The 72,089-nt window shown below is 38.9% G+C and overlaps 1 protein-coding gene across 1 annotated transcript; it reads left to right on the top strand.

The window, feature by feature from the left end:
* The first annotated feature begins 31,577 nt into the window (after positions 1-31,577).
* On the top strand, positions 31,578-33,932 carry LOC147605147 (uncharacterized). Its single transcript, XM_086794292.1, has 3 exons — positions 31,578-32,093; positions 33,289-33,392; positions 33,833-33,932. The coding sequence occupies exons 1-3, from the start codon at positions 31,578-31,580 to the stop codon at positions 33,930-33,932; spliced, it is 720 nt and encodes a 239-aa protein (XP_086650418.1).
* Positions 33,933-72,089: the final 38,157 nt, after the last annotated feature.

Raw genomic sequence — 72,089 nt, forward strand, 5'->3', positions numbered from 1 at the left:
ACTCCACAAAGTTTTGGCAAAGTGAGAAGGACACACTAGTACTACCGCAACAATGTGAACAGGTACTGTACACACATATAAAAATACTCACTTGTAAATATTTGATACCTTCGATGCAAGGAAAATAACATGATTGTATTTGTGTTTGAATTAGGTTGTCTATCAACCAATGGTGGAAAATAATAGATGGTGGCATGTCATACCTATTATGCCACGTTCCAAAGTGCTGTATAGTACATTTACGAATATGGAGCGTATGGAGGATGATCATGGCCATGGAGGTGATGATGACCATGATACGAGAGAGGAGGATGATCATGAGATAGGAGATACAGATATTGAGGCCATTACCCGTGAGGACGAGCCTACCATTGGTGATGCTGATTTCGATGAGCACATAAGTAGCACAAGTAGTAGTGGGTTGAATGTATTTGTAGATCTAAACACTTGTTTGGATTTTGAAGTATATAGTTTGGCAAGGGTTGATCTCATTGAGGATGAGATTAAACCATAGCCCATCATTGATATTGGCAAAACTATTTTACATATTGTCTCATTCTCCTCACCTCACTTAATTTTTGTATATGTGGGTTTGCAAAAAAGCATTGATGTTTTTGTTAAAATTATGTGCTTTGGTAATCATGGGCAATTTTTGGAAAGCAGTGATGTACATTTACTAGCCTACACCAAAATCTCACCTTTTGTATTCTCTGTTTTGCGTTTAAATACGTGTCTAATTCTCAGTGTAGACGCACTAATACGCGTAAATAGACGCGCTGTTAGACGCAGTGTTAGATTCTTAGCGTAGATGTGCTAATAGACACGTCAATACACGCGCAAATACACGCGCTATTAGACGCGCCCGTAATTTCTTTATTCAAGCAACGTCTATAGACGTGCCCGCTATTTTGCACGTCTATCAAGCGCGTCTATAGTTGCTTTGTGTTGTTGTGACACACATATATATATGTATATATACATATATACATACATACATACATATGTATGTGTGTGTGTGTGTGTGTATACACACACACACACACATACATATATATGTATGTATATATATATATATATGTGTATGTGTGTGTGTGTGTGTACATATATATGCATGTGTACATATGTGTGTATGTGTGTTTGTGTATACATATATACATGTATATGTATGTGTGTATATGTATATATATGTATTTGTGTGTGTGTGTGTGTGTGTGTGTGTGTGTGTGTAAATGTATGTATATATACATACACACACACACACATACATACATACATATCTTTTTACATATGCACACACACACACACATATCTAGCCCCTATAAATCTAACCTCGAGTCTCAGGAAGCTTTAGGTCAGGTTCAGGCACCAGGTCACTGGTTTTTTCAACTCTTTATGAGGTCTTATCCTCCTATAAAAGAATTATGAACATGCCTTTAAAAGTGTCTAGGGTGACTAGAGTTGCCTGGATCAATTAATTATGTACTAGACATCACCTATATTGACCCCGTTAAGGATGATTCCTTCTTTTGGAGGAGTCACATGGTTCCACTCATTTGAGTATGTTTTGTTTGAGATAGCTCAAGACTTTAATTCGTGTCCACACTAGCATCTAGCATGCATAGCATTGTTTTTAGGGGTGATTGTTAGTTTTTCCAAAGATACCCAAGTTTCCCAAGATGACACGCTATTGTGGCTAGCATCTTAATAATATTTTCTCGTCAACATTCTCATCCAGTGGAATGTCTAGTCGTACCTTGAGATGTGCTTCAAGAAGAAGTATTAAGTTTGGAGTTTCATGTTCCTTTTCCATTGTGTAAAGTTCATCAATGAAGTGAAGGCCTGGGTGATGAAAGAGCATAGGTGTGGATGTGGGTGTGGGTAATGTGTATGGGCATGGGTGTGGGTGATGTGAAAGGGCATGGGTGTATGTGTGGGTAATGTGAAAGGGCATGGTTTGGGTGATAAAGGGAATGGATGGGTGTGTGTGATGTGAAAGAGAATGGGTATGGGTGATGTGAAGGAATGAGTGATGAAAAGTAGGCCAGGGAATAGTGTGGGTGTGTGAGAGAAGACTCGGGTAGGAGGGGGGTGTGTGTAAGGGTAGGCCCAGGTTGTGTGGGTGTGTGAGGGTAGGGGGTGTGGGTGTGGTTGTGTCCAGGGTAAAAATTAAGGACCATGGCTTGAGTTTTAAGTGTAGATACTAGAGCTATTTTTCATAAATCTTGGATCTATTCTATAGTCCTATGGACTAATCTTTCTAGACTCACACTTTGAAGTGTAGAATATGGGCTAATCTTTTCCTATTCATATTTTGAGGTGTGGAATATGGGCTTGGAACCTTTAATTTTAATTCATGGTCTAGTAGCAGCTTAGTTGTCCCACCAGCCTCTCCATCATAGCTTGCACAAGCCAGGACATGACCTTCTCTTTCAATTCCTTAACCTCATCAATAGATATATTAGAATCTCAGCAAGTCACAAAATCTCGGCATGCCTTATGCCACTGCCTATGCCTCACCCAATCATCCTTCTCTATCTAGATAATATTATCCTCGGTTTCCCCAAATCCATAATCCCATTTGTAGAGTTCTGTAGAAGCTTCCATCACTATATGCATGCTCTTATTTGTCAACCATACCCAACTTATGCTTTCATCACACTTTCTTCTACTCCCCTAATAGTTCTCAAGATATCTCAAAGTCTTCAAAAGGTAGTATGCTTTCATCACACTTTCTTCTACTCCCCTAATAGTTCTCAAGATATCTCAAAGTCTTCAAAAGGTAGTATGCCACCCCCAATGGTTATGTACTTGTAGTCTTATCTCCACCCAATCCTCATCATAGATGCCAATGATATCTTCATGGCACTCCTACGAAAACCAATAGGCTCAACTCAACTTATGCAACTCATGCTCATATAGCTCTCTAATGTGCCTTGCCCATTATTGGTCAATCTTAACCATCACCACAACTCTTTTTAGACCTCTCCAATTAGCATACCCTACCAGTTTTATCACACCATATCCTAGTTGGAAAATCCCCAAAATGCCTTATCTTGAAGGCCATATGTTCATTCAAATGTAGATTTGGTTTTCCCCTATCCTCTCTAGATATCACTCTCTTATGGGTATTCTCACTATCATGGATTCCATCTCCAGTAGTGTTACTACATTAACTTTTATTGGCTACCCTCTACTTTCTGCATATGGGAAATGTACACACTCTAATAGATATCTACATTGCTTCAATTGGTGTTGCCCATCCATTTATCTTAGCCTACCCCCAAGATCACATACATGTGATCTTGGTAATACTCTCCCAGTTTGGTGACCCACATTATCCCCCTTGGAAAGTAGCTCATTCCCACCATCTTCCCTTAAGATTGAAGGTAGCCTCATACTCAGAGAGACATGTGTGATGTAACCTTGCATATAAAATGAAAAACTTTTTTTTCTTACCCTTTCTTGTTTCTAGTTGTATGTGTTGATACTGCTTGCAATCTTATCATTGATAGTAAGGGTATCCATTGTTCGGTTGGCATATTCAATAGTCTAGTTCTCTACTCTATATCCATGTCTTAGTTTTCCCATTATTATGATTTATATCTTTTGGTTCTAGCTATGATCATATAAATCATAATAAAGTCATCCATGTCTTAGATTTCCTATTCAATAGTTAGACTCCTCTCTCTCTCTCTCTCTCTCTCTCTCTCTCTCTCTCTCTCTCTCTCTCTCTCTCTCTCTCTCTAGGCAATAGTAGCTCCACAACAAGTTGCTACAATCTACACATCAAAAGAGAGTAATCACCCTTCTCTAGTGTCCCTTAGGCTCTTTATCCATGGTTTTCTACTTGCAAGGAAAAAGTAAAATGGTGGAATAAATAAGATAGCAATCTCTAATGACAAAAGTAGATGTAACCATTAAAAGTTTCTAGCTAATCAGAAGAAAACCTATCAAAGAAGAAATGCCCAACCTTCTTTTCTTTAGGCTTAGGAGTGCGCTCATCTTTAGGCTTATGGTTTCTCTCCTCAACCTGCAACTGTTCCTAAACCAGACTATTGTGGAAGAAGAAATATGCCCAATAGATGGGATTTGATCCTCGTGATGCAACTTTATCTTTTCTCATCAAGAGTAGTGATGTAATACTGGACCACAAAGATAGACTTTCTTTCAACAAGATGCCACCCCTACTTAATCTTTTTGGTGCAACATAATCTGAGAGGCATAGCTATTGCGATGATACTCTAGGCACCGCAGGCCATTAAAGAGAACCTCTACTATGTGGCACCGCTCATGGGTGACATTGTAGTTCAGGTAGGCAAAGATGCCACATATGGTGAGGGTAGAGAAGAAGAAGAAAGAGGGATTTTTTTGGCGATGGCGATAATGAAAGAACGGCAGCCAAATTCGGGAAGCAAAGACACCACAGGTCATGTGGAGCTTGAAGTGGCTACAAAGAAACCGTAGAACTGGGAATGCATAGCTATAGCATTTTGAAACTCAGTTAGACAAATAGGGAAGTCATAGGAATCGAGATCGAAATTACTGGGCAAAAAGGGAAGGAGTAGGTGAATATCATGCGGAGAATGTGGGATAGCTTAAATGAAAATTTTTGGACTAATTTTTTGTTGTGAAAAAGTATTAAAATATCCCATGTATGTTTAATGATGCCTTAAATTTGCCATTGGGCTAAAATTCGCCCTTAATTTTTACCCTCGTTGTGTCATGCATGAGTGCATGCATGCTTGTGTGTAAATGCAGTGCGAGAGTTTGCATTGGGTTCTCTTTCTAGAGTGGTTTAAAGGGTGATTTTGGTATCAAGGGTTGGGTTTAGGCCAAGAGGATGCCCTTCTGCCACCCCGGGGTGGGTTTGGGCCAAGGTAATGCTGCCCAATTTTGTTTTCTTGTAATTCCCAAGTATAAGGAATAAGTAGATGTGTGATAGGAAATAATTAGTCAAGTCTTTGAATCAAAATGATTTTATATCACTTAGGAGAAAGAAATTCTATCTTTGTTAAATGAATGAAGATAAAGATTATCTTTAAAAATAGGGAATATCCTTACAGAGAGAAACCCCTTACAAAAAAAGGGAAGGGATCATCAATTGGAACTATCTCTTAAAATTTTAAAAAATCAAATAAGAACACTTAAAAACACACTTTCAAGTGTAACATAAAAGGGAATAAGAAGTCAAATTACCCCAAACAAATAGTAAATATATCTGACTTTTTACCTTTAATTAAGAAATTCATTATCCTTAAATATAGACTAGGACTTTGAATAAAGACCTTAAGATAAAAGTTAAAATTTTTGACCCCTCTAATAGAACAAAGGGCTTAATTCTAGCCTCACTAATAAAGGATTAGTAACACCTGATAATATTCTTAGAGGGTAGAAAGTAGATATGACCCTTAGAGACCTCATGGCTTAAGGAAATAATGGATTAAAAATCTGACTATTTGCTCAACAGACTATGAATGTTTGGACCAAGATTATTAGATTTGAAAATGCGTTTAGACATGTAATGGAGGATCAAGACCGTCTCATCATATCTTGTAATGGTTTACCCTGTTTCACGATGCATGCATGATGCATGGTTGCTTAATCATGTTTGATACTTATTTGATATCGTTTGTTGAAATAGAATGGAGCTCGTGAAGGTACCACACAAGTTCACGTGATGCCAAGAAAATGTCACCCGAGTGGTGATTCCTATCATGAATATGGTCTCGTCTAAGACCTTTAACCATCTTGGTAGACTGGGGTGTGCTCCTGACATGCCTGGTGTGAGGAAAGAAGAGGCTTTGGAGTGTACTAAACTAGGCAAGTCTTGGTTGGATGTATGCATCAAGATCATAAGTGTGAACATGACCTGAAGTGTTCATGCCTTGGGAAGAGCATGGCCATCAGAAGTGGCCCTTGCCAATCAAGGATGCAAGACTTATGGGCTCCTCACTAAACAGTAGAATAAGTTGGAGTGCTCAGACTCAGTAGTTCATATCTTCCTATTTCGAGGACCAAATGAAAAGATGCAGGGGGGAAGAGAGCTTGAGCTCTTGCAAGCACACACACACACACACTCACAAATGAAAAGATGCAGGGGGGAAGAGAGCTTGAGCTCTTGCAAGCACACACACACACTCACAAAACCCTAATAGAGAACACACAAGGTGAGAGGCTAAAAATCTTCTTCTTCTTCACTCAACACTCAACACACCATATACAAGAATAAGAGTATACACACTATGAAAGGTACTCAACCAAATACATACACGGGTTCTCTATAGTGTGAACCCGACTAAATGAGCTGGCGCTATAACTATGCCAATCTCTAGAATGGCTGTCACACAGCCTGTCATCCCACTGGCTGCATATCACCCAAGATCTCACCAACCATGCCAGTGGTGTAAGTGTGGGGCCTATTCCCCAGGCGGGTCATCAGTGTCCACTGCCTCACTAGACGAGCTCGATATCTCAACACTCCCCCTCGAGCTCAACTCCATCTCATGTACACCAAGTGAAGCCCTGAATCTGCGGAGCTTCTCTGTACCCAATGCTTTGGTGAAGATGTCAGCTACCTGATCCTATGTGCTGACATAAACAAGGTCAAGGTCTCCTGCCAAGACCTTCTCTCTAACGAAGTGGTAGTGCACCTCTATGTGCTTCGTACGAGCATGAAAGACTGGGTTCCTGGCCAACTGTATACTGCTAATGTTGTCACAGAAAATGACAACTTGTCTATCCACTGATAGACCCAAATCTGCAAGTAGCTTTCTCAACCAAGCTACCTCACATGCTGCCATAGCAGCTCCTCTGTACTCGGCCTCTGTACTGGATAGAGCAACCGTAGGCTGCTTCTTGCTGCTCCAAGTCACAGCAGCACTCCCCAAAGAAAACATGAATCCACTGGTAGATCTTCTATCTGAGATACTACCAGCCCAATCAGCATCTATGTACCCATGTACACGTATCTCTGTCCCAGTCTCATAGAATAGTCCACAATGCAAAGTAGACTTCACATACCTTAGTATACGTCTCACTGCATCCAGATGCGGTTTTCGTGGAACCTGCATAAACTGACTCACCAACCCAACATCATAGCTCAAATCTGGTCTGGTGATCGTCATGTAGATCAAACTTCCTACTATGCGCCTGTACATAGTAGGATCCTCCAAGACCTCTCCTGAATCTGCACTCAACTGCCATTCTGATCCAATGGCACAGAAATAGGCTTACAGCTTGTCATACCATACTTGGACAACATGTCCAAGCCATACTATCTCTGCAGTAATCCAATACCATGTGGTGACCTAATCACCTCAATGCCCAAGAAATATCTGAGCTCCCCCAGATCCTTCATCTCGAACTTCTGTCTAAGCAAGATCTTTACATCAAAGATCTCTGCATCATGGTCCCCCGTAATGATCAAGTCATCTACATAGATGACAACAAGCACAACTCCTCTATCACTATGTCTCACATACAGCGAGAAATCTGCATTGGCTACATGAAAGCCAATAGTGACAAGATATTCAGAGATCTTGTCAGACCATGCTCTTGGTGCTTGCTTTAAGCCATACAAGGCTTTCTTCAACCTGCAAACATGCTCGGGGTGACCCACATCCTCATAACCAGGTGGCTGCAACATATACACCTCTTCTTGCAAATCCCCATGCAAGAATGCATTCTTTACATCCATCTGATGTAAAGACCATTACTTTGACACAGCCACTGCTATCACAACTCTCATCGTTGCCATCTTGGCAACTGGGCTGAAAGTTTCTTCATAATCAATCCCATATGTCTGTGCATATCCTTTGGCTACCAATCTAGCCTTGTACCTATTTATGCTTCCATCACTGTTATGTTTAACTTTGTACACCCACTTGCATCCAATGGCTTTCTTGCCTTCAGGCAATTGCACTAAATCCCAAGTTTCATTTCCATATAGTGCATCCATCTCCTCATCCATAGCTTTCTCCCAACACACATTTCCAACAGCCTCATCAATGCATGTGGGCTCTACAACCTGCACAACCTTTGCCATATATGCATAGTGATGTGCCACATAACCATCATATGTAAATCTCTGCACAGGGTTCTTCACTCTCCTTGATCTTCGCAGCTTTTCATTCATGGCTTCCATAGCCTTCTTTACACCAGGTGTTCTCATAGCTGGGATCCCAAGCTCCTCATCAAGGCTCATATCTGAGCCACTAGACTCTCCATCAACATGAGAATGCCCTGCAGAAATGTCAGGCATACCAAGGGGCTCAACCACTTTCTCTTTTCCTTTACGTGATGTACTAATCACATTTGTAGGACTGGTATTATGACGCAGCCTGCCACTCCATGGTCTATCAATAGACCCACTAGATGAGGACTCTCCTGGTCCACTCAAAGACTGTGACTGCTGACCTGCATTCTGTGCAACCACACTTCCACTCACATCAACCCCAACAGCTTGTTTTTCAGCAGCATACCAGCTGCTCATCTCATCAAAGACAACATCCCTGCTTACCTTCAACTCACGTGTAGCAGGGTTATAATACCTGTATCCCTTTTGCTCAAGGGAGTATCCAATAAACACACATTTTTCAGCTTTTGGATCCAGCTTAGTTCTCAGCTCATCTGGCACATGCACATATGCAATGCATCCAAAGATTTTCAGATGAGACAAATCTGGTTTTCTGCCAGTAAACCTCTCCTCTAGAGTTACATCATGTATGGCTGGAGTTGGAGTCCTATTCATGATGTATACTGTTGTAGAAACAGCCTCAGCCCAATAGTTATGCGGCATATTCTTCTCTTCCATCAATGCTCGCGCAATCTTAGCAATGTGCCTGTTTTTCCACTCAGCAACTCCATTTTGCTGCGGAGTGTATCTGCATGTAAACTGTCTCCGAATACCATTCTTCTTCAAAAATTCAGAGCTCATTGGAGAATTACTCTCCCCCTCCATTTGACCTTAGGCACTTTACATATTTCCCTGTTTGCTTTTCAACCAAAACTCTAAATACCTGTAGCCTCCCATAGATATGGTCTTTGTAGGACCCCATACATCTGAATGCACAATATCTAGTGCATTTCTGCTCACATATCTGTTACGTGGAAACACATGCTTTGTTTGCTTCCCAAATTGGCATGCTTCACATATTTTCTGCATACCTTCCACTTTAAATTTTGGCAGCCCTGTCACAATTCCTTTAGTCTGCATAGACTTCAATCTCTGCACATTCACATGTCCAATCCTTTTATGCCAAATGTCTGTGTCTGCAACAATTCCTGAACCATTTGCAAACATGGCAGCACTCATTTCAGGCATGTCTACATTCAACGTAAACATTCTGTCCACTTTGTTGCCTTTTGCAACCAACCTGCACTTGTCTTTGAAGTCTTCGACATAACAACCATCAGGGTTAAACCGAACCTGCAAACCCTACTCAATCATCTGGCCAACTGAAACCAGATTCTTTGTTATGTTCGGAACGTGAAGTACATCTGCAAGGTACTTCAGTTTGCCATCCTGCATAGACAATCGCACATCTCCAACATGGGCAATTGGATGAGCAGTGTCATCCCCTGTTTCCACAAAACCTGGTCTTTCTGGGTTTTTCATCTCCTTGAACCACTCCCTATGACTCGTCATGTGGTTCGAAGCACCTGAATCCACATACCATACATTATCTTTTTGTGCTGCATCAACATTTTCAGACATGGCATTCACGGCATGCTGCATAACAAACAACCTTTCATTATCCTCATTATTTCTGCTTGAGGATGCATAGTTGTTTTGCTGCACTTTCCCATTTTGCATGTCAGCCTGCTTCTTATAACATTCTGCCTGCACATGTCCAGGCTTACCACAATAATAGCATTCACGTGCATCATTATATTGCCTTTGCCAATTTCCACGGCCTCTTTGACTCCCCCTGCCTCTGAATTTGCCTCTTCCACTTGCGTGTTGTTGTTGTTGTTGATTCTGGGACTGTTGTTGTTGTTGCTGCTGCTGGCCATAATTCTGATTACCTGTTCAACCACCTCCTTGACCGCGTCCACGGCCTCCTCTACCTCGTCCTCTTCCTGAACTCGTGTAGAAGGCCTGTTGCTCTGAACTGTTTTTGCTTTGTGAAGACTGTTGGTCTTCACCCAAGCTCTTCTCTTCGATAATCAGCATAGACACCAAATCTATAAAGTTGGGAATGTTTTCCCGAGTCTGAATGGACGTCTTGAACGCCTTGTATTGTGGCTCGAGACCACGTAGACAGACTTCCACCTTGTCATCATCATCTACTGACACACCAATAGATGCAAGGGATTCCACAATACCCTTTATCTTCAGTGCATAGTCATTCACAGACGCTCTTTTTCTCCACAGTATGTTCATTCTTCAACTGTATCTTGTGTGCCTTAGTATTTGTTTCATAAAGCTTTACCAAGGTGTCCCACGCCTCCTTGGGGGACTTGGCATCCTGAATGTGCCCAATCATGGTGTCCTGTATACTAATGGATAGCCAATACATAACCTTCCTGGCTCCTTGGTTCCAGTCTTTAAACTCTTTCACATCTGCAGCAGTCGGATTTATATCCGGTATCTCCGGTGCCTCTTCATGCTCACCTTCTATGTAGTCCCAATAGCCTTTTCCCATCAGGAAATTTGTCAACCTGAACCTCCAAGCATGGAAGTTATTCTTATCAAGCTTCTCAGCCACAATCTGAGTTATCCCATCATTTGACATCTTGCCAAACACACAATTTTACCAGAAACTGCACTCTAGTTTTTCTGCACAAACTGCTGTATTTTCTGCACAGCGGTACTGTAGTACTCTCAAATGTCACAACCAGTGACTTCAATGTGCATACATACACCCAATGGCAACTGTAGACCTCTTTGCAGCACCCATAGTGTCTGCACAGTCAATCTGTCTTCCTGCAGTTCTTAAAACAGAGTTCTACAGAGAATCGATGACTTACCCGCAGTGCTCAAAATCACCTGCTTTCTGAAAAACGGAGGTCCAGACGTGCCCGAAACGCGTTTTCGGCCCAGAAAATTTTGTCCAATAGAACATAATAGTTGCCCTATAGCTTTACTCCCGCGAAGAAAGCTCCTCAATCAGAGATCGTTGCCGGTGCCTCCCGTAGAGCTCCCGACAAGGGTGTAGTCACCAACACAAATAGGGAAGAGTAGTTGCAGCTCTTACCCTCGTACCGCTTCCTGTGGTTCTCTTGCTTGCAGCTCAGCCCTTAGCACAAACCAGGCTCTGATACCATGAAAAGATGCAGGGGGGAAGAGAGCTTGAGCTCTTGCAAGCACACACACACACTCACAAAACCCTAATAGAGAACACACAAGGTGAGAGGCTAAAAATCTTCTTCTTCTTCACTCAACACTCAACACACCATATACAAGAATAAGAGTACACACACTATGAAAGGTACTCAACCAAATACATACATGGGTTCTCTATAGTGTGAACCCGACTAAATGAGCTGGCGCTATAACTATGCCAGTCTCTAGAATGGCTGTCACATAGCCTGTCATCCCACTGGCCGCATATCACCCAAGATCTCACCAACCATGCCAGTGGTGTAAGTGTGGGGCCTATCCCCCAGGCGGGTCATCAGTGTCCACCGCCTCACTAGACGAGCTCGATATCTCAACACCAAAGACGTAGTGCGAGGAGATATTTTTGAATACATGTGATATTGTTTTATTTTCTAGTTGGATGATATTCCAAAGTTTCAGAATGATCTTCAATTTGTATGTTTTTCAATACTTTTAATGTATAAAGCTTTACGTTCAACGTTAATTTTAAAAGGACTTGTATGTTGTGGAGTGTGTGCATGAACTATTTTTCATTGCTTCAGCTGGGTGTGTGAGTAATGAACTAGGAATATTGATTATGGGTGCATGAGTTCACGTCGGCTCCATAGGACCAATGGGTAGGGTAGTAGGTTGGGCCGCCCAGAGGAATTGATAGGGTATAGGATGTGCTTATGGATCACGTCAAAGTAGAAATGGATACACCACTGTAAGGTGGGTGGTAGGGTGGATCCGAATAAATAGGTGCTTTCCAAACAAAACCAAAATTATGTTTGAAAAAGCTTTTAAAAATGAGAAAAATCAAGAAATTAGACTCTAGGAAATTAGACTCTAGGAAACAATGAAGTCAGTCCAAAGTTGTAGAGGTTGTCTACTTTCATGATTGAGGAGTAAGGCATTGATGTGTGATGTATGCATTATACAAAGCTACCACAATTGTCTCTTACTTGTGAGAATTATGAAGGGACCACACATTTTCTGGTGTAAGATCTTTGTGGGTAGATACGAGGCATAGCTGCCTCACACTAGTCTAGTGTGTATAATGCCCCCAAGGGGACTCTCTACCCAATACATGTGCATGTTATTACCATACTTTGGAAAGACATGTTTTTTTTGTTTATAGGGGGTAGAGATCCTCACATAACTCAAGAGTTATGGGTTCCAAATTGTAAGATTCCTCCTCAGCTTGAATATCAAATAAGCCTCTACTTCAATCCCTTGTAATCATTCTATGATTCTAAATACAAGAAAATATCATTTTTCCTTGTTTTGCCTAGTGAGATAAAAAAATTCTAGAGAGTGATAAATCAAAATTGGGATATTTTTGGATAAATAAATTCTTCAAATATCAAAAAAATGTTTCTTTGAAATAGAAAATCAAAATAGATTTTCCAAGGTGCAATTGGAATTAATTAAAATTGTGTGAGATCCCTGTCCCACCACGCAACGGATTTGTGGTGCTGGCAGCGGAAGTAGCATTTCTTGCGCGGGGCAGAGTCCCACACTCGGGGCCTCGTCCACGAATATCCGGATAAGAGACTAATCCGTCGGTTTTTCCAAAACCGAACCCAGAAAAACTTCCTTTATCCAGAAAGCACAGGCAATTCCACCAGGATAATTTTTTACTTCAATGTAGTCAAGACCATTACTGATCAAACTGATCCGACTGCACCTCTAAAGGTACTCGGTCAGTTCGAGGAAGAAACTTACACTTGGATTATTGGAATCAACGCTTTTTTTCCCATCAAGAGGCACAGCCGTTGATTCCTATCCATAGAACAATTACTATCCGGGATTTACTTCATCTATCGTAATAACAGAATTTGAGTCTCGATTTACAGATCCATCAGTCCAGCCTAACCCCATCCAGCCCCATGGGTTAGCCAACCACCCAACCACTGTAGTGATGCGATCCAATTAGGAATTTGGTTAGGTTTTGTCCCGGGTACCAAGGATACAGTTGAAGAATGAACTTCATACTGTGGAGAAAAAGAGCATGTTTGTGAATGACTATGCGTTGAAGATAAAGGGTATTGTGGAATCCCTTGCATCTATTGGTGTGTCAGTAGATGATGATGATAAGGTGGAGGTCTGTCTACGTGGTCTTGGGCCACAATACAAGGCATTCAAGACGTCTATTCAGACTCGGGAAAACATTCCCAACTTTACAGATTTGGTGTCTATGGTGATTATTGAAGAGAAGAGCTTGGGTGAAGACCAACAGTCTTCACAAAGCAAAAACATTTCAGAGCAACAGGACTTCTACACGAGTTCAGGAAGAGGATGAGGTAGAGGAGGCCGTGGACGCAGTCAAGGAGGTGGCTGAACAGGTAATCAGAATTATGGCCAGCACAGCAGCAGCAACAACAACAGTCCCAGAATCAACAACAACATCAAAAACACGCAGGTGGAAGAGGCAAATTCAGAGGCAGGGGGAGTCAAAGAGGCCGTGGAAATTGGCAAAGGCAATATAATGATGCACGTGAATGCTATTATTATGGTAAGCCTGGACATGTGCAGGCAGAATGTTATAAGAAGCAGGCTGACATGCAAAATGGGAAAGTGCAGCAAAACAACTATGCATCCTCAAGCAGAAATAATGAGGATAATGAAAGGTTGTTTGTTATGCAGCATGTCGTGAATGCCATGTCTGAAAATGTTGATGCAGCACAAAAAGATAATGTATGGTATGTGGATTCAGGTGCTTCGAACCACATGACAAGTCATGGGGAGTGGTTCAAGGAGATGAAAAACCCGGAAAGACCAGGTTTTGTGGAAACAGGGGATGACACTGCTCATCCAATTGCCCATGTTGGAGATGTGCCATTGTCTATGCAGGATGGCAAAGTGAAGTACCTTGCAGATGTACTTCATATACCGAACATAACAAAGAATTTGGTTTCAGTTGGCCAGATGATTGAGCAGGGTTTGCAGGTTCGGTTTAACCCTGATGGTTGTTATGTTGAAGATTTTAAAGACAAGTGCAGGTTGGTTGCAAAAGGCAACAGAGTGGGCAGAATGTTTACATTGAATGTAGACATGCCTGAAATGAGTGCTGCGATATTTGCAAATGGTTCAGGAATTGTTGTAGACACAGACATTTGGCATAAAAGGATTGGACATGTAAATGTGCAGAGATTGAAGTCTATGCAGACAAAAGGAATTGTGACAGGGCTGCCAAAATTTAAAGTGGAAGGTATGCAGAAAATATGTGAAGCATGCCAATTTGGGAAGCAAACAAAGCATGTGTTTCCACGTAATAGATATGTGAGCAGAAATGCACTAGATGTTGTGCATTCAGATGTATGGGGTCCTACGAAGACCATATCTATGGGAGGCTGCAGGTATTATGTGACTTTCATTGATGACCACACAAGGAAAGTGTGGGTATATTTCATGAAGGAGAAGAGTGAGGTGTTCACTCACTTTTAGAATTTCAAAGTTTTGGTTGAAAAGCAAACAGGGAAATATGTAAAGTGCCTAAGGTCAGATGGAGGGGGAGAGTACTTCTCCAATGAGTTCTTTGAATTTTTGAAGAAGAATGGTATTCGAAGACAGTTTACATGCAGATACACTCCACAGCAAAATGGAGTTGCTGAGCGGAAAAACAGGCACATTGCTGAGATTGCACGAGCATTGATGGAAGAGAAGAATATGCCGCATAGCTATTGGGCTGAGGCTGTTTCTACAGCAATATACATCATGAACAGGACTCCAACTGCAGCCATACATGATGTAACTCCAGAGGAGAGGTTTACTGGCAGAAAACCAGATTTGTCTCATCTGAAAGTCTTTGGATGCATTGCATATGTGCATGTGCCAGATGAGCTGAGAACTAAGCTGGATCCAAAAGCTGAAAAATGTGTGTTTATTGGATACTCCCTTGAGCAAAAGGGATACAGGTGTTATAACCCTGCTACACGTGAGTTGAGGGTAAGCAGGGATGTTGTCTTTGATGAGATGAGCAGCTGGTATGCTGCTGAAAAAGAAGCTGTTGGGGCTGATGTGAGTGGAAGTGTGGTTGCAGAGAATGCAGGTCAGCAATCACAGTCTTTGAGTGGACCAGGAGAGTCCTCATCTAGTGGGTCTATTGATAGACCATGGAGTGGCAGGCTGCGTCATAATACCAGTCCTACAAATGTGATTAGTACATCACGTAAAGGAAAAGAGAAAGTGGTTGAGCCCCTTGGTATGCCTGACATTTCTGCAGGGCATTCTCATGTTGATGGAGAGTCTAGTGGCTCAGATATGAGCCTTGATGAGGAGCTTGGGATCCCAGCTATGAGAACACCTGGTGTAAAGAAGGCTATGGAAGCCATGAATGAAAAGCTGCGAAGATCAGGGAGAGTGAAGAACCCTATGCAGAGATTTACATATGATGGTTATGTGGCACATCACTATGCATATATGGCAAAGGTTGTGCAGGTTGTAGAGCCCACATGCATTGATGAGGCTGTTGGAAATGTGTGTTGGGAGAAAGCTATGGATGAGGAGATGGATGCACTATATGGAAATGACACTTGGGATTTAGTGCAATTGCCTGAAGGCAAGAAAGCCATTGGATGCAAGTGGGTGTACAAAGTAAAACATAATAGTGATGGGAGCATAAACAGGTACAAGGCTAGATTGGTAGCCAAAGGATATGCGCAGACATATGGGATTAATTATGAGGAAACTTTCAGCCCAGTTGCCAAGATGGCAACGGTGAGAGTTGTGATAGCAGTGGCTGCGTCAAAGCAATGGTCTTTACATCAGATGGATGTAAAGAATGCATTCTTGCATGGGGATTTGCAAGAAGAGGTGTATATGTTGCAGCCACCTGGTTATGAGGATGTGGGTCACCTCGAGCATGTTTGCAGGTTGAAGAAAGCCTTGTATGGCTTAAAGCAAGCACCAAGAGCATGGTCTGACAAGATTTCTGAATATCTTGTCACTATTGGCTTTCATGTAGCCAATGCAGATTTCTCGCTGTATGTGAGACATGGTGATAGAGGAGTTGTTCTTGTTGTCATCTATGTAGATGACTTGATCATTACGGGGGACCATGATGTAGAGATCTTTGATTTGCTTAGACAGAAGTTCGAGATGAAGGATCTGGGGGAGCTAAGATATTTCTTGGGCATTGAGGTGATTAGGTCACCACATGGTATTGGATTACTGCAGAGACAGTATGGCTTGGACATGTTGTCCAAGTATGGTATGATAGGCTGTAAGCCTATTTCTATGCCATTGGATCAGAATGGCAAGTTGAGTGCAGATTCAGGAGAGATCTTGGAGGATCCTACTATGTATAGGCGCATAGTAGGAAGTTTGATCTACATGATGATCACCAGACCAGATTTGAGCTATGCTGTTGGGTTGGTGAGTCAGTTTATGCAGGTTCCACGGAAACCGCATTTGGATGCAGTGAGACGCATACTGAGGTATGTGAGGTCTACTTTGCATTGTGGACTATTCTATGAGACTGGAACAGAGATATGTGTACATGGGTACACAGATACTGATTGGGCTGGTAGTATCTCAGATAGGAGATCTACTAGTGGATTCATGTTTTCTTTGGGAAGTGCTGCTGTGACTTGGAGCAGCAAGAAGCAGCCTCTATCCAGTATAGAGGCCGAGTACAGAGGAGCTGCTATGGCAGCATGTGAGGTAGCTTGGTTGAGAAAGCTACTTGCAGATTTGGGTCTATCAGTGGATAGACAAGTTGTCATTTTCTGTGACAACATTAGCAGTATACAGTTGGCCAGGAACCCAGTCTTTCATGCTCGTACGAAGCATATAGAGGTCCACTACCATTTCGTCAGAGAGAAGGTCTTGGCAGGAGACCTTGACCTTGTTTATGTCAGCACAGAGGATCAGGTAGCTGACATCTTCACCAAAGCATTGGGTACAGAGAAGCTCCGCAGATTCAGGGCTTCACTTGGTGTACATGAGATGGAGTTGAGCTCGAGGGGGAGTGTTGAGATATCGAGCTCGTCTAGTGAGGCGGTGGCCAGTGATGACCCGCCTGGGGGATAGGCCCCACACTTACACCACTGGCATGGTTGGTGAGATCTTGGGTGATATGCGGCCAGTGGGATGACAGGCTGTGTGACAGCCATTCTAGAGACTGGCATAGTTATAGCGCCAGCTCATTTAGTCGGGTTCACACTATAGAGAACCCGTGTATGTATTTGGTTGAGTACCTTTCATATTGTGTGTACTCTTATTCTTGTATATGGTGTGTTGAGTGTTGAGTGAAGAAGAAGAAGATTTCAGCCTCTCACCTTGTGTGTTCTCTATTAGGGTTTTGTGAGTGTGTGTGTGTGCTTGCAAGAGCTCAAGCTCTCTTCCCCCCTGCATCTTTTCATTCCTTTCCTCCCAAGTCCAGATTTTAGTTGGCTCCTTGTGCTGCAAAGGAAGCCTAAGCTTATGGAAGGACCTAAAGGATTGGATAGATGGAAGATTAAGAGTAGGCATGGAAAAACAACCACTTCAAGACTCCTCAAATAAGTCGGATCATGATAAAACTGCTAAAGAAGAGGCAATTCACCAAGCTTTTTCAAAAGTACCAGTAGTGAATAAGCTAAGACACACTACTTTGAGAGTGATGACATGAATATCATCCTCCCTATAAAATACAAGGACAGCATCCATCCTAGATGGATGGGTTGCATCATCACCAAGCAATGTTAGAAGTGCTAGAAGTAGTGTTAGGAGAAGTGGGGGCAACATTCAATTGATGCTACAAATTAAATATGCAAGGTTGTTGATTGGGTTATAGCAAAACCCATGGGATTTTTGTGCAAAATTTGAGAATCAAAACTTTTGGCCTGAGTTTCTGCCACTGTTTTATGGTGATGAACTTTTCTTAGTAGCCTAATTATTAAACTTTTATGGTGATGAACTTTTCTTAGTAGCCTTATTATTAAAACCCTAAAGATCTCTCTAGCTAATCACTACGTATAAACACACATAATCTAGACATATACTCATCCACCTGACCACCCCCGAGCCAAAAGGTGCACGCATCATAGTAATGAAGAAGCACATACCTATCCTTGGTGTCCCATACCACCAAAAGGTATGTCTTTAATCCAGCAGAGGGAGCTCTAGTATGAAATGGCAAGAGAGTAGATACTATGCTCTACACAAGGAGAATATCCCTTGAGAGTGCCCCATGCTCCTATTATATAGGAGAGATCTCAAGTGACTCTTGACTCTCGATTTCCATTTGTGACCCTTGGTTGCTTGACCCTAACCCCAACCCGGGTTAGGTCTAACCCTTGTCCCAGTAGAGCATGCTCCCATGATCCCATGCTCACATGCCTAGGGTGGGTTATCCTCCTAGTATATGCACATAATATGACATGCACATAACATACTTCCCCTTTCTTAAAACATTGCACTCTTGCAATGAAAAGAAGGAAACCTGCGCTGAACATTCTCAACTGACTCCCACGTTGAATCCTCAATTTTCCTATCTTTCCACTTAATTTTAACCTCAGGGATTGAGCGATTACAAAGTTTCCTTTCCCTGAATTCAAGTACCTTTTCAAGTTCATATGGAACATAGTATCCCAATCCTCAACCTCAACGAGTTCATGGAGTAACTGTGTTATCCTCACCTCCCAGCTTCTCTTTCAGTCCGTTGACATGAAAGACTTGATGAAATCTAACATGTGAAGGTAGTTTTAGATCATACCCAACCATGCCAATCCCACTTATAACTTAGAATGGACCACAATATCTAGGAGATAATTTTAAGCACTTTTCTATTGATAAAGTTTGAGAATATTTAGGAACTTTCAAATAAACCGACGCTCCTAGCTCAAAAGACCGAGGTGAGCGTCCCCTATCAGCATAAAACCATGCTCTATCCTGAGCACTCCTGATAGAATCCTGAGCTGATGGAAATTTTGAGTTATGATATCTGTAACCAATAATTGTTTGTCAATGGATTATTTTATAAGTTAAAGTTTAAAGGGGAGTGTGTGCATATCTGTATTCTAAAGCAAAAGTTAAGAAAAGTATTCAATTATGGGTGGGTGAGTACTTGTCTGGTTCTACCAATTCCAGTGGTTGGACCCATGGGCCGAATGGGGTTAGGCTGGAATCAGTAGAGTTTTAATAATAAAATTGATTAATAAGAATACGCTTAGAACTCGAGTAGTTAAATAAAAGCCTAAAGACTTCTCTAATGAATAGATCAACAGCTGTGCCTGATTCAATTAGGAAAAAAACGTTGATCCCTTCAAGTTAAGTCTGTAATAGTTTCCCTTCTATCTGATTTAATCAGATGAAGGTTAGTTCACATCTACATCCATACATCCATTTCCACATCCACATTCATACATCCACATCCATACTTATCACATACATATACATCTTTTCTTTCCCATACATCCTTCACATACATACATCTACATCCATTCTTTCACATACATACATCTCCATCCATTCTTCATTCTTTTTCATCTATCTGATTCATTTCACATCCTCATATCTATTTATAGAATACAAGAGAATTCTTATTTTTGATATAAGATTTCTTTACGCATCTATTTATGCATAAATTCCATTTTAAGGGGAATAACACTTTCGAAATAAAAATCAATCTTTTATGCATCTTCCTATGCATAAATTCATTTTAAATGAGAATGGCACTTTTGAATTAAAATTCAATCTTTTATGCATCTTCATGCATAAAATCAAAATTGATGAAAATAACTCTTTTGAACTAAAAATAGATTTCTTTATGCATCTTTCTATGCGCATAAAATCAAAATTGATGAGAATAACACTTTTGGGTTAAAATAAATTCTTTATATATCTTTCCATGCATAAATCCAATTTAGTAGGAATTACACTTTTAGAATAAAAGAATTTCTCTTATGCATCTAATTTATGCATAAAATCATTTATGATGAAAATCACACTTTTAATATAAAAAATATCTTTTATGCATATGTTTATGCATACAAATCATTTATGATGAAAATCACTCTTTTAATATAAAAGAATTTCTTTTATGCATCTACTTTATGCATAAAATCATTTATGATGAAAATCACACTTTTAATATAAAAAAATATCTTTTATGCATACAAATCATTTAAGATGAAAATCACTCTTTTAATATAAAAGAATTTCTTGTATGCATCTAGTTTTGCATAAAATCATTTATGATGAAAATCACACTTTTTAACATAAAAAAGATATCTTTTATGCATATGTTTATGCATACAAATCATTTATGATGAAAATCACTCTTTTAATATAAAAGAATTTCTTTTATGCATCTAATTTATGCATAAAATCATTTATGATGAAAATCATAATTTTAATATAAAAAAAATCTTCTATGCATATGTTTATGCATACAAATCATTTATGATGAAAATCACTCTTTTAATATAAAAGAATTTCTTTTATGCATCTAATTTATGTATAAAATTATTTATGATGAAAATAACACTTTTTAATATAAAAAATATCTTTTATGCATATGTTTATGCATACAAAGCATTTAAGATGAAAATCACTCTTTTAATATAAAAGAATTTATTTTATGCATCTAATTTATGCATAAAATCATTTATGATGAAAATCACACTTTTTAATATAAAAAAATATCTTTTATGCATATGTTTATGCATACAAATCATTTATGATGAAAATCACTCTTTTAATATAAAGGAGTTTCTTTTATGCATCTAATTTATGCATAAAATCATTTATGATGAAAATCACACTTTTAATATAAAAAAATATCTTTTATGCATATGTTTATGCATACAAATCATTTATGATGAAAATCACTCTTTTAATATAAAAGAATTTCTTTTATGCATCTAATTTATGCATAAAATCATTTATGATAAAAATCACACTTTTTAATATAAAAAAATATCTTTTATGCATACAAATTATTTATGATGAAAATCACTCTTTTAATATAAAAGAATTTCTTTTATGCATCTAATTTATGCATAAAATCATTTATGATGAAAATCACTCTTTTGAAATAAAAATAAAATTCTTTATGCATCTTTCTATGCATAAAATAAAAATTGATGAAAATAGCACTTTTTGGATTAATTTAAATTCTTTATGCATCTATCCATGCATAAATCCAATTTAGTAGGAATTACACTTTTAGAATAAAAAAGTTAAACTTATTTTTACCCAATTTTTGAAAATTTCGCCATAACCTCCTTTGTATGGCTGCCCATTTTGTAATTTTTAACTTTCTAAAATCAACTAGAATTTCACCAAGAGTATTTAATTCATTCTAATGTAAGCAATTTCTACTTATTTAAGAGAAACATTATGAAAAACTTGATTTTATCCATTAATCATTCATCTAAGATAAAGAATGGTTGAATTTACTAAAGAAGAGAGGGGAATGCCTTTTTTCAATGAGGCATAACATCATTTTCATTTTAGAGAAGACAAAATCATAAAAACCATTAAAATTAAGCATAAATGGGAATTTATGTATTTCCTTACTACCATTCATCAATTAACTTCAATAGCATTAAAAAGCCATTTCAATTAAGCTTCTCAAGCTTGAGAGGGGTTGAGAAGAGAGAAACATTGAGAATTTATGGAAAAAGATCAAAATTCACACTTTACCTTACAAATTGCTTGATTCTTTGATCACGGTAGAGGCCCCCAACCAATCAATTGGTTTGGTGTGTTGATGGAGCCACCAATGGAGATTGAAGAAGGAGGGAAGCTCCAATTTCTTCAATTTGGAGAGAATTTTAGAGAATAGTAAAAATTATCATTATTTCAGCATAATTTTGGCATAGTATAATTCTCCTATTTTTTTACAAAGGACTCAGGTTCTATTTATAGGAGAGGGAGGCTCTAACCAAGACCAAGTGATTTCTAGAATTTTTCAGATTCAGTTTGCTTGAATTTGGACTAGATTTGGACCTAGTTTGATTTCTTTTTTATTCGGTTTTGATTCGATTTGATCCAAGAGAGAGGAGAGATAAAAATATCACATTATTTTTGAGTTTAAAACTCATTCAAGCATGTGAAGTAGGCGCCTCCTTGAAGGGACTCCCCTTCCTTACACATGTGTCAAAATGGAATCATTATACCCAAATTCGGTTTTGATTCGATTTGATCCAAGAGAGAGGAGAGATAAAAATATCACATTATTTTTGAGTTTAAAACTCATTCAAGCATGTGAAGTAGGCGCCTCCTTGAAGGGACTCCCCTTCCTTACACATGTGTCAAAATGGAATCATTATACCCAAAATATCTCATTTTTTTTAGTAATACTTATAGTTTTTTACTAATAACCCTTGTACATAGTCAACTTTAGTAATACTTATAGTTTTTTACTAATAACCCTTGTACATAGTCAACTCTTCATCTTATGTGAGCATTTACTCATTTTTGGGTATTTTCTTTTACAAATTGGATTTATCTCCTCCCCACACATGGATTGATCTTACTGGCCCATAGGAACCTTAATTTAAAATTTTAAAAAAATTCTTGACCCTCAGGATAAGGCCTCTTGAACAGATTATACTTGATTTCTAATGCACCTTCTGAAAATCTTTTTGAACTTCTGTTTTGGGGGAGCTTATTTTAATAAGAAGAGATATTTTTCCATCCAAAAATATTTAAAAACTGAGTTACCACTCTCTAGAAGATTTTCTCTCTCTAGGCCAAAACTGGTAGAAACAAGATCTTTTATATTTCTGAAGAGGGATTTGACTATAGGGGAAGATACTGGACATCCTGAGAGGCTAGGGAGGAATCTTACATTCTTCCCCACTTAAAAAACCCGAGATGTCCTCATCTCGCAGGTGGAGTATGATCTCTTTCATCTTCTTCTTCTTCTTCTTCAATCACTTCTAGCATTACTGCCTTGGCAGTGGACGGCCGATTTGGGAACAACTCTCTTTGACTTCCCTTATTCTGAGGTGGAGGTCTTGCATTACTTTGGATTGAAACTGCAGGTTGGATAGAGGGTCTACTCTGGGATTTCCTTGATTTTGGCAGATAGAACCCTGATTACTCTAGACGAAAGGGGCGGGAGTCTGGAATCTTGATCCCTGATTTTCTTGCCCTGAAAACCTCGATCCAAAAGGAGTTGGGAAATCCATACTGTGATGTCCAAATCCTTGACAGTTATAGCATTTCACTCTCTTGTTCAAGGGTGGAACTTCTGAAGTTGAAATCCAGGGGATTGAGTTTCGAAAAAAAGACATTTCTTCCATTTTGGAACTTCCCATATCCTAGGTTTGACCCTGATATCTCTTAGGCGGAGGAAGATTGGAATCATCTTCTGGGAATAAAAACCTTTTGAAAGGTGATGGTGCTAGCTTTGGCGGGACTTTGAAATCAAAGGCTTTGGCGAAATCCTTTGCCATCCGAGCTGCTTCGGCCATGGAAATAGGTTTGGCATTCTTGACTAAAGTATCCAATGGCTCGTTCATTCCCCGAATGAACCTGGCCATCAGTTGCTCTTCATCCAATTGAGGGGAATATTTAAGGAGAAGTGCAAAAGCCTGATGGTACTCTTCAATTGTCTGGCTTTCCTGCTTTAGTTCCAAGAACTCATTCATCTTAGTTTCAAGAAAGTCTAGGAGACAAAACGTCTTTCTGAGGTAAGCCTTGAGATCGGTCCAGGTTTGGGTATTTCGGTCGAGACGGTTTGTCTTGCAGTGGTTTCTCCATGCCACTCTAGCTGTCTCCACTATCTTCAACCTTGGAAGAGCCATTTTGCTCTTCTCATTGTACCCAGTGACATCGAAGTATTCTTCCATTGATTCGATCCACTTCTCCACAGCCTCGCCTAAGTTTTCCCCTTCACCCTTGAAAGGTCCAGGCTGCTGCGAACTATGAAGAGTTTTACGAACATCCAGGTCAAGCTCTTCTTCATTGAGTTGGGGGTTAACATTTCTACCACGACGACCTCGGTCCATGTTCCTATCAATACAAAAATTCTTGTTAAGTCTCTTTATTTATGATTCAATCCGAATTTTGATTCAACTGATTCCGGGGTTCTCTAAATAGGTCGGCTCCCCACAGAATCATGGGATAAAGATACTCATATAGAACGCATTATCAATTGACAATTCATTCAGAATATCTCATTCATATCTTTAACACAATAATGGTCCATCAGACTGAATTTTTCTATCTGAACAATCCTCCATGGGGATTTCAATTTTTTAGATTTTTAATTTATCAACCCTTAACTTGATCCACTGATCAAAAGTTACCAGTAGTAATCTACCAGCACAATCCACTAATCTCATAGTAGTGATTTGCTGAAGTTATTAACGTCATTCTAGTTATGAACATCATCACAGGAACATGTCCCAATCGTCCTCATTGAGTTTTTGCTTAGCTTATTATATTTGAACCAAATTTCAAGGATTATCATTTTTCAATCAGAATCCAAAACAACTCATCAGTTCTCAACCAAAATTGAAAATCATATCAACCACATTCGAATTCATCATATGGATAGCATTAATGCTTATAATTTCAAGTCTTAGATTTACTCGTATATACTGCCAGAGTAAAGAGCTACAGTTATACCCTCGGTATAAACGGGTAGTCATGGTTCTTGGAACTATAAGGTAAATACCATCATGTCTAGGCCTCAAGCGAGTCAGGGATTTCATATAATTGCAGTACTTCCATTTGAAGGCCCAATTACTAATTTACGAATTTCAGTTTGAATATCAAATTGTATGAATTTTATCACACAATTACAACCTTTTTGTGCTTCTTGATAAATATTTGGCATATTTGGCTTCTCGGTTGATCCTCATTAGCTAATTGGCTCTGATACCAACTGTAAGATCCCCCGTCCCCACCGCGCAATGGATTCTGGGTGCTAGCAGCGGAAGTAGCACATCTTGCGCGGGGCAGGGTTCTACACTCGAGGCCTCGCCCACGGATATCCGGATAGGTGACTAATTCCTCGGTTCTTCCAAAACCGAACTTAGAAAAACTTCCCTTGCCTGGAAAGCACAGGTGATTCCTCCAGGATAAAATTTTACTCTAACGTAGTCAGGGTCATTATTGACCAAACTGATCCAACAGAACCTAAAGTCACTTGGTCAGATCAAGGAAGAAACTTGCACTTGGATCATAGAGATCAACGCTTTTTTTCCCATCGAGAGGCACAACCACCATTGATTCCTTTTTCCATAGAACAATTACTTTCCGGGATTTACTTCATCTAGCGTACTACAATAGAAACTGAGTCTCATTTTACGGATCCATCAGTCCAGCCTAACCCCATCCAGTCCCATGGGTTAGCCAACCGCCCAACCACTGTAATGATGGGATCCAATTAGGAATTTGGTTAGGTTTTGTCTCGGGTACCTGGGAAAAGAGTTCCCAGGCCCCCTAGCCGGAAGTTCATGCAAACATAAAACTAGTCACACCACTTACACACCCAATATGAAATTACCTTTTTCTCAGCATCAGTTATCTTTTAAAACAATCCTTTAATGAAACCATTGTATCACTGATCACAATCCTCCAAAATATTTGGTTGAGTCTTAATTTCCAATCATTCCTTCACCGGACTATCTATGGCATCATTGGCAACCAGAACGCTCACCACCTGTTCACTCAGGGGCCTTTTCGATAGTTCCTAGCTCATAGTACCCGGTAAATATTCCCTTATAAAAATCAAAATGGAATCCTCGTTGAAGATCAGCAAGATCAACCACCAACAGATCCATATAAGAGAGCTATGGACTCATCAGTTGAGGACCAGCAAGGTCAATCAACCAGATCCATACTCGGTTTCAGAAAACAACTCTTACTCCTTGTTCCAATATCTTCCACGACGCACGTGTGGGTATCTTTGGCGACCCAGAGCCCGAGCACCGTATGGTCAGCACCCCCTAGGATCCTTCGCAGGTCACCTAGCACTTCACTCATAGGCCGCTTCCTTGGTCCCTCATCCACCGTACCGGAAGCTCACCATTTAAATCGAACCGAGGCTGGTCAAGACCTCGGCCGACCTTGCTACGCGAGACATCCTCCATTGACTCTTCGTCTCAGCAGTTGCAACTTTATCAGTTAGGTCTCCACGACCTTAATCACACAAGACGATCAAAATGCTTCCCCAGCATTCTTGACATAAAACAGTCATTTACAAACAACTTACAAATACAGTTTCTATAATGAACTCTCATCTTTCCACATTATCCCTCATCAATCCACATTACTTATTCCACATTCCATTCATATGTGTACTCATTCTTATCCAATCACATCATTTTCCATCTCGTCACATCAGATTCATTCACATCACATATCATTTATTTACATCCCAATTTACATGCCATCACATCTCATCCATCAACATCACATCATTTCACATACACATTCGCATTCATTATTCCACATACACATCTACATTCGTACTTCCACATCCATACATACATCCACTTCCACATCCATACATCCACTTCCACATCCGCATTCATACATACATATCCATATTCACATCCATACATCCACTTCCACATGCATACATCCACATCCACATCCACATCCACATCCATACATCCATTTCCACATCCACATTCATACATCCACATCCACATCTACATCCACATTCATACATCCACATTCACATTCACACATCCACATCCACATCCACATCCACATTCATACATCCACATCCACATCTACATTCATACATCCGCACATCCACATTTACATTCATACATCCACATCTACATTCATACATCCACACTTCCATTTCCACATCCACACATCCACATTCACATTCATACATCCACATCCACATTCACATTCATACATGCATTTCCACATCCGCATTCATACATCCACATCCACATCTACATCCACATTCATACATCCACATCCATACATTCACATTCACATCTACATCCATACATCTATTTTCACATCCACATCCACATCCACATCCATACATCCATTTCCACATCCGCATTCATAGATCCACATCCACATCCATACATCCACATCCACATCCACACATCCACATCCATACATCCACATTCACATCTACATCCATACATCCATTTCCACATCCACATTCATACATCCACATCCATACTTATCACATACATATACATCTTTCCTTTCGCATACATCCTTCACATACATACATCTACATTGATTCTTTCACATACATACATCTACATTGATTCTTTCACATACATCTACATTGATTCTTTCACATACATACATCTTTATCCATTCTTCGTTCTTTTTCATCTATCTGATTCATTTCACATCCTCATATCTATTTATAGAATACAAGAGAATTCTTATTTTTGATATAAGATTTCTTTGCGCATCTATTTATGCATAAATTTCATTTTAAGGGGAATAACACTTTCGAAATAAAAATCAATCTTTTATGTATCTTCCTATGCATAAATTCATTTTAAATGAGAATGACACTTTTGAATTAGAATTCAATCTTTTATGCATCTTCTCATGCATAAAATCAAAATTGATGAAAATAACTCTTTTGAACTAAAAATAGATTTCTTTATGCATCTTTCTATGCATAAAATCAAAATTGATGAGAATAACACTTTTGGGTTAAAATAAATTCTTTATGCATCTTTCCATGCATAAATCCAATTTATTAGGAATTCCACTTTTAGAATAAAAGAATTTTTCTTATGCATCTAATTTATGCATAAAATCATTTATGATGAAAATCACACTTTTAATATCTTTTATGCATATGTTCATGCATACAAAGCATTTATGATGAAAATCACTCTTTTAATATAAAAGAATTTCTTTTATGCATCTAATTTAAGCATAAAATCATTTATGATGAAAATCACACTTTTAATTTAAATGCAAAAAGAGAAATTTTGGCATATTCGAAATAATGGATATTTTTATTTAATTTAAAAAAAGGAAGAATTTTTTATAATTTTATTTTATGTATAAGAAATTTTAAATGATAAAAGAGGAATTCCCATGACATTCGAAATTCAATCATTTAAATACAAAAAGAGGAATTTTAAGCATATTCAAAAAATGGATATTTGTAATTAATTTAAAGAGGAATTTTTATGGCATTTTAAGTAGAAAAAAGATTTAAATTAATGTTGTTGATGACAAAAGAGGAATTTTCACCATAATTCCACCTAGAAAATTAGGGTTGATAATTAAATTGGTGGAAAGAATATTCTTAGATATTCTTATGTAGATAAATCACCAAATTAATATTTACCCAAAATTAGATTAATGAAAGAAGAGTATTTTTATAAAATCCCGATATTCTCGTATAGAACTAATTTTGAATATATTGTGGTTAGGAAGGAATGAATTTCATAAAGTTAGAATTCCCTTATGGTTAGAAGTTCAGTAGATGTTTATATGAAAAAAATCCTTAGGAATCAAAGTTAGAAGTAAACCGAATAATTTTGGTTAGACCACGATTGTCAGAATGGCGGCTAGTAAACTACTTGCCCATTTCTCGAATCTGAATCAAGCAAAAACCTCGAGACCAATTCCAATTCTTGACACAAAGGTTAGACTACCATTAAATTAGGGTAATTTTTCCTTAACCGAATTCACCAAGAATCTAGTTGGAAATTTAGTCAATGATGGGTAGATTACCCTGATGAGAGATCAATGATTCTCATTAAGAGAATCTGGATTATGGGAAAAGGATTCTGTGGAATCAATTTCAAGCCGGGAATTCTATTTGCATAGAACCTCTGTTTTCTTTTAAAGGACTGTTTTACGCCAGAATGCTGGAGGAAGCATTTGGTATGTGATTAACTAAGGAGAGACTCGTTTTGCAACAACAGCTGATGGGGAGTCGTCCAGGGACGTTGCAAAGCGTGCCGAGGTCTTGACCAGCCTCGGTATGGTTAAAATGGTGCCCTTCCGGTACGATGGGTGAGGACCGACGAAGCGGTCCGTGAGTGAAGTGCTAGGACACCTAAGTAGGATCCTAGAGGGTTTTGACCAGGTGATAAACGGGCTCGCGGTTGCTAGGACACCCATGCATATGTCAAGGAAGATACGAATGAACTGAAAAGAATGACTTTTGTGAACTAAATTTTAATATTAGATCTCGTTGGTTGACTAGCTGGTCTTCAACGGAGAGTCCGGATGATATATTTTGTAAAACAAGGGACTCAATATTTTGGAGGATTATGATCACTAATACTATGTTTTCATTGAAAGATTGTTTTAAAGACAGCCAAATATGCTAAAATGGTAATTTCATATTGGGTGTGTAAGTGGTATGACTAGGGGGCCTGGGAACTCTTTTCCTCGGTACCTGAGCAAAATAGAACCAAATGTTTATAAAGGAATCCTACCAATACAGTGGTTGGGTGGTTGGCTAACTCATGGGCCGGTTGGGGTTAGGCTAGATCGGGGGATTCCTATGATACAAATAGTTACGATTAAGTTACGTTAGTTAGATTAAGTCCTAGAAAGACCGTTGTTCTGTGGGAGGGAATCAACTGTTGTGCCTCGCTAAAGGGGGAAAAAAGTGGTGATTCTATGGACCAAGTGCAAGTCTCTTCCTTGATGACCATGTGACTTTCGGGTTCAGTCAGATCAGTTTGGTTAGTTAGGACTTTGACTCCTTAGATCAATTCTCTCATTAGATGATTTTCTTGGTGGGATCGCCCGTGCCTTCCGGGCGAGGGAAGTTTTTCCAGGTTCGGTTTCGGAGGAACCACCGAGCTAGTCTCTTGTCCGACTATTCGTGGGGGGCGAGGCCCCGAGTGTGGATCCCTGCCCTGCGCGAGAGGCTGATGCTGCTTCCACTGCTTGTGCCCTCAGAGGGGCATTCTTGGAGGGGGTGGGGTTCTCACACTGTGCCTCTTTGATGGGGAAAAAAGCGTTGGTCTCTATGAACCAAGTGTAAATTCCTCCTTTGATTTGGCCATGTGACTCGCATGTTTGGTCGGAATACAAAGGATAGTTAAGGCTTTTTGACTACGCTAGAAGATTTTCCTGGAGGAATCGCCTATGCTTTCTAGGCGAGGGAAGTTTTTTCCAGGTTCGGTTTTGAAAGAACTGAGGGATTAGTCTCTTGTCCAGACATTCGTGGGTGAGGCCCCAAGTGGGAAGCTTTGCCCTGTGCAAGAGGTTGCTACTTCCGCTAGCACTCCAGAATTCGACGTGTAGAGGGGGCAGGGATCTCACGCATCCCTGCCAGATTACCTAAATCTGGTTATTAAGTTGCTACCCAGACATTATTTTACAGAGTTGTAAACCATTGCTGTAGATCATCATGCTGATGATTTAATTCTATTGTCAGTTGTGTCTGTTGTGCTGTGGTGGCCACTTGCTGCGTGGAATCTCCTTTTCAGCCTACACCTTTTTCGATTTTTCTTTCCTTCTTAGCCAAGCGAGATTTCAATGTTGTGATCTTGAGTGTAGTATTGAGGGTTATCTTGTTGTTGTTTGAAATAATACCATGTAATAACATATGTGACTCTTGAACATATGTCATTCCATTAATATTTAAGAGCTCTGTTTGTCTTCCACTTTGGCTTTAAACATTTTAGAAGATAGAACTCTACACCTGCTTCATTGTTTTCCTTTGCATTCACAACATAGTTGTCACTTTCATTGAGTAATTCACTTAGCATATCCAAGGATCCCTCAAGCATACCTATGTCATCGTGATACTCTTCTATAGGAGTCTCCTATGGTACCACACTAGCATGTAATTCGTGTTCCAGTGATGTAGTAAATGATTCTTTTGATAGAGGCTTTAGTTTAAGATGTGTCCACTTCTGAACATATGACTTGGTACAACAAGACCTCCAATGACCTCTGATGCATGCAATGCAAAAACATGATAGCATTCTTATCTTGACTTGAGTAGGGTCCTGATGGGCAAAACCTAGAAATATTGTGCAAGGCTCCAGATCCTTGTATCGTCTCACAACCCCATGCCTTAGACCTATCTACGTCACCAATTTTTACCAACTAAAATTTCCTTTTTATGTGAGGGTTGCCTTAGTGGACTATGCATAGGAGCTAGATAAATCGTTGAACATTGTTTTTGTAAAAAACGCAACAACATCAGCAGCAGCCTACCTAAGAAGAATACCATCAGTCTTAAGTGGTTCATGTGTTAGGGCCCTCTTTACTATAATGCCAGTGCCATCATGCTCCCCCTTGCCATGTCCTGATCCAAAAAAATCCATGTCATCTCAACACCTGTTTGTTGGTAAAATCACACGACAAAGTTTTACGGTATTTTCATCAGTGAACAAATGGAATGGACATGGCCACTAAGAAAGACATCTTCAATCAGCTAATCACTTATCCGTCATTAAAAGATCTGCAAGACACAACTCCAAGGCACCAGAACAATGTTGAAACAACGCTCATAGCAAATATTCGCAACACGCTCCAAAGTTTGAAGAAGAAGCCATGGTATGAGGATGAATTATTCCTCAAAAGGTCTACCATGATGATGCTCTTAAACTCAAAAGAATCACAGGAGTCAGCTATCCTCAAACTCACTGATGTCTCTAAGCTACTATCCGACAGAAGAAACTTTTATGTGGAAAAATCTCAACTGGAACTTGGAAATGACAACTCCATGTTGTCTTTCTCCACATGTCATAGGAAACAACCAAGAAGCCGCATACCTGATGAGGTAAAGGAGCTGGTGGTCACTTTTTGGACAATTAAGACTCGTGTTTCCCCTAACAAAAAAGACATATGTCGAAAAAGAATTGGTCGAAAGAACTACATCGAGCACCCAATTCATCTACTAGATGTATCAGAGGTATGCACAATAGTTGTTTAATAACTATGCATCTAATATTTACCTAATAGATTTCTCATAGTTGTATAAATCTGAAGCCTATCTAATAGGTAACTAGCTATGGTAGTTAATAGATAGACAGTAGCTACTTAACAGTTAGAGTGTGTAGCTAACTAATACTTGATTAATACATTCTCACCTAACATATACGTAATAGTTGTCTAATAGTTGTATATCTTTTAGATATCTAATAAATAACTAGTTATTTTAACTAGTAGAAGCTGTTTAGTAGATATGAATCTAATAGCAACCTTAGTTTAATTATAGTTGTGTACTTAATTTACACCTAATAGCTATCCAATACCTATATATAGCTAGTAGCTATTTATTAGATGTTGTGTAACTAATTAATAGATGTACCTCTAATAACTAACAGCTCTATATATCTAATAGTAGTGTAATAGCTTACTAATAGCTCTATGTCTCATAGAATGATATCGAATAGCTATTTATCTTCTAGTTTTAATAGCTTTTGATAGCTACCTACTAATAGCCATTGATAGCTAACTAATAGTAGTTGTTGATAGCTACCTAATAGAATTATAACTAATAGCTATTGATAGCTAACTAATAGTAGTTGTTGATAGCTACCTAATAGAATTATATTTAATAGCTATCTATCTTATATCTGACTACTAGTTGGTCATTGCTAATAGTTGTAGACAGCTATTAGGTACCTAAAAGCTATAGTAGACACAACCTCCGACATAGCTTACTCATAGTTGTCTAATGAGTGTTTAATAGCCAACTATGAAACAACATTATAGTAGCAATTTAATAGCTATCTAATTACTATAATTGTTCATTAGCTATTTGATAGCTACCTAATAGTAGATGTTGATAGCTACCTAATAGAATTATATCTAATAGCTATCTATCTTATATCTTACTAGTAGTTGGTCACTATTGCTAATAGCTGTAGACAGTTATTAGCTACCTAAAAGCTTACTGATAGTTGTCTAATGATTGTCTGCCACCTAATAGCTATGCTAGCTTATTGATAGCGAACTATTAATCAAGATTCTAGTAGCAATTTAATAACTATCTAGTAACTTTGTAATAGCCTACGTATAGCTATTAATAGCGGTGTATAGGTGGCTTAATAGTTATTAATGTTTACAGGTGGCTTACATGCTTTCTATGTTCTGGATTACAGACTGAGCTCTTCCAATGTTTCAAGGATGCTTTTCCCAATGTCACAATCCAGCTTTGTGCTTTTGAGTCAGCAAAGCCATACTTTGTCCAAAAACTCAAGGACAGGTTATCATGTTGTTGTATCTACCATGTGCAAATTTTATTTTTAAAGGATGCTGTCAATCATATGCGTAGTCAGGCCTTCGGAATACATGGTGGGGTTGTGCAAATGTACATGCATGGTGTGCATGGATTCATCACTACCATGTCAATGTTTAGCATCTAAACACACTGTGAAGAGCATTTCAAAGGTTATAGATTCTGTCCTGTGCCCTAAGCAAGATGGGTCTACTTACCATGTAGTAAAATGTCTCATGGGTGAATGTACGAAGTGTGGAGTAGAGAAACTAAAATGTTGCCCATGAGCTGTTTGAAGATGCAAAAACCATCGCAGTGAGAGTATTTGAGGATGTGGAAACAAGCACTTCTGAAGGTGGAAAGAAGAAAAAAAGGAAGGACCTTGTATGCAAGGAGATGAGTTGATGAGTTGCATTGATCTATTGCAGTTGTTTAAGAGCTACCTTCAAAAGTTCATCAAACATGACTTCATGTATCGATGGCAGGGGTTGGACAGTTCAAGGAGTGCATTATGCATTTTCCAGATGATGTAGTTGTTTCAGTCATGGACCACTGAAAATTACTCTTTCAAGGAACAAAATGAAATCCAATCCATGCATTGGTACTCCAATCAAGTCACCATTTTTGTGCACATTACCTACTATCGGGTTGGAGGTGAGGTGAGAAAGACTATACACTTCTTCATTTCTGATGACGAGATAAAAAGCATGACACTCTATTTGTGCAACATTGCTTTATGCTTCATTGGCAATGGTTGAAGGACAAAGACTTGGATGTCAACCAACATTGGGTTTGGTTTGATGGGGCTGCATCTCAATTCAAGGCAAAGAGGCCCTTCTATTTTGTTGGGAGATATGCTGGGTTCACAGGAAAAATAATGATATGGAACTTTTTTGGTAGTGGTCATGGTAAGGGAGAACATGATGGGGCAGGTGCAGTTTGTGAAGAGGGCTTTAACACTCTAGCGATTGAAGGACAATGGAGCTAAGTTGAAATGTGTAGTGAATGTTGTGTAGCTACTTTGTCAACACTTATCCAATGGATCCATTGCACAATACCCTTCCAAGAATAGGCATGTAGAACGTATATTTTGGGAGGTCAAGGTGGGAGATGTGAATCAAGAGATTCGATGGGACTTTCAAGCTTTCCCCAAGGCACACTCATTGCATTGTATTCGTGGTGGCTACTCAAAACAAGATGGCTCTGCACTTTCATATAAATAAGTGTCTTGTTACTGTAGTGCATACATGCATGATCAATGAAGAAGATGTAGTCATAAGACACATGTGACAAGCTGGAACTACCATAAGATAACTCCAACTAATAGTGGAAATAGTGTGATGAAGAATTTGATGAGCCTACATATGAAGAGCATTATGAAGCACTAAGCGAAGCACTCTAAGTAGGAGATAACTTTGCTGTCAATGTTGAGGAGGGAAATGAAGAAGGCATGGAATTCAACTTAATCAAGTGCACAAGTACAAAGGAGCAACTCAGAGTAGATGAGGAGGACAGTTGGGGTAATGAAATTGAAGCAGGGTCTTACATTTTGAAGGGACTCTTTTAAGAAGCTAGATGAATCCTGTTACAAGCTGTTGAGTAGAAAGCCCGTGGTCTACATATACTCCCATCTTGTTAGATGTATTAAAATTCCTATGACACCTGTTCAAGGTGCCATGGTATTGTATATGATCTCGCTTGAGGTCTTTGAATCTGTATACAACAACATGCCATGGGAGCTGTAAACTCATCTTTGGTTATTAAATATATTTTACATTTTGGCTTCAGTCTATCATTCAAAAGTGCCAATCAATTGGTGAACAAATATTGTCAATGAAAAGTACTTATCAACCCACCTATACACAACTATTAACAGCAGCTATTAGCAGTTATTAACAATTTTGAGCAGGTCATAACACAGCCAATATAGCTATTAACACAAAAGAAGCTTTGCATTATATATCTTTGCACATGTCCATTATAGTACACTCTCTACATGTCCATTATAGAGGAAATGAGAATATGTTACATTACATCAAAATGTTACACCACAGTACAATTGCCAGCAAAACATAATCCCATAGAAGCCCTAATTTCTTCACAAGATCCTTGGCCGTTTGTAGAAAGGTGTATCCCAGACCACCTTGGTTGCCTTTTTCTCTTCTTGAGAATCCCCATACGTGTCATCGTGTGCCATCCGCATGTCATCCTTGGTCTTGAGAGCTACACGGCCTACCACAACACCCCCACAACAGTTCAGCTTTCTCTTGGCATGTTCTTCAATAAGTGTGATAACCTGCAAATCTTCTACATTGCCACATTCACCAAAGACATCACCTCTCCCAAACAAAAGATCTTCTATCCAGTGCTTTTAGGTACTTCCACAACCATGCGGTTAGCTTATAAGTAAGAAATGGTGCACACCATGAATCACTCATGGAGCCAAACTTTGGTACAATACAAAAGGTGCTAGGCACATTATACACGCACTTGTAAATGCTATCATCGATAAGCAATGTGTTGTCTTCATCAAATTAATTGTTTCTCTCCCAAAGATCATCAAGATGCTTGAAAAACATAGGTTTCTTGCCATGCAAATGACAACCTTGTAAGACATCACAAGAACCTTGCCTAATGAAGCATGTAATAACACCACATAGACCTAGAAGGTAACTATGGAATCGCTCCACCAAGTTCTTTTATGAGCATGAGCTCCATTTGAAGACTCTGAAGTGTCTGCTAACCCACAACAAAAACTGGCTTGCATAAGGGCACACAAGGAAGTAAATTCTCCTTGGCTTTAGGACCAAAATTTGTTGATATCCAATATGCCAAGATGGGAAGAACAACTCTGTTGAAATATACAAGTGAATAGGGTGTGTGCGGGAACAAGCCCTTGGTTAGAGGCTATAAAAGAGAATGTGTAAATGTGAAAGAACCTGTGAAAAGGTGAGAAGAATCTACTGGGAGAGAATAAAGGGTAGCATGAGAAGATTTAGGAAGTGTGGAGATATTCTGGGAAAAGTGAAGAGGTGGAGAGAATCAAGCAAAAGAGGTGGAGATATTATGGGAGAGGTGGAGTGAATCAAGGAGAAATCAGTGGGATTAGATGGTTGGATGTAAACTCTATAAATTGAGGCATTGGCCTAATGAGAAGATGTGAGGCTCCAAACAGTGAGGAGGCATGTGAAAATATCTAAGAGAGAGAGCGAGAGAGACCCCACAACCCAATGTAACCTGCCCCAACAAAGTAAAACCACCTCTGAGCCACCGATGATGTGGACCACGTGGTAGATGTATGTGTGAGCACTATAGTCAAGGTCGCGGGCACTTGTAGAGTAACCCTTGGAAACATAGAGAGAGAGAGTGTCAAGGACTATGAGATTAGGGACTTGAGGCACTGGTCGCGGGCTATCAAGTAAGAGAGAAACTTGGTACAGGGTCCAGGTGTGCTAAGTTAACTTGAGGGGAGGTGTGCTAGACACTGGTCACCCACGGACTATCAAGTAAGAGGGGAGGTGTGCTAAGTTAACTTGAGGGGAGGTGTGCTAGACACTGGTCACCCACGGACTATCAAGTAAGAGGGAAACTTGGTATAGGGTCTAGGTGTTCTAGGAGTATTCACTTGAGGGGAGGTGTTGAAATATACAAGTAAATAGGGTGTGTGCGGGAACAAGCCCTTGGTTAGAGGCTGTAAAAGAGAATGTGTAAATGTGAAAGAACCTGTGAAAAGGTGAGAAGAATCTACTGGGAGAGAATAAAGGGTAGCATCATGAGAAGATTTATGAAGTGTGGAGATATTCTGGGAAAAGTGAAGAGGTGGAGAGAATCAAGCAAAAGAGGTGGAGATATTCTAGGAAAGGTGGAGTGAATCAAGGAGAAATCAGTGGGATTAGATGCTTGGATGTAAACTCTATAAATTGAGGCATTGGCCTAATGAGAATTTGCTGGTTTTTGATTATCCATGCCTACATTAAGCTATTTGCTAATTACTCACTAATTATATCTTAATACTCACTAATTACTCACTAAGCTATTTGCTAATTACTCACTAATTACGTCTTAATTATTTACTAATCACTTTGTTAATGATGTTGATTCTAGTGTTTGATCCACCATAGCTCATCACATTGCTCTAATTTCAACAAACTCTTCTTGTAGATCCACTTTATGAATGAGAAGACCATTGAGGTCAAGAATTAGAGCACGAGGATTCTCCTCCGAGATTGGCTAGGGTGTGGACAAATTCTCCTCATCAGGTGCTTCAAGCATCCATGTTGAATCATTGCAATTTGGAAAAGCCCATGCACAATAGCTAGACTAGAATACGTCCCAACTTTTTATAGTACATGTCCTTGAGCTCCTTCCGCCGCTTCAGCCTATCACGATATGGGTGACAGGGGATACGTAGCTTGGGCCTCATCTTGTGCTTTTTGGGTTGAAAGCATACTAAATCCATACTCATTTCTCTATGGGATGACTGCACACACAACATTGCAAATAGGGCAAGGAACTCGACACTAAGCACAAAATATTACATAGGCACGTACAGATTCAAGCACAAAATGTGATGTATGCACAAATTGAAAAACTTGATGGTTGCACTCAGAATCATCAAATGTCAAAAGACCAATACATTATTCAATGTTTCCTTGGCTCTTGGCCAAAACATAGTTACATAGGTGTATTTTGGGACAATAAATCACCATCATCAGTATGGCTTTTAGGAGCATCATGCTCAGGAGCAGTGTTAGCACAACAATGGTCTCTGTCGCTTCAGCAATAGTATTCTTCATACTTTCCACTCACACAGGTGTCTCCTTAGGAGCTTTCTTGAGCCTCCTGGATGCCGCTTTCTCATGACTTGGTTTCTTTCACTTTGCTTGTGTCAAGCTTTTCTGCAAGGTGTCCTCACATGCTTCATTGATAAAAATACATGCACATAGATAGCATGGCATTTTAGGCAAGAAACTTGACACCAAGCACAATATTTTACATTACACAAATTGAACCTGTCAAAATGGCAACAAACAAATGCATCATTCAGTGTTTTCATAAGCATACTTTGAAACGATGAATCACCATCCGCATGGCCAACATGCTTAGGATCACGTGCACCCTGAGATGCACGCATGACCCTCCTTGGCACTTGCTTTCCTTCACTGCCTTTCTGTCGCTTTGTCTTCTTCAAGAAGTCATGCAACGTGTCTCCACATGATTTATCCACATTACTTCTGTCGGTCTGTACCAATATTAAGTGACCTCCTAGGTGAAGATGCTGCCAAAACAGTAGGAAACAATTAACAACTATAAAAAAATCTAAAACTATTAACAACTAACACATCCATTAGCATGTAGGCATCACATAACTATTAGCTGCTGAAAAGATGCAGGGGAGAAGAGAGCTTGAGCTCTTGCAAGCACATGCACACTCACACAAACCCTAGAAGAGAGCACACAAGGTGAGAGGCTGAAAATTCTTCTCCTTCTTCTTCACACAACAAAAAAGGTCTACAAAGAAGATAAAGTGACTAACACACATAATAGAGTATATACAAGTGCTCCATACAAGTGGTCCATAATGTGAACATGCTAAGAAGAGTAGGTAGATATGGACTAATCGATGTAGTCCAGCTGTAGAATCTTTGGCAAAGATATGTCGGTGTGCTAGCTACCAAACCCGCTAGTGATATAAATGTCAAACGGTCATACAGGCGCCTCATGAGTGTCAGCTCATGTTGAGCTTAACATCTCAACACTCCCCCTCAAGCTTAACTACATCTCATGAACTCCAAGCATATCTCAAAATTTACGGAGCTTCTTAGCTTCCAAGGCATTCGTGAAGATGTCAGCAACCTGATCCTATGTGCTAACGTAGGCCAAGTCGATGTCACCTGCCACCAGTCTCTCTCTGATGAAGTGGTAATGTACCTTAATGTGTTTTATCTGCGCATGGAAAAATGGGTTCCTGGCCAACTGTATACTGCTAAGATTGTCACAATATATGACAACTTTTCTCTCCACATGCAACCCCGAATCAGCAAAGTAGCTTGCGTAACCAAGCTACCTCACATGTTGCCACCGCAGCTCCTCTGTACTCGACAAGGAAACTGTGGGCTGTTCCATGTCATAGCAGCACTCCCCAATGAAAACATAAATACACTGGTAGATCTCTTGTCTGAGATGCTACCTACCCAATTTGCATCTATGTACCCATATAGCTCCAATGGTACACGTGCTGCATAAAACAATGCATAATCAACAGTGGCCCTCAAGTACCAAAGTATGTGTCACACACTATCAAGAAGTGGTTTGCGCGGAACCTGCATAAACTAGCTCTCTAAGCCAATAGTGTAGCTCAAATCTGGCCTACTGATCATGACATAGATCAAACTCCCCACAATCTTCATGTACATAGTGGGATTCTCCAACACATAACCTGCATCCGCACTAAGCTTGCCATTTTGATCTAATGGCACTAAGATTGGATTACAATCAGCCATTCCATACTTGGACAACATGTCCAATGCATACTGTCTCTGTGATAGCCAAATACCCTTAGGTGTGCAAATGACCTCAATTCCCAAAAAGTAGCGCACATCTCCCAAATCCTTCATCTCAAACTTCCTCTTGAGAAGACTTTTCACATGCTCAATCTCTTCCAAGTTGTCACCCCCAACAATAAGATCATTTACATAAATGGTGATGATCACAATACCCTTATCACTCTTGCACACATATAAAGAGTGATCTGCATCTACCATATGAAAACCAATAGTGACAAGATACTCAACAATCTTGTCATGCCATGCTCGTGGAGCTTGCTTTAGCCCAACAAGGCTTACGAAGCTTACACACATACTCTGGGTGACCTGTATCTTCAAAACTTGGTAGCTGATCCATATACACCTCTTCTTGCAAGTCACCATGCAAAAACGCATTTTTGACATCCATCTGATGTAAAAACCAGCCTTTAGTTGCAGCCACCGCAATCACAACTCTCACAGTTTTTTGCCATGTGTGCAACTTGGGAAAATGTCTCCTCATAATAAATCCCATGTATCTGCGCATATCCTTTGTCTACCAATCTAGCCTTGTACCTTCTTATGCTACCATCATTGTTATGTTTCACCTTATACACCCACTTATAGCCAATAGCTTTCTTGCCTTTAGGCAATGGCACCAAATCCCAAGTCTCATTTCCATACAATGCATCCATCTCCTCATCCATAGCTTTCTCCCAACACACATTTCCCATAGCCTCATCAAAACATGTGGGTTCTACAACTTGCACAACTTTTGCCATATATGCATAGTGATGTGTCACATAACCATCATAAGTCAACCTCTGCACATGATTTTTGACTCTTCTAGATCTTCGTAACTTTGCATTCATGGCTTCCATAGCCTTCTTCACACTAGGTGTCCTCATTGCTGGAATTCCAAGCTCCTCATCAAGGCTCATGTCCGAGCCACTAGAATCTCCATCAACAAGAGAATGCCTTGCAGAAATGTCAGGCATACCAAGGGGCTCAACCACTTTCTCTTTGCCTTCATGTGATGTACCAACTACATTTTTAGGACTGGTATTATGACGCAGCTTGCCACTCCATGGTCTATCAACAGAACTGCTCGATGAGAACTCTCCTGCTACACTCAATGACTGTGATTGGTGCTAACTTGCATTCTTTGCAACCACATTTCCACTTACATCAGCCCCAACATCTGTCCCACGGGACCCTTACTTCTTGAAGAAATATTAAAAAAAACTCATATAACACATCAAAAATTAAAATAAAGACTTGAATTAAATTGATATCAAATAACATAGCATAACATAAGGCTAAGGAAATAGAATAACATCACCATCATCAAGACAAGATTGGGTGCAATCTCCCCCCCCATGCCGTGTAGTTCCACTTCCATGACATGAGTATTTAGAGATTTTTTATTCATAAAAATAGCCCAAGGAGCTAAGAATAGAGGTACAAATTGGGCTTTCCTTTCCCACTTTTGGGGTATTGCTTTATAAAGAGAATGTGGGGGAGAGGGAGAGCTTCAAACCCTAGCAAGTAAACACACACACACACAAGAGAGAGCAAGACACAAGAGGGAGATGGATAGCTGAATTTTCTTCTATCTTCTTCTTCTCTACTCAACCAACATAACATAAAGATAAGAGTACCTGTGGGAGTTTTTTGTGGGTAAGACAAATGGCTTACCCATTATTATAAGTGGTTGTGGATGATGTAGGTGTTGTATTGATGTTTCTATTTATGGGAGTTTCTTTTGGCATAGATGGTTCTTGTGTCTCTCATGTTGTTATTGTTTTTCTCCTTATGAGAACCTACTTTGTGAGGTTCTTTTGTCTACACTTCTTTTTATGTTTTAATATGCAACATATGATGCACTTACTTCCAAAGTGGGTTTATGAACATTTTGAGTTGTGTGATTATACACTCAAATGACTGTGTTGTAAGTGAGATGTTGAGCTTTGAATGGCAACACATGATCTTACCTATTGCTTACCCTTGTTGTTTAGAGTGCAAGAGAGTTCTTGTGGGTTCTTTGTTTTTAGGAGGGGAGTCTTATTGTGTGTGTAAGATTCCTCCCCCAGCCTCTCAGGATGTCAAGTATCTTCCCCTGTAGTCAAATCCCTCTTCAAAAATATAAAAGATCTTGTTTCTACCAGTTTTGGCCTAGAGAGAGAAAATGTTCTAGAAAGAGAATATTCAGATTTTAAATATTTTTGGATAAAAAAATACCTCATCTTATTAAAATAAGTTTCCCTAAAACAAAAGTTCAAAAAGATTTCCAGAAGGTGCATTAGAAATTAAGTATAATCTGTTCAAGAGGCATTATCCTGGGGGTGAAGATTTTTTCAAAATTTTAAATTAAGGTTCCTATGGACCAATAAGATTCATCCAAATGTAGGGAGAAGATAAATGAAGAAATAAAAGGAAAATCTCCCAAAAATGACTAAATACTCACATAAGATGAAGAGTTGACTAAGGACAAGGTTAATAGTTAAAAAAGAGAGATATTTAGGTGAAATGATGCATTTTTAACACCTCTACATCGCGGAATTCCCCTCATGAAGAGGGCTTCTATTTCACATGCTTGAATGAGTTTTAAACTCCCAAATAATGGGATATTTTCATCTCTCCTCTCTCCTGTTTCAACTAGATCCAAAAAGTGAGCAAAACTGACCTAAAAATGGTCAAAAATTGACCAAGCTGATCTGGAAAATTCTAGAATCAGTTTGCTTGGTTAGAGGCTCACTTTTTCCTATAAATAGAAGCCCTCTCCTTTGTTGAAACTTAATAGTGTTTTATGCACTGTTACTCTGCTCCTCCCAAGCCAAGAACTGTGAATTTATTAATAATTCACTAGTTTTTGACATTTCCCTCTTCCAAAGATTGGTGGTGGCCACTCTTGTTACAAACAAGAGTTGAACCCTCAAACCATCAAGCCAAAGGAAAGCTCCAAGAAATTATGTAAGTAGAGATTCTTGTATTTTTCTTTATTGATTTTATGTTTTTCTAATGTTTATGATTATTTGAAGTGATAAATGGATGTTATGCCTTGATCGAAAGGCTTTTTCTCTCTCTCTTCTTAGAATCAACCCTTCTTTATCCTAGTTAAGTGAAAATTGTTGGAATTAAACTTTTTATAATGTTTTCTCTTTTATAAGTGAATTTTGATTAGTATAGATTACTTTAAATCAATTAGAGTTAATTTTTAAGACAAAATTAAGTAGGAAAATTTAAAAAATGGTCAACCATACAAAGGAGGTTATGGCAAAATTTTTGGAAATAAGAATTATCTTTTATTATGCTAAAAGAGTAATTCCTATCAATTCTATACTCTAAAAGTGTCATTTTCATGCATAGAAGATGCATATTGATTATTATTATTCTTATGCATAAAGGAATAATTTTCTTTTATTATGAAAGTGTTACTTTTATCAAAATAAATTTTTATGCATAAAGGAATAATTTTCTTTTATTATGAAAGTGTTACTTTCATCAAAATAGATTTTTATGCATAAAGGAATAATTTTCTTTTATTATGAAAGTGATACTTTCATCAAAATGGATTTTTAGGCATAAAAGATTATGTTTTTATTATAAAAGTGTTACTTTTATCATATTTGATTTTCATGCATAGAGGTATGCATAAAAGATTATTATTTTATTGTAAAAGTGTTACTTTTATCATAATTGATTTTCATGCATAGAGGTATGCATAAAAGATTATTATTTTATTATAAAAGTGTTAATTTTATCATATTTGATTTTCATGCATAGAGGTATGCATAAAAGATTATTATTTTAAGTGTTACTTTTATCACATTTGATTTTCATGCATAAAGGTATGCATAAAAGATTATTATTTTATTATAAAAGTGTTACTTTTATCATATTTGATTTTCATGCATAGAAGTATGCATAAAAGATTTTTTTTTATAAAAGTGTTACTTTCATCATAAATGATTTTATGCATAAATTAGATGCATAAAAGAAATTCTTTTATATTAAAAGAGTGATTTTCATCATAAATGATTGTATAATCATATGCATAAAAGAAATTCTTTTATATTAAAAGAGTGATTTTCGTCATAAATGATTGTATGCATAATCATATGCATAAAAGATATTTTTTATATTAAAAGAGTGATTTTCATCATAAATGATTTTATGCATAAATAGGATGCATAAGAAAAATTCTTTTATTTTAAAAGTGTAATTCCTACTAAATTGGATTTATGCATGGAAAGATGCATAAAGAAATCTATTTTTAGTTCAAAAGAGTTATTTTCGTCAATTTTGATTTTATGCATAGGAAGATGCATTAAAGATTTGATTTTCTATTCAAAAGTGTCATTCTCATTTAAAATGAATTTATGCATAGAAAGATGCATAAAAGATTGATTTTTATTTTGAAAGTATTAGTCTCCTTAAAATGGAGTTTATGCATAAATAAATGCGTAAAGAAATCTTATATCAAAAATAAGAATTCTCTTGTATTCTATAAATAGATATGAGGATGTGAAACGAATCAATTAGATGAAAATGAACGAGGAATAGATGTAGTAGATGTGGAATGTGGATATGGATGTATGGATGAGAATGTGAATGTGAATGTGGATGTGTGAATGTGGATATGGATGTAGATATGGAATGTGGATGTGGATGTATGTAAATGTGAATAAGGATGTGGAATGTGGATATGGATGTCTGTATGTGAATGTGGATGTATGTGAATGTGAATGTGGATGTGTGAATGGGGATATGGATGTAGATAAGGAATGTGAATGTGGATGTATGTGAATATGAATGTGGATGTGTGAATGTGGATATGGATGTAGATATGGAATGTGGATGTAGATGTATGTAAATGTGAATAAGGATGTGGAATGTGGATATGGATGTTTGTATGTGAATGTGAATGTGAATGTGGATGTATGTGAATGTGAATATGGATGTGTGAATGGGGATATGGATGTAGATAAGGAATGTGAATGTGGATGTATGTGAATATGAATGTGGATGTGTGAATGGGGATATGGATGTAGATATAGAATGTGGATGTGGATGTATGTGAATGTGAATGAGGATGTGGAATGTGGATATGGATGTATGGATGTGAAAGTGAATGTGGTTGTATGAATGTAGATGTGGATGTGGATGTATGAATGTGGATTTGGATTTGGATGTGGATGTGAAAATGGATGTATAAATGTAGATGTGAATGTGGATGTATGAATGTGGATGTGTGTATGGAATAATGAATGCAAATATGAATGTGAATGGATGAGCCAATGGATGAGATGAGATGTCATGTGAATCATCAGAATGTGAATGAATAATATAAGATCTGAACGAATGAGATATAATGAGAAATGGATGTGATGAGACGTAATGTAAATTAAGAAAGATAGGAATGGATGTTATGTGAAGTGAATGAATCCGATGTGATGGGATGGAAAATGATGTATCTGGTCAAGAATGGATACACATATGATTTGGAATTGGATTAAGTAATATGGATTGATATGGAATAATGTGGAATGACGAGAGTTCAATATAGAAACTGTATTTGTAAACTATTTGCAAATGACTGTTTTATGTCAAAGATGCTGGGGAAGCATTTTGATTGTCTTGAGTATGTGGTCGTAGAGACCTACCTGATAAAGTTGCAATAGCTAACGGAGAGTCAATGGAGGACGTCTCGCGTAGCAAGGTCGGTTGAGGTCTTGACCAGCCTCGGTTCGATTTAAATGGTGAGCTTCCGGTACAGTGGATGAGGGACTAAGGAAGCGGCCTATGAGTGAAGCGCTAGGTGACCTACGAAGGATCCTAGAGGGTGCTGACCATACGATGATCGGGCTCTAGGTCGCCGAAGATACCCACACGTGCATCGTGGAAGATATTGGAATAAGAAGTAAGAGTTGTTTTCTGAAACCGGGCATGGATCTGGTTGATTGACCTTGCAGGTCCTCAATGGATGAGTCCATGGCTTTTTTATATGGATCTGTTGGTTGATCTTGCTGATCTTCCACGGAGATTCCATTTTGTTATGTGAATATATTGCCGGTTACTATGGGCTAGGAACTATCGAAAAGGCCCCTGAGTGAACAGGTGGTGAGCGTTCTGGTTGCCAATGATGCCATAAGTACACCGATAAATGAATGATTAGAAATATGGATTCAACCAGAGATTTTGAGGATAGTGATCAATGACATAATGGTTTCATTATTAAAGGATTGTTTTAAAGTTAGCTGATGCTGAGAAAAAGGCAATTTCATATTGGGTGCGTAAGTGGTGTGAATAATTTTATGTTCCGGCTAGGGGGCCTGGGAACTCTTTTCCTTGGTACCCAGGACAAAACCTAACCAAATTCCTAATTGGATCCCATTACTATAGTGGTTGGGCGGTTGGCTAACCCATGGGACTGGATGGGGTTAGGCTAGACTAATGGATCCGTAAATCGAGACTCAATTTCTGTTTAGTTCGATAGATGAAGTAAATCCCGAACAAAAATTGTTCTATGGAAAAAGGATCAACGGACGTGCCTCTCGATGAGGAAAAAAGCATTGGTCTCTATGATCCAAGTGCAATCTGTCCCTTGAATCTGACTATGGAACTTACGAGTTCGGTCAGATCAGTTCAATTAAGTAAGGCTTTTGACTACGTTAGGGAAAGGCTATCCTGGTGGAATCGCCCGTGCTTTCCGGGCAAAGAGAAGTTTTTCCAAGTTCGGTTTGGAAGAATCGAGGAATTAGTCACCTGTCCGGATATCCGTGTTTACTAATTATGCATAATCATAAAAATAAATTTCTTCATGATTACAATGAGAATCATTCAATTAATCTAGGATGATAATTCCTAGAATATGGTAGGAAGTCCTCTTTTCATATTATGAATGAAAATGTTTTATGTGTTTATTTTACAAAAATTTTGCCATAGCTCCGTTGCTATTACTGATAATTCTCAACTTAATTGAGAGAATGCAGTTTAATATGATTAGTATGATTAGAATGACCACTAATTGGATCATTATCCAATTATGGATTGATTCATAATTTCTCTATGAAATAAATATCATAAAAGCATTAAAAAGCCATTATTTTGGCCTCTAATTAAACAAGCATAAAAATTACTTTTGGATTAGAGAAATGCTTCATGTGAGAAGCTTCATTTGGATTATGAATAGGTCATAGGAATGGCCTTTCTTTGGGGGGGAGAGAGAGAAATGCTTAAAAAACCATTAAAATTAAGCATAAATAGAAATTTATGTGTTTCTTTATTACAATACATTAAAACGTTTCAATAATATTCAAAAGCCATTCAAATTGAAGCTTCTCAAGCTTGAGAGGGGTTGAGAAGAAAGAAACATTTAGAAATTATAGAAAAAAAAGACCATAATCCACTCTTTACCTCCTAAAATGCTTGATTCTTTAGTTCACTGTAGAGGCCCCCAACCAATCAATTGGTTTGGTATGTCGTAGGAGTCACCAAGGAAGATTGAAGAGAGAGAGAAGGTCCAATCTCTTCAATTTTGTAGAGGTTTTTTAGAGGATAATAGAAATTAAGCTTAGTTTAGAGTAATACCGGCATAGTTTAGTTCACAAATAATAATACAAAGGAATGAGGGTTTATTTATAGGAGAGGGAGGCCACTAACTGAGTCCAACTAAGTTCTAGAATTTTCCAGCTTCAGTTTGGCTGAATTTGGACAAGTTTTGGACCAGTTTGGCTTCCTTTTTTATTTGGTTTGATTTAGGAGAGACGAGAGATAAAAATATCCTATTATTTTTGAGTTTTAAACTCATCTAAGCATGTGAAATAGGCGCCTCCTTAAAAGTCTCCCTTTTCCTTACACATGTGTCAAAAATGCATGATTACTCCAAAATATCTCATTTTTTATTAATACACCATAATTTTTAACTAATAAACCTAGTACTTGGTCAACTCTTCATCTTATGTGGGCATTTACTCTTTTTGGGTATTTTCTTTTGTTCTTTGGATTTATCTTGTCCCAACACTTGGATTAATCTTATTGGTCCATAGGAACCTTAATTGGAATCAAAAAATTTTCAAAAATCTGGACCCTTAGGCTAAGGTCTTCTGAATCAATTTCAATTAATTCCAATTGCACCTTGGAAAATCTATTTTGATTTTTTGTTTCAGGGAAACATTTTTTTGATATTTAAAGAATTTATTTATCCAAAAATATCCCAATTTTGATTTACCACTCTCTAGAATTTTTTATCTCACTAGGCAAAACAAGGAAAAATGATATTTTCTTGTATTTAGAATCATAGAATGATTACAAGGGATTGAAGTAGAGGCTTATTTGATATTCAAGGCTGAGGAGGAATCTTACATCCTCTCCCACTTGAAAAACGCGAGATGTCCTCATCTCGCAAAGTGAGGGTAATCCTTTGCCAACCCTTCTTCTTTCTCTCTCCCAGGTGGCGTCTTCTAGAGGGAAGAACTTCCACTTTACTAAGAATTCTCTGAGGACTCTGCTCCTGAGAATCTTCTCCCGAATGTCAAGGATTTCCCTCAGGTTGGAGTATCATCTAGCCTTGAGTTGGAGAGATCAATTGCTCATCAAGCACGTGATTCGGGCTAGATACATACTTCTTAAGCAAACTGACATGGAATACATCATGTACCTTGAGATGGGGAGGCAAAAGAAGTTTGTAGGCTAGATCGCCCACTTTCTTTATGAGACAGCATACGGCCCACAGTATCTGGGAGAGAGAGCTTCTTGTACTTCCCTAAGGATAAGGTGATAAAAAACGGAAGCAATAGACAGCACACACAAGGGAAGCAAACCCTAATCCATATCCATCAACCATAAAGAAGGAGAGAAGCCATAGTCTCCATCTCTCTCACACACACAAAGGAGAACACAACATAGTGTTATGTCCACACTAGAAAGTAAACCTAATGTAATGTCCACACCACACATGACCAGCTGGACGCGGTCATAAACACACCACACGATATCTATCTACCATACTGTCACTCTGTCAGCACCCATGTGCTATCCTCCAGCTGTATACGAGCTTGACATTTCAACACTCCCCCTTAAGCTCGACATGTCCATCTCTAGGACTCCCAATCTAGTACGGAAATACTCGAACTTATCCTTACCAAGTGCTTTGGTAAAGATATCTGCAACCTGCTCATCTGTCTGCACATATGTCAAATCAACATGCCCATCTAGCACCTTCTCCCTGATGAAGTGATAGTGGACCTCAATATGTTTGGTCCTGGCATGATAAACTGGGTTGCTAGCAAGCTGAATACTACTCATGTTGTCACAATGAATGACAACTCTCATATCACTCTGTATCCTGACATCATCTAGCAACTTCTTCAACCACATAGCCTCACATGCAGCTATGGCTGCTCCACGATACTCTGCCTCTGTGGTAGATAAAGCAACTGTAGGTTGCTTTTTACTGCTCCAACTCACAGCTCCACTACCAAGGCTGAAAACATAGCCACTGGTAGATCTCCTGTCATATGCACTACCGGCCCAATCTGCATCTGTATATCCATAGACATGCATGTCTTTTCCTGCCTCATAGAAAAGACCATAATGCGCGGTAGTTTTGACATATCTCAGAATCCGTCTCACAGCATCCAAGTGAGGTTTACGAGGACTCTGCATAAACTGACTCACCAAACCAACTGCATAACTGAGATCTGGCCTCGTAATGGTCATGTAGATAAGGCTACCAACCATTTGCCTGTACATGGTGATATCATCAAGCTCATCACCCAAATCAGCCCTAAGCTTCATGTTTTGCTCTAATGGTGTCAACATTGGTTTGCATGCTGTCATACCATACTTTGCCAGCATGTCAAGTGCATATTGCCTTTGCACCAACCATATACCCTTGCCTGTTCTAATCACCTCAATGCCAAGAAAGAACCTTAAATCACCAAGGTCTTTCATATCAAACTCTTTGCATAAAGAGGCCTTAACCTCATCAATGCCTTTCCCACAATCACCTGTGATAATCAGATCATCAACATAAATGACTATCATCACGATACCATTATGTGTCTTCTTCACATAAAGTGAAGAGTCTGCATTTCCAACCACAAATCCAATACTGACAAGATATCTGCTGATCTTGTCACTCCAAGCACGAGGTGCTTGCTTCAAACCATAGAGTGCTTTCTTTAACCTGCAAACGAAAGTAGGATATTTTGGATGCACATATCCTTCTGGCTGTTCCATGTACACCTCTTCTTGTAGTTCACCATTCAAGAAAGCATTTTTGACATCCATTTGATGTAAAGCCCAACCTTTTTGTGCTGCTAGTGCAATGATAGACCTCACTGTAGCCATCTTAGCCACTGGGCTGAAAGTTTCATCATAATCAAGACCATAAGTTTGTGCATACCCTTTAGCGACCAGCCTTGCCTTATGTCTCTCTAGGCTGCCATCTGACTTGCACTTTACCTTATACACCCATTTGCAACCAATTGCATTCTTTCCTTGAGGTAACTCAGCCAATTCCCATGTATCATTTTTGTCCAAAGCATCCATCTCTTCATCCATGGCTTTCTGCCATACATGCTCTCCAACAGCCTCTGTATAGCATGTAGGTTCCACATGCTTTACCATAGATGTCATGTATGCATAGTGCATAGTAAAATCTCTATATGTCAGTCTTTCCACTGGATATCTGACTCTCTGGGACCTCCGCAATGCATGCGGGTCACTCTGTACACCTGTAACACGAGCATGTGGTGGCACATATCTGTCCTGCCTAGCACCAGGTGTGCGTACAACAGGTATTCCGAGCTCCTCATCCAAACTTTCTGAACTAGAGGACTCATAGCCTGTGATCCCAATTCCTTCAACTTTCTTCTTGCCTTTATCCATAGCACTACTCCCAGTGCTCGCACTCTCATGCCTCAATCGTCCTGACCATGGACGTACACTGCTACTACTCTCAGCTTCTGCTGCTGGCCCAGACATAGTAGTAGAGCTAGAACTTGCTTGTGATGGCAAGTTCACAGGCACATTAGCCTCAAGTGTGTCAATGACTCCCTCATCTCTTGCTTTGTACCAACTAGCAAGCTCATCAAACACCACATCACGTGAGATGACTACTTGTCTAGTTTGAGGGTTATAGCATTTGTAGGCCTTTCGATCCTGTGCATATCCAACAAATACACATTTCTCTGCCTTAGGATCCAATTTCCGTCTTCTTTCATCAGGCACATGAACATAAGCTACACATCCAAAGACTTTCAGATGTCCAATATCTGGCCTGTAACCTGTAAGCCGCATCTCTGGCGTGCTTCCATGAATGGCTGCTGTAGGTGATTTGTTCAGGATATACACTGCAGTAGCACATGCTTCTGCCCAATAGTAATCTGGCATGCTCTTTTCATTGAGCATTGCCCTTGCCACTTCACATATGACACGATTCTTTCTCTCAGCCACACCATTCTGCTGAGGTGTATACCTGCATGTCAACTGTCTTCTTATCCCATGCTTCCGCAAGAAATGCTCAAATGCTTTTGAGGTGTATTCACCACCTCCATCTGTTCTCAGACACTTAATCCAACAGCCATATTGTTTTTCTACAAGAGCTTTGAAATCCATGAATTTTTCCAGCACTTCACTCTTCTCTCTAAAAAAATATATCCATGTCATCCTGCTGAAGTCATCTATAAATGTCACATAGTATAGACTTCCTTTGATAGATGGGTTTTGTGCTGGGCCCCATACATCACTGTGCACTATCTCAAGTGGTCTATTACTCATGTTTCCTTCTCTAGGAAACCTCAACCTTGCCTGCTTTCCAAACTGACAGGCTTCACAAACATGCATATGTCCATCATATTTAAATCGAGGCAATCCACTGACAATGCCTCTTGTTTGCATGTTCTTTAATCTCTGTATATTGACATGTCCAATCCTCTTGTGCCACATGTCAATGTCCTGCACAATCCCATTGCTCTTTGAAAACATGGCTGAGCTCAATTCTGGTATGCCTGCATCCAATTTGAACAACCTTCCTTCCTTCTTGCCCTTGGCAACCAATCTACAGCCATGCTTAAAATCTTCCACAAAACAGCCTTTCTCATTGAATCTGACTTGTAGTCCCTGCTCAACCATTTGTCCTACTGATGCCAAACTCTTTGTGATGGATGGTACATATAACACTTCCGACATATTCTTCACATTTCCATCATGCATCCTCAAAGGCACACTGCCAACATGTGTTATAAGATGCTGAGTATCATCTCCTGTGACCACATAACCATTTGTATCCAATGGTTGCATCTTCTCAAACCACTCACCATGACATGTCATGTGGTTTGAGGCACCTGAATCCATATACCATGACTCATCTCCAGCATTCTGAGAATCCATTGTCCCCATAACATGCTTCATTGCAAAAAGATGATTCGAACTCCCATCATTGTTACTGGTAGATGCATAATTTCCATGTTGTGGTCTTCCATTCCTCACATCATTCTGCTTTTTGTAACAATCTTTTGCCAAATGTCCAAGTTTGCCACAATAGTAACATTCAATCCCATTCAAATTTTGTTGAGGACCTTGCCATCGTCCTCTACCACGAGCACCTGCTCCAAATCTCCCCCTATGGGATTGAAATCCACGACCTCCACGTGATCCAAATGATGACTGTGAATTCTGAAAATTCTGATTTGATTGTGGTTGAGTAGACCTGTCATTCCAACCACGTCCTCCACGGCCTCGAGGGGTAAATCTCCCCCTGCCTCGAAAGCCTCTAGATGAGTAAAAAGCCTGATTTCTTGCATGTTCATCATTGCTTGACGAGGATGCACCACCTGTAACACTCATACCACCAAGGCCAAGCTTCAATTCTTCCACAATGAGCAATGACACAAGCTCATTAAAGTCTGGCATTCCTCCCAATCTTACTGAGATGGAAGTGTCAAAAGATTTGTACTCTTTGCCTAAACCACGCAATGTGAGGGCAACCAAATCATCACATCCATCGGGGCATGGATTGATGACAAGGAATCAGCATAACCCTTGATTTCCTGAACATACTCATGTATACTCCTATTCCTTCGTGTGACACTGTGAATCTGTTGCTTTAGTTGTATCTTCCTTGCACCAGTGTCTGTCTCATACATTCGGCACAATATACCCCATGCTTCTTTCGGTGTATCTGCATCTTGGATGTGAATAAGCAAGGCATCTGTTACACATATGGAAAAATAATGCAACACCTTCGAAGACCGCTCTACCCATTGCTTGTGAGCCAGTAACTGAGCATTATTTGGTTGAGGAGGTAGATATGGCTCCGGGTCTTCCTCCGAGACGAGACTCCACAACCCTTTGCCTTTCAAAAAACTCTTCATTCGAAACTTCCATACTTGAAAGTTAGTGCGGTCAAGCTTCTCTCCAACAATCTGTATCGGACCATCTCCCATTGTTGCAAAAAAATAGAGTAGATGTACCCTTTCGATTACAATGTACGAAGTACCTGTAATGCTCCAAATCTCTCCAAATCACATCAAATGCTTGCAAATTGTGTGCATTAACATCCCACAATGATTCACCAACAATGTACACTCGATCAAAGTTGAAATCAAATGAAACTCCTTCACAAAAAATTTTCTGGTTTTTTTCTCGCCAGTAAATTCTCGCCAGTAACCAGTCAAGATTATGCTCTAAATCCTTCAAATCTTGTCCAAATTCAATGATTCAACTTGCATTAGCTTCCCAACACATTGCTCCAACATATCCTAGAAGGGTTTGATCCAATTCTTCAAGGGGAATGAGAACCACCAATTTTTGTAACCTCTGGTTTGAATTTTTCTGCATCTGTCAGGTACCACCTCTCACTAAAATTGCTCTATCTCCTTCAAATCTTCTCCAAATCCAAAACTTTTTGATTCAAAAGTTTAGCAACTCATAGGACTCTACTTGTACCAGAGGAATTAGGCCAATTTGATATAGACAAAGATTAATGCCTTGATTAAAAATGCTCTGTTTCTGGACAGAATTTCTGCAAACCTGCACACCTCTGATAAATCACTTCAATGAGCTCCAAATACATGAAATGAGCTGCAACCAAGCATCACAAGGCCTTAGCAATGTCTTTGCTAAACTCTCCAAGCTTTAAAGCATTCAATTTGGTGTCCAAATGAGTGAATTAGACCAAATTCATTGCAAACTTTTCAAGAAACTCTTCCAAAAAGCGCCGCCTTCTCTTGGAGCTCTAGGAGAGAGGGGTAATCACTAATGAGTGGATAGGTCTCTTAGCAATGACCTAATCTATCATGGGTATGAAGGGTTTGACTCAATTTTGAGTAGAATTGCCACAATTGATCCTCCACCGGGTATATGTTCTCTGTTTTTGTAGAGTCCAAAAAACCAGAATTTTTTTCTTCACAAATTGCCTGTAATGCATCAATTTTCATGCAATGGTTTGCTCCAGTGTTGCTAATACATGTGCCCTTTCACAATACATGAGAACCTCTGTGTTTCCTTTGTATTTGCACCAATACTTTTGACAAAATACATTCCTTCACAAGCTTTCCATGAAAGCTTCAAAACCAGAAATTTTCTGCTTGCTTTATGCACTTCAATCTTCACTGAACTTGCTCTTTGATACCTGCAATCCGCAGAGGGGGTCTTGCTACACTCACCAATGGTCCTTAGCTCTCAGATCTGATGCCGGTGTGTGCTCCACAGCTTTCTTTTGCTCCACAGCTTCAATGGCTTCCTTCACAGCTTTTCCTTCTTCTTCCCACTTCTCTCACTCACTCTCACAACTCAGCTAATGAGCTCTTGGCTCTGATCCCATGATAAAAAACGGAAGCAATAGACAGCACACACAAGGGAAGCAAACCCTAATCCATATCCATCAACCATAAAGAAGGAGAGAAGCCATAGTCTCCATCTCTCTCACACACACAAAGGAGAACACAACATAGTGTTATGTCCACACTAGAAAGTAAACCTAATGTAATGTCCACACCACACATGACCAGCTGGACGCGGTCATAAACACACCACACGATATCTATCTACCATACTGTCACTCTGTCAGCACCCATGTGCTATCCTCCAGCTGTATACGAGCTTGACATTTCAACATAAGGAACTTCTTTTTGGTCGTACTTGAATGAAGACCATATCTGATTCTTCAAACTCTCTCTCAGATCTCTTTTTATCTGCATACTGCTTTTGCCTGTCTTGGGCTGCCTTTATATCTTTTACGGATTGATTGCATCTGCTGGTCCATGTCATCAAGCATTTGTCTGGACATTTCAAATTATCAGTGGGTCAGACCAAGTCAACGGTGTAAGGCAATCTTGTCCATACAAAGCTTTGAAAGGACTCATCCCAATGCTCTGATGATAAGAAGCATTGTAAGCAAATTTGACCAGATGCAAATGACTTAACCACTTCTTGGGTTCCCTGCTATACAGCATGACGGAAGGATATCTTCAATTACTTGATTCACCCTTTCCTTCTGGCCATCTGTTTTGGGGTGGTAGGTTGTGCTGAGATCCAAGAAAGTTCCTACTGCTTCAAAGAATGCAGTCCAAAATTTCGATGTGAATTTGGGATCTCCGTCACTTACTATCCTCCTAGGTAAACCATGCAATTTGAAGATCTCCTTAAGGAAAACTCTGGCAACATCCACTGCAGAGTATGTTTCTTTCACTGGAATCACATGGGCAGCTTTGGTTAGCCTGTCAACTACCACAAAAATGGAGTTGTAACCTGATTGCACTGAAGGTAATCCAGTGACAAAGTCCATACTGATGCATTCCCACTTCATCTGTGGAATGTCTAGAGGCTGCAGTTTCCCTGGCATCTTGACTCTCTCTGCCTTGACTCTTTGGCACATTAAGCATTTCCTTACATGATCAAGTACATCCTTTTTGAGTCCTGGCCAGAAGAAGCTTTTCTTCACACACATATAGGTTTTTATAAACCCTAGATGTCTATCAGGCTATCATGGGCTTCTCTCAGAATTCTTCCCTTTATCTTCGCATCATTGGGGATACATAGCCGTTTATTATAATACATGCATCCTTCATCTAGTTTGTATCCGAGAACTCGACTCATTTCTTGAGGAGTCTTGCTTTCCTACATCAGAAGGGTAGCAATAGGGGCAAAGAATTTGTCCTGCATGATTTTCTCCTTTGCTTCATTGATCAATGGATTTGACACCACTGTAATTGCAAGCAAGGAGGCTTTTCTGCTGAGCGCATCTGCAACCACATTTTCTTTCCCCGGTCGATACTTTATTTCAAAATCAAATTCCTGCAGGGTCTACATCCATCTCCTTTGACGCATGTTGAGATCCCTTTGGGTGAAGATCCACTTCAGACTTTGATGATCTGTTACATCAAGGTGAATCTTTGTCCCAAAAGATAATGTCTGCACAACTTCTGAGCATACACTACTGAGAGTAACTCCAAGTCATGGACGACATAATTCCTCTCATGTGTTCTGAGTTTTATGGATTCATAGGCCACTGCATGACCTTCCTGCATTAGAGCACCGCCTAAGGCAAATCCACTGGCATCAGTAAAACTACCTCAAAGGGTTTGGTAAAATATGGCAATTTAAGGACAGGGTTGGTTACTAAGGCTGTCTTCAGCTTGTCGAAGGCACTCTGACACATTGCAGTCCACTGAAAAAGTGTACTTTTCTTGAGAAGGTTAGTTAAAGGGGATGCAATTTGAGCATACCTAGGTATAAAGATCCTATACAATCGGGTTAATCCTAGGAATCCTCTGACTTCCTTTACTGACTTGGGTTCTGGCCATTCAAGTACTGCTTGGATCTTTGCGGGGTCAGGAGAAATCTTATCCTTTGACACTATGAATCTCAAGTATTCCACCTGGTCGACAGAGAAGGAACACTTGCTCTTCTTTGCAAAGAGTTGGTGTTTCCTTAGGATTTCCAGGACTTTGCGCACATGATCTTCATGGTCTGCAGCATTCTTCGAGTATACTAAGATATCATCAAAGAAGACAAGAACAAAATCATCCAAGTATTCTCTAAGAATATCTTGCATAAGATGATTGAATGTCGCCGGGACATAAGTTAATCCAAACGGCATGATTGTGAACTCATAATGCCCATAGCGAGTATTGAATGCTGTCTTTGGGATGTCTTGCTCCTTGATTCTGATCTGGTAGTACCCGGATTTGAGATCTATCTTTGTAAACGTTTGGGTACCACAATCCAGAAGTTCATCAATCCTAGGAATAGGATACTTATTCTTAATTGTTAATTGATTCAGTCCTCTGTAGTCAATACAGAGTCTTAACGTTCCATCTTTCTTCTTTTGAAAGAGAGTGGGTGCACCCCAAGGTGGGACACTGGGTTTGACAAATCCCTACTCTAAAAGTTGTCTTAACTGCTCCTTAAGTTCTATGGCTTCAGGGACTGGCATTTTGTATGCACACTGGGCTACCGGCGGCGGCTGAGCTCCGAGGGTTAATTCCATCTCATGATCTACTTCACGAGATGGAGGCATCTCAGTCAGCTCTTCAGGAAATACATCTCCATACTCACTTAACCACTCTGGTTCTTTAGCCTTGCATTTTATGTCTACCGGATTCATTTTAACGACATACACAGCTTGCCTTTTTCTACATTTGGAAGCCTTGACTAATTGTAGCACTGGGGATCCGAAAATTCCAATTCCTTGAACTTTATTCCCATGAAGGTCTAGGAAAGAGATGATTCCTATGTGACAATGAATGTCAGCTTGATTCTTTTGGATCCAATCCATTCCAAGGATTCCGTCATATATTCCCAGGGGTAGGACTTTGAACTAGCACTCGGTTACGTTCCCATCTAAGCTAAGCTGAATAAGGTCAGTCTCAAGGTGAGTGAAAAGAATCTTCCCACCACTGGCTAATTCCACTTGCATATGTTTCCCTGATTTTTGATTTAGGACTAATTTACGCAGACATCCTGGGGAAATAAAAGAATGAATACTGTGTGAATCAATCAAAAGCTTGAATTTCTTACCCTGGTACTCTGCTGGAGTCTGGAGGACCGAGAATTGACGGTTATTCCCCTGATGCTCAATTGCTGCATAGATATGTCCTTTCTCTTCCTCTACTTCCTCAGCTATGGCGACTGCTCTGGCTGCTGCAGTCTGAGGTGGAACTCTCTCTCTTTGGTTAATCCAATTTTGGGAGGGAGTTCGGAGATTGCTTTGCATGGAGGTTGCAGGAGGCTGAGCTGGCACTCTTTTGGGGTTACCCTGATTTTGGCGCTGGGGACCCTGATTGGACTGATATATGAAGGAGTCTGTCTTGGAACTCTGGGACCCTGACTTCCTTGGCCCACAGAAGGAGATGGTAATCCTTGAGCTGGTGCCCAAGTCCTTGACATCCAAAGCATCTGTTCTCGCTTCGAAGGTCTTCCCTTTGCATTCTGGAGAGAGCCAGAGTTCCTGAGAATGTACTTCGGGGAGAAAGGTCTTCCTTCATTTCTGAAGCTTCCTCTCTCCACATTCTGGTTAGGACCTTGGTGTCTCTTTGGAGGCAGAAAGTTGGAAGAACTTCTCGGTGTTTGAAATCTCTTGAAGGATGAGGGAGCTGGCTTTGGCGGGACTTTTACGATGAAGGCTTTGGCAAAGTCCTTCGCCATTCTGATAGCTTTACCCATGGACACTGGCTTGGCATTTTTGATCAGTGTATCCAAGGGTTCGTTCATTCCCCAAATGAACCTGGCCATGAGTTGCTCTTCATCTAGAGGTGGCGAATATTTGAGTAGAAGAGCAAAGGCCTAGTGATATTCCTCGATGGTTTTGCTCCCCTACTTTAGCTCTAAGAATTCGTTCATTTTGGTTTCCAAAAATCCAGGGGGACAAAATATCTTTCTCAAATAGGTTTTAAGATTGGTCCAGGATTGAGTGTTTCTGTCCAGACGATTGGTGTCACAATGGTTCCTCCATGCCACCCTGGTTGTTTCTACTATTTTCAGCTTGGCAAGAGCCATTTTGCTCCGCTCATTGTAGCTTGTGACGTCAAAATATTCTTCCATGGCTTCCACCCATTTCTCCACAGCCTCACCCAGGTTCTCCCCTTCTCCTTTGAAGGGTCCTGGCTGAGTCCTATGAAGAGCCTTGCGAACATCGGGGTCAAGCTCATCATCTTCAGAGAGAGGGTCTGGCTGACGGCCACGGTTTTCTCGTTTCATGATTCTGCCAAAAATTATATATTATTAATTTTTTTAATTTTGATATCGTCCACTATTTTCAGCTTGGCAAGAGCCATTTTGCTCCGCTCATTGTAGCTTGTGACGTCAAAATATTCTTCCATGGCTTCCACCCATTTCTCCACAGCCTCACCCAGGTTCTCCCCTTCTCCTTTGAAGGGTCTTGGCTAAGTCCTATGAAGAGCCTTGCGAACATCGGGGTCAAGCTCATCATCTTCAGAGAGAGGGTCTGGCTGACGGCCACGGTTTTCTCGTCTCATGATTCTGCCAAAAATTATATATTATTAATTTTTTTTAATTTTGATATCGTCTACAAGATCCTAAGACTTAAGAGGTTCGAAAAACTATTTCTTAAACAAGACAATGTTCTTATTGGAGATCTATGACATATGTCTGATAACAGATTTTTCTTTAACAGTTCGTCCATAAACAATCACTTATACAATAGGAAATTTTTCTCCAAAAAACATTTCTTTATTTATATAAAAGTTGCAATATGTACATAGAGCAACTCGGCTCCAGAATTCAAAATCTCCTCGGGAGACGCATAAGACGACGATACTGTGGGCCATAGCCATGCCCTGATACAAACGATACTGTGGACAAGGGAGATATTATCTTCTCCTTAGGAATGAAATAGCTAAGGAGTCTATAGACTTGGCATGAAAATTTAAAATTTCGAGGCATCGAATGATATAGAATGACACCACGCACCATTTTCAGCTTTAACAGAATCATTGCCAAAATGAGAGGTTCTGCCACAACATTGCACGCCGGTCTCGCAAGAGGCGTGGACATACTGCCCTGCAAACCACTTATGCTGTCATCTCTCCGTTGGGTCAAGAAAATATAAATCCTCGAAATGGCGTGTGAGTCTTGCTCGGCTTGTTCGAGTTGAAGTGGAAGAGATGAGATGCTCAAAGGCAAACGCAGTCATATCTTGAGACTGGGTGAGGTCGGGAATACCAGAACTTCCATCTATAAAAACAATTTCTTCGATTAAAAATTCTTCATTAAAGAAGCTTATGGAATGAAAATACATTATGAAAAATGCTTTTTTTGAGTTTTTATTATCAATTTCTGATAAGAATTTGTTTATCCTTATTAGCTTTCAACAACGCTCTGATACCAGCTGTGAGGTCCCCGCTCGCCCGCTCCGGGGCTCCTACCGCGGCGGCGGAAGCGGCGTTGGCCTCCCATGTGGGGCGGGGGTCCTGCACACTCGGGGCCTCGCCCGTGGATGTCCGGAACAAGAGGCTAGCCCGGGGGGCGGGACCGGGCCCGGAAGACTCCCCTCGCTCGAAAGAGACGGGCGATTCCGCCAGGAAGGTGAAAAATCTTTTAACTAGGAGATTACTCTAACGAGTCAAGTCTTGACTAAATTAAACTGATCTGACCAAGCCTGAAGTCACATGGTCAGATCAAGAAGAGACTTGCACTTGGTCCATGGAATCACCGCTTTTTTTCTCATTTCCGAGGCACAGCTGATGATCCCTTTCCACAGAACAAGGTCTTCTCAAGATTTAAACTGATTAACGTAACTAAACGTATCTAGTTGTTTCTCAGGAATCCTCCCATCCAGTCTAACCCCATCCGGCCCATGGGTTAGCCAACCACACGACCACTGAATTGGTAGGATCCCTTTATAAAGATTTGATTGGGTTTTTTTTGCCCGGGTACCGAGGAAAAGAGTTCCTAGGCCCCCTAGCCGGCGATTCATACAAAAGTCAAATAGGCACACCACATACACACCCAATATGAAATTGCCATTTATAACAGAAAGACAATCCTTGAATAAAATCATAATATTTTCGATCATCATTTTCCAAAATTCCAAGTCCATTGTATTACAAAAATGCATCATCTGAACTCTCCATTGAAGACCAACTCGCCAACCAACGAGATCCAGTATCAAATTTTTGTTCCCAAAACCTTTCCTTTTTTCCCATCAGATATCTTTCTCGACGTATGCCTGGGTGTCCTAGCGACCGCGAGCCCGTGCATCGCCTGGTCAGAACCCTCTAGGATCCTCCTTAGGTGTCCTAGCAGTTCACTCAGGGACCGCTTCATCGGCCCTCGCCCATCATACTAGAAGCGCACCATTTTAACCGTATCGAAGCTAGTCAAGACCTCAGCACGCTCTTGCCGCGGGTGACGTCCCTTGACAACTCCCCGCTAGCTATTCCAACGAACCTCCTTTAGAAAAACATAAGCCAAATGCTTCCTCCAGCATTTTGGCATAGTCCTTTGAATGAAAAACAGAGTTTTCAATGCAAGTGAGATTCCAGTTTGAGATTGGTTCCAAAGACCCTTTTTCCAATAATTCCCAGTTTCATAATGAGGATCCTTGATCTCTCATGAGGGTAATCTACTCGTCATTTTATCCATTTATCCAACTAGATTCTTGGTGAGATTGGTCAGGGAAAAACTAGATTAGTTCCGGTAGTCTATTCTTTGGATTTAGTAGCTGGAATTGGTCACGAAGTTTTTGTCTGATTTAGTTCGAGAGAAGGACAATTAGGTTTACTGTCCAACCTTACGTAGTCTAACTAAATTCATTCAATTTAGTTCTACTAGGATTACTTTCAACTAAACATCTAGTTTTTGGGTAAATATCTATTTAGTGATTTTTCCAATTCAATTATCCAAGATTTTCTTTTTCCCACATAAATTCCCAACCTTAATTCATTAGGTAGAATTATGATGGAAATTCATCTTTTGACATTAGAATTTAATTCAAATCCATCTTTTCTCAATTATCATGGAAACTCATCTTTTAACTAAAATATCAATACCTATTTTTTTGAATAAAATTGAAATCCTTCTTTTTCTCATTTCAATGAGTGTAATCCAATTATCATGGGAATTCCTCTTTTCCCTAAATTAAATCTATTAAAATTCTTCTTAAAAATTACATAAAAATAACCAATAATTCTTTTAAGCTAAAAATTCTACTTTTCTCATCTAAACATTTGAATTCCAATATAGTAGGAATTCCTCTTTTATCGTTTAAACTTATCTATGCAAAAAGATAAATTTAATTAAAATTTTCTCTTAAAATTTAAATAAAAATCTCCATTAATTACTTTACACTAGGAATTACACTTTCTTCATTTAATTAATTGGATTCCAATATGGTGGGAATTCCTCTTTCATCATAAAAATTTATCTCTACAAAAAGATAAATTTAACTAAAATCTTTAATAAATTATCCATTATTTTAGCATTCCAATTTTATTCTCTAAATCATTGGAATACATGGATTTCCAATGTCTTGGGGATTACTCTTTTAACATAAAAATAAATTACCAAAAATTTCTCTTATTCCTAATTTACTAATTATGCATAATCATAAAAATAAATTTCTTCATGATTACAATGAGAATCATTCAATTAATCTAGGATGATAATTCCTAGAATATGGTAGGAAGTCCTCTTTTCATATTATGAATGAAAATATTTTATGTGTTTATTTTACAAAAATTTTACCATAGCTCCGTTGCTATTACTGATAATTCTCAATTTAATTGAGAGAATGCAGTTTAATATGATTAGTATGATTAGAATGACCATTAATTGGATCATTATCCAATTATGGATTGAGTCATAATTTCTCTATGAAATAAATATCATAAAAGCATTAAAAAGCCATTATTTTGGCCTCCAATTAAACAAGCATAAAAATTACTTTGGGATTAGAGAAATGCTTCATGAGAAGCTTCATTTGGATTGAGAATAGGTCATAGGAATGACCTTTCTTTGGGGGAGAGAGAGAGAGAAACGCTTAAAAAACCATTATAATTAAGCATAAATAGAAATTTATGTGTTTCTTTATTACAATACATTAAAACGTTTCAATAATATTCAAAAGCCATTCAAATTAAAGCTTCTGAAGCTTGAGAGGGGTTGAGAAGAAAGAAACATTTAGAAATTATAGAAAAAAAGACCATAATCCACTCTTTACCTCCTAAAATGCTTGATTCTTTAGTTCACTGTAGAGGCCCCCAACCAATCAATTGGTTTGGTATGTCATAAGAGTCACCAAGGAAGATTGAAGAGAGAGAGAAGGTCCAATCTCTTCAATTTTGTAGAGATTTTTTAGAGGATAATAGAAATTAAGCTTAGTTTAGAGAAATACCGACATAGTTTAGTTCACAGATAATAATACAAAAAGGAATGAGGGTTTATTTATAGGAGAGGGAGGTCACGAACTGAGTCCAACTGAGTTCTAGAATTTTCCAGCTTCAGTTTGGCTGAATTTGGACAAGTTTTGGACCAGTTTGGCTCCCTTTTTTATTTGGTTTGATTTAGGAGAGAGGAGAGATAAAAATATCCTATTATTTTTGAGTTTTAAACTCATCTAACCATGTGAAATAGGCGCCTCCTTAAAAGTCTCCCTTTTCCTTACACATGTGTCAAAAATGCATGATTACTCCAAAATATCTCATTTTTTTATTAATACACCATAATTTTTAACTAATAAACCTAGTACTTGGTCAACTCTTCATCTTATGTGGGCATTTACTCTTTTTGAGTATTTTATTTTGTTCTTTGGATTTATCTTGTCCCAACACTTGGATTAATCTTATTGGTCCATAGAAACCTTAATTAGACCATAATCAAAAAAATTTCAAAAATCTGGACCCTTAGGCTAAGGTCTTTTGAATCAATTTAAAATAATTCCAATTGCACCTTGGAAAATCTATTTTGATTTTTTGTTTCAAGGAAACATTTTTTTGATATTTGAAGAATTTATTTATCCAAAAATATCCCAATTTTGATTTACCACTCTCTAGAATTTTTTTATCTCACTAGGCAAAACAAGGAAAAATGATATTTTCTTATATTCAGAATCATAGAATGATTACAAGGGATTGAAGTAGAGGCTTATTTGATATTCAGGACTGAGGAGGAATCTAACATCCTCTCCCACTTGAAAAACGCGAGATGTCCTCATCTCGCAAAGTGAGGGTAATCCTTCGCCAACTCTTCTTCTTTCTCCCAGGTGGCGTCTTCTAGAGGGAAGAACTTCCACTTTACTAAGAATTCTCTGAGGACTCTGCTCCTGAGAATCTTCTCCCGAACGTCAAGGATTTCCTCAGGTTGGAGTACCATCTGGCCTTGAGTTGGAGAGATCAATTGCTCATCAAGCACGTGATTCGGGCTAGATACATACTTCTTAAGCAAAGTGACATGGAATACATCATGTACCTTGAGATGGGGAGGCAGAAGAAGTTTGTAGGCTAGATCGCCCACTTTCTTTATGACAGCATACGGCCTTCTTTTTGGTCGTACTCGAATGAAGACCATATCTAATTCTTCAAACTCTCTCTCAGATCTCTTTTTATCTGCATACTACTTTTGCCTGTCTTGGGGCTGCCTTTATATCTTTACGGATTGATTGCATCTGCTGGTCCATGTCATCAAGCATTTGTCTGGACATTTCAACTATGATCAATGGGTCAGACCAAGTCAACGGTGTAAGGCAATCTTGTCCATACAAAGCTTTGAAAGGACTCATCCCAATGCTCTGATGATAAGAAGCATTGTAAGAAAATTCGACCAGATGCAAATGACTTAACCACTTCTTGGGTTCCTGCAGCATGACCGAAGGATATCTTCAATTACTTGATTCACCCTTTCCGTTTGGCCATCTGTTTCGGGGTGGTAGACTGTGCTGAGATCCAAGAAAGTTCCTACTGCTTCAAAGAATGCAGTCCAAAATTTCGATGTGAATTTGGGATCTCGGTCACTTACTATCCTCCTAGTAGGTAAACCATGCAATCTGAAGATCTCCTTAAGGAAAACTCTGGCAACATCCACTGCAGAGTATGTTTCTTTCACTGGAATCAGATGGGCAACTTTGGTTAGCCTGTCAACTACCACAAAAATGGAGTTGTAACCTTATTGCACTGAAGGTAATCCAGTGACAAAGTCCATACTGATGCATTCCCACTTCATCTGTGGAATGTCTAGAGGTTGTAGTTTCCCTGGCATCTTCACTCTCTCTGCCTTGACTCTTTGGCACATTAAGCATTTCCTTACATGATCAAGTACATCCTTTTTGAGTCCTGTCCAGAAGAAGCTTTTCTTCACACACATATAGGTTTTTATAAACCCTGGATGTCCAGCTATCAGGCTATCATGGGCTTCTCTCAGAATTCTTCCCTTTATCTCCGTATCATTGGGGATACATAGCCGTTTATTATAATACATGCATCCTTCATCTAATTTGTATCCAAGAACTCGACTCATTTCTTGAGGAGTCTTGCTTTCCTGCATCAGAAGGGTAGCAATAGGGGCAAAGAATTTATCCTGTATGATTTTCTCCTTTGCTTCATTGATCAATGGATTTAACACCACTGTAATTGCAAGCAAGGAGGCTTTTCTGCTGCTGAGCGCATCTGCAACCACATTTTCTTTCCCCGGCCGATACTTTATTTCAAAATCAAATTCCTGCAGGGTGTACATCCATCTCTTTTGACGCATGTTGAGATCCCTTTGGGTGAAGATCCACTTCAGACTTTGATGATCTGTCATCAAGGTGAATCTTTGTCCCAAAAGATAATGTCTGCACAACTTCAGAGCATACACTACTGAGAGTAACTCCAAGTCATGGACGCCATAATTCCTCTTATGTGTTCTGAGTTTTCTGGATTCATAGGTCACTGCATGACCTTCCTGCATTAGAGCACTGACTAAGGCAAATCCACTGGCATCAGTAAAACTACCTCAAAGGGTTTGGTAAAATCTGGCAATTTAAGGATAGGGTTGGTTACTAAGGCTGTCTTCAGCTTATCGAAGGCACTCTGACACATTGCAGTCCACTGAAAAAGTGTACTTTTCTTGAGAAGGTTAGTTAAAGGGAATGCAATTTGAGCATACCTAGGTATAAAGATCCTATACAATCGGGTTAACCCTAGGAATCCTCTAACTTCCTTTACTGACTTGGGTTCTGGCCATTCAACTACTGCTTGGATCTTTGCGGGGTCAGGAGAAATCCCATCCTTTGCACTATGAATCCCAAGTATTCCACCTGGTCGACAGCAGAGAAGGAACACTTGCTCTTCTTTGCAAAGAGTTGGTGTTTCCTTAGGATTTCCAAGAATTTGCACACATGATCTTCATGGTCTACAGCATTCTTCAAGTATACTAAGATATCATCAAAGAAGACAAGAACAAAATCATCCAAGTATTCTCTAAGAATATCTTGCATAAGACGATTGAATGTCACCGGGGCATTAGTTAATCCAAATGGCATGATTGTGAACTCAAAATGCCCATAGAGAGTATTGAATGTTATCTTTGGGATGTCTTACTCCTTGATTCTGATCTGGTAGTACTCGGATTTGAGATCTATCTTTGTAAACATTTGGGTACCACTTACCCAATCCAGAAGTTCATCAATCCTAGGAATAGGACACTTATTCTTAATTGTTAATTGATTCAGTCCTCTGTAGTCAATACAGAGTCTTAACGTTCCATCTTTCTTCTTTTGAAAGAGAACGGGCACACCCCAAGGTGAGACATTGGGTCTGACAAATCCCTGCTCTAAAAGTTGTCTTAACTGCTCCTTAAGTTCTATGGCTTCAAGGACTGGCATTTTGTATGCACACTGGGCTACCGACTGAGCTCCGAGGGTTAATTCGATCTCATGATCTACTTCACGAGATGGAGGCATCTCAGTCAGCTCTTCAGGAAATACATCTCCATACTCACTTAACCACTCTGGTTCTTTAGCCTTGCATTTTATGTCTACCGGATTCATTTTAACGACATACATAGCTTGCCTTTTTCTGCATTTGGAAGCCTTGACTAATTGCAGCACTGGAGATCTGAAAATTCCAATTCCTTGAACTTTTCCAAGTCCATTATATTACAAAAATGCATCATCTGAACTCTCCATTGAAGACCAGCTGGCCAACCAACGAGATCCAGTATCAAATTTTTGTTCCCAAAACCTTTCCTTTTTGTCCCATTAGATATCTTCCTCGACGTATGCCTGGGTGTCCTAGCAACCGCGAGCCCGTGCATTGCCTGGTCAGAACCCTCTAGGATCCTCCTTAGGTGTCCTAGCAGTTCACTCAAGGACCGCTTCATCGGCCCTCGCCCATCGTACTAGAAGTGCACCATTTTAACCATACCGAAGCTGGTCAACACCTCGGCAGGCTTTGCCGCGGCGGGCGACATCCCTTGACGACTCCCTGCCCGCCGCCGCCAGCTGTTCCAACGAACCTCATTTAGAAAAACATAAGCCAAATGCTTCCTCCAGCATTCTGGCATAAAACAGTCCTTTGAATGAAAAACAGAGTTTCCAATGCAAGTGAGATTCCAGTTTGAGATTGGTTCCAAAGACCCTTTTTCCAATAATTCCCAATTTCATAATGAGGATCCTTGATCTCTCATGAGGGTAATCTACCCATCATTTTATCCATTTATCCAACTAGATTCTTGGTGAGATTGGTCAGGGAAAAACTAGATTAGTTCCGGTAGTCTATTCTTTGGATTTAGTAGCTGGAATTGGTCACGAAGTTTTTGTCTGATTTAGTTCGAGAGAAGGACAATTAGGTTTACTGTCCGACCTTACGTAGTCTAACTAAATTCATTCAGTTTAGTTCTACTAGGATTACTCTCAACTAAACATCTAGTTTTTTGGGTAAATATCTATTTAGTGATTTTTCCAATTCAATTATCCAAGATTTTCTTTTTCCCACATAAATTCCCAACCTTAATTCATTAGGTAGAATTATGATGGAAATTCATCTTTTGACATTAGAATTTAATTCAAATCCATCTTTTCTCAATTATCATGGAAACTCATCTTTTAACTAAAATATCAATACTTATTTTTTTGAATAAAATTGAAATCCTTCTTTTTCTCATTTCAATGAGTGCAATCCAATTATCATGGGAATTCCTCTTTTTCCTAAATTAAATCTATTAAAATTCTTCTTAAAAATTACATAAAAATAACCATTAATTCCTTTAAGCTAAAAATTCCACTTTTCTCATCTAAACATTTGAATTCCAATATAGTAGGAATTCCTCTTTTATCGTTTAAACTTATCTATGCAAAAAGATAAATTTAATTAAATTTTTCTCTTAAAATTTAAATAAAAATTTCCATTAATTACTTTGCGCTAGGAATTACACTTTCTTCATTTAATTAATTGGATTCCAATATGGTGGGAATTCCTCTTTCATCATAAAAATTTATCTATACAAAAAGATAAATTTAACTAAAATCTTTCATAAATTATACAATATTTTAGCATTCCAATTTTATTCTCTAAATCATTGGAATACATGGATTTCCAATGTCTTGGGGATTACTCTTTTAACATAAAAATAAATTACCAAAAATTTCTCTTATTCCTAATTTACTAATTATGCATAATCATAAAAATAAATTTCTTCATGATTACAATGAGAATCATTCAATTAATCTAGGATGATAATTCCTAGAATATGGTAGGAAGTCCTCTTTTCATATTATGAATGAAAATGTTTTATGTGTTTATTTTACAAAAATTTTACCATAGCTCCACTGCTATTACTGATAATTCTCAATTTAATTGAGAGAATGAAGTTTAAGATGATTAGTATGATTAGAATGACCACTAATTGGATCATTATCCAATTATGGATTGAGTCATAATTTCTCTATGAAATAAATATCATAAAAGCATTAAAAAGCCATTATTTTGGCCTCCAATTAAACAAGCATAAAAATTACTTTGGGATTAGAGAAATGCTTCATGAGAAGCTTCATTTGGATTGAGAATAGGTCATAGGAATGACCTTTCTTTGGGGGGGAGAGAGAGAAATGCTTAAAAAACCATTAAAATTAAGCATAAATGTAAATTTATGTGTTTCTTTATTACAATACATTAAAACGTTTCAATAATATTCAAAAGCCATTCAAATTAAAGCTTCTCAAGCTTGAGAGGGGTTGAGAAGAAAGAAACATTTAGAAATTATACATAATCCACTCTTTACCTCCTAAAATTCTTGATTCTTTAGTCACTGTAGAGGCCCCCAACCAATCAATTGGTTTGGTATGTTGTAGGAGTCACCAAGGAAGATTGAAGAGAGAGAGAAGGTTCAATCTCTTCAATTTTGTAGAGGTTTTTTAGAGGATAATAGAAATTAAGCTTAGTTTAGAGTAATACCGACATAGTTTAGTTCACAGATAATAATACAAAGGAATGAGGGTTTATTTATAGGAGAGGGAGGCCACTAACTGAGTCCAACTGAGTTCTAGAATTTTTCAACTTCAGTTTGGCTGAATTTGGACAAGTTTTGGACCAGTTTGGCTCCCTTTTTTATTTGGTTTGATTTAGGAGAGAGGAGAGATAAAAATATCCTATTATTTTTGAGTTTTAAACTCATCTAAGCATGTGAAATAGGCGCCTCCTTAAAAGTCTCCCTGTTCCTTACACATGTGTCAAAAATGCATGATGGGGCCGTCTATGATTATTTCAGTTAGGTTTGTATGGCAGGGTGATTCCTGGGGTACTTATTACAGGTAGTCATGAGTTGGTGATGGTTTGTGCCTGTTTAATATTTGTGAGATTAATTTAATTATTAATTGAGCTTATATTTTTAGGTGATGAAGATTACGAGGATTGATGAATAATGTCGAGGAGAATGTTTCTTATGCGCATCATATTTATTTTTACAAGCGTAGCTTGTAACCTTAGTAGTTGATTTTTCCATTTTGATACATTGGAAAAAATACATTTATAATGTTGAATTTATTAAAGCCTAAAGGCTTTACCCTAGCCCCAATTTTTGGGACACTCTATTTTTGTTGTGGAAGAGTGTCGTGCTCTCTAAAAGCACACTTTGTATATTTTTGGGGGCTATGGTCTATTTTTGGTTAAAAGCTAATAAAAAAATACTCTTGTGTGGGGGAAGGCCACGCACAAGGGGGGGAAGATTGCACCCAGCATGTTTGTCCTGGAGCTAAGTATTATGTTTGCTATGCTTTTGTTTTTGTTCAATTTATTTGACTTTGTTGAAACCTGCAAAGCATGTGTTTTCATGGTTGAATTTATGTGTTGAATTTCTCGAGTGTTCCACAAGCTATCCTAGAGAACGATTCCATTTTCAGTAATGGCCCAATGTCATCATCGAAAAAAGCCCAAGCTTATATGTGATGCATGTGGCCAGGTAGGTCACCTTGAGAAGAATTATTGGTCAAAGGAAAAGCAAGACTCAAATCTAATCCTAACACATCTCCTGCGTGGAACTGAGTATATGCTACATTACAAACAACTACTCACTTCTATCATCACCACCTGGTTTACTTGATGATGTATAGTTGCCTTGCTACAACTTTTCACTTTTAGTATCATTCTACTTTTTATAGCAGTCCTTTGCTATGTGACGTGGTTTGCCCCCACAACAATAACAGTCTATGTTATTTGGACTCTAGTTTCTTTACCAACCACCTTGGTCTATTTGAATCTTATTGTTATTATTGATGCCCATGAGTTTTGTTTCCAAAATAGCCTCCACCCCGACCTCTAAATGATGATCTCCCTCTGTCTCTACCTGTATCTGAGTAGAAGGCCTGCTCATTTGAATTTCCATAGGATAAACCTCCCCTAATCAATTCATCTCTTCACGGATGAGAAGGGCAATCAATTCCTAAAAATCAAGAAATTTCTCTCGAACTCTAATGGAGGTTTGAAATTGGCTGTATTCTTTGCTAAGATCATTCAAGGTCATGAACACGGAATCATCATCATCTACTGGCAATCCAATAGAAACAAGGGCATATGCAAGCCCTTTAACCTTCACAGAGTAATCATTTATACTTAGCAGCTCCTACTTTAGCTGGCATCTTTTGAATTTAGGTGTTTGAGTTGTACATCTTTACCAAAGTTTCCCAAGCGTCCTTAGGAACTTGTACAGCATGTATATACACACTTATAGAATCTCTGACACACTCATAGAGACAATCAATACGACACCTTTCTGGCTTTTTCATGCCATGCTTTATATGCCTGCACTTGCTAAGGGGTCAAATTTTCTTCATCAATCTTTGGCCCCTTTTCATCACCTATGATAAACTCCCAATATCCTTTTCCCTTAAGGAAATTGGTCATCCTAAACTTCCATGTTTTGTAATTATTCTTGTCTATATTCTCACTCACAATCTATGATAGGCTATTAGACATCTTTACTTTTGTATCAACTTACCAAATAATGCTTGCAAAAAAGCTTCTGCACACTATAACCTTCTATAATAGTACTATAAACTTGTTATAATGCCACTATATGTGGACTAGTCACATACACATTCTACCAACACCTGTAACACTTGGATTCTTTTCACGTATTGTCTTGTAAAACCAAACTTCAAGAGCCAAAACGGCCCCAAAATGTGCCTGAATCTCACCAAAACGTGAAAAAACTCAATTAACTACATCAACTATACACAATATAGTCTTCTTCCTTCACCAAGGAGGATGGCTCAATTTGAGAATGACTTTCATGTCTGCCTATAGCTTTCATAGCTATACCAAAGGTGTTACTCCGAAATCAAAGAGAGAAAGAGATGGAAATACCCTTACTCATGCACTGCTACCTTGCTTGACTTTTCTTACCTCTTATTTGCCTCCTTAGCCCTCACATGAACTGGAGGTCTAATACCATAAAGAGAATTTAGGGTAGAGGGAGAGCTTGAGTTCCTTGCAAGCAAACACACACACACACACACACAAGAGAGAGCAAGACACAAGAGAGATGGATGGGTGAAAGCATGAAATGGTGGAATGATATAAGAGTTATATAGCTCAATTTCATAGTAAGGGTAAAGTCTTAAAACATAGAATTTTTTTTTGGGTTTGAATGCTACATAGCATAGAAAATGAAATATTAGAAATGTTCACTAGAAATTTGTTTGAACATATGTTTCAAATAA

Source organism: Cibotium barometz, chromosome 60, assembly GCF_041138505.1.
Source record: "Cibotium barometz isolate CiBa-2024 chromosome 60, ASM4113850v1, whole genome shotgun sequence".
NCBI lineage: Eukaryota > Viridiplantae > Streptophyta > Polypodiopsida > Cyatheales > Cibotiaceae > Cibotium > Cibotium barometz.

Bases quoted from the DNA above. Each gene is read 5' to 3' on its own strand.
- LOC147605147 (XM_086794292.1), top strand. From the start codon at position 31,578: ATGGACATGGCCACTAAGAAAGACATCTTCAATCAGCTAATCACTTAT. The intron at 32,094-33,288 runs GTATGCACAATA...TCTGGATTACAG, and splicing joins ATCTACTAGATGTATCAGAG to ACTGAGCTCTTCCAATGTTT. The intron at 33,393-33,832 runs GTTATCATGTTG...GATCTATTGCAG, and splicing joins GTCCAAAAACTCAAGGACAG to TTGTTTAAGAGCTACCTTCA.